Below are 71591 nucleotides of genomic sequence, written 5' to 3' on the forward strand. Positions count from 1 at the left end.
TCGTTTTAAGTACATTTTCCCTCAACAAAGTATTTAAATCAGCAAAGTCAGTGCTATTAGGACCAGTGCCTTTTTCTTTCATTTTGGAGGGGCGCCTTGAGAGTTATTTAAAGCTGCATTATGCAGAAATCACGCCCTCATTTCCTGGTTGCTAAAATTCTAATAGTTCGCCTAATTTTAGTTAATGTGACAAAACAATCAACTATAGTGTAGAGAACCATTGTAAAGTCTAAAACGCAGTGAAATCTATTTATATAACGCAAAATATTGTTTGAAGCTGGTGTACAAAACCGAAAGTAAAAGACGCAAAAACTAAACTTAAGAACTGGCAGCATAAAAATAGCGCACATAAAGCAGATCTACTGCTTCTTAGACTTGCTTTCAATGAGAATGACAGATCTATAACACACATTTCTATGTGAATTTGGTCGGGTCGCACAATAAGTTACATATTTTAGCTTTAAAGATACTCTTCAAAGAGGTCGGGTTTCAGACGTTTTACCCCTTACTTTAGGGGGAAGCTTGTTCCACCATTGGGGTGCCAGGACAGAGAAGATCTTTGACTGGGCTGAGTGGGAGCTGCTATCCCGTAGGAGTAGGAGGGCCAAGAGACCAGAGGTGGCAGAACAGAGTGCTCGTGTTGGGATGTAGGGTTTGAGCATAGCCTGAAGATAGGGAGGGGTAGTTCCTCTTGCTGCTCCACAGGCAAGTACCATGGTCTTGAAGATGATGCGAGCTTCGACTGGAAGCCAGTGGAGTGCGCGGAGGAGCGGGGTGACATGGAAGACCTTAGGAAGGTGGAACACCAGGCAGGCTGCGGCATTCTGGATAAGTTGCAGATGCAAAGCATGTGAGCGGAGTTGAGTGCTCCATGTCCTTTCCAACCGCTCCGTTAAAAACCGCTCTGCACTCACAACAACAACAAAAACTTCCGCTCCAAATTCGCTCCATTCATTAAAATCACAATTTAACAACACCCATCTATTTTTGGGACTTCCTGGACCAACCATTTGGTTTTTAGGTATTGAAACCAAACCATATGGATTTGAATGAAAAGTATTTGAATAAACATGAAAAGGTGAATGTAAGAAGCGCACATCATTTCAAATAGGCCACATGTCATTTTAAACAGCATATAAACACTCTAATTAGGTCAGGAGCCAGACAGGGAGCCTAAGAATGAATTATTTAGGCTATATTATTTATATTATTTCAAGGCTATAGCCTACAAATAAATACATCGTGAAGCATTTGCGAGTGTGACAATAGGCTGGCAGAGACATAAAGCACTCACCATTTAAACAACATTCTGTGGTATTAAATCATTATAGTCTATAAATTGCGCATACAGGCTGTGATTTACTTAGAATTAACTACAAATGAATTGAAAAATGACTTATTAGTGCGTTTGAATTTATTTTTAGAATTCATTTTTAGGAACACGAGTTTGGCCAGTCTGTGGCTTCAGGCTCATGTGATGGTGCCTGGAGAGCAGGCCAGCAGCAGAGAATATCCTCTCTACACATGCAGAGCCACTGGGGATGTTAAACATTATTTTCGCCATTCTTGACAGGCTGGGCAGTGACCCTGAGTTTTGTATTTATTTATATAGGTAGGCCTAAAGGTTTTTAGGCAAAATAACCCAATCAAAATGGAAAGCTCCTTGAACGTGGGAATATGCCAGGCCTAACGGGCCCAAAATCAATTATGGCCTATTGTATAGATAATAGAACAAAACATTTGCTAAACATTTAAGAGATCTGATGTTTAGTTTAGAAATACTTTGCTACAATGACACAGTTAGTTATCTACCCAGCTCGTTCCTTTCTTTTAGCATGTGCACATAGTAAGTACACTATCATGCTTTCATGATACGTGTCTTTTCAGATTCCACAATGATTATTTAGTTGTGGACACTACGTCACCACACTACCTGTCTTGCTCTTGGTCCTCATCTTTATAAGTCACGTTGATTTTGCACCTGTGTGTTTTATCAATTTCTTTATGGAAATTATTTAGCGAACTCCATGACATTAAGGGGTTATAGCAGTAGACTACAAATGCATGCTGGACCGGGCATGCCCTGAGCTCATGAAGTGAGCGCTACTGAAGCGAAATTGGAGCGGGCGAGAAGGCCGACGCTCCAGCCAATCTCGCTCCAGTCAAATTGGGTACGCTCCGCTCCAGCTCCGCCATATACTCTGGTTTGATGGCACAAGTGGGGAGGCCAGCCAACAGAGAGTTACAGCAGTCTAGACGGGAGATGTCAAATGCCTGGATTAGGACCTGCGCCACTTCCTGTGTGAGGAAAGGTTGTACTCTACGGATGTTGTAGAGCATGAACCTGCAGGAGCAAGTCACTGCTTTGACTTTTTCAGAGAACGACAGGGAGTTGTCCAGGGTCACGCCGAGGTTCTTTGCACTCTGGGAGGGGAACACCTTGGAGTTGTCAAACACGTTCTGTCGAAGTTGAGCTTGAGGTGGTGGGCCGACATCCAAGCTGAGATGTCTGCCAAGCACGCAGAGATGCATGTCGCCATCTGAGTGTCAGAAGGGGGGGGAAGGAGAAGAGTATATGAGTGTCATCTGCACAGCAATGACAGGAGAGACCATGTGAGGATGACAGAGCTGAGTGACTTGGCGAAAAGAGGAGAGGGCCTAGAACCGAGCCTTGGGGGACACCAACAGTGAGAGAAAATGGTGCAGACACAGATCCTCTTCACGCCACCTGGTGAGAGCGACCTGCCAGGTGGGATGCAATCCAGGAGTGTGCAGAGCCGGAGACGCCCAACCCTGAGAGGGTGGGAAGGAGGTTCTGATGGTTCACGGTGTTGAAGGCAACGGATAGATCTAGGAGGATAAGAACAGAGGAGAGAGAGTCAGCTTTGGCAGAGCAGACACAGCGGAGAGCGGTCTCAGTTGAGCGAGCGGCCTTGAAGCTTGACTAGTTAAGGGTCAAGAAGATCGTTCTGAGAGAGATAACAAGAGAGTTGGTCAGAGACAGAACAATCAAGTGTTTTGGAAAGAAAAGAAAGAAGGGATACCGGTCTGTTGTTTTTGACGTCAGAGGGGCCGAGTGTTGGCTTCTTGAGGGGAGCGACTCTGTCCATCTTGAAGTCAGAGGGGAAACAGTCAGGGATGACTTCATGAAGTGAGGAATGGGAGAAGGTCTCCAGAGATGATCTGGAGAAGGGACGAGGGGATGGGGTCAAGTGGGCAGGTTGTCGGGTGGCCGGACATCACCAGTGGCAGGAAGAGAGAATGGAGAAAGAGGTCAAGGCGTAGGGTAGTTCTGTGTGAGCGGGACCAATGGGCTCAGTAGGCTGAGTGAATGAGGAGCGGATGTCGTCAACCTTCTATTCAAAGTGATTGATAAAGTCGCCCACAGAGAGGGAGGGAAGTGGAGGATTAAGGAGGGAGGAGAACGTGGAGAATCATTTCCCAGGGTTGGAGGCAGGAGCTTGAAATTTAGAGTGATAGAAACTTGGTAGGCATCGTCTGATCCTCAAGAGTAAGCACTTGGATCAGTCATCAAACAAATGTATTGGTGGACCCAGTGGAGAAAGTAGATTTAATTTCTTCCCAGTACAAGACATCCTATGCATACACGTGCTTGCATGGGAGTAACAATAACGACATGTCATTTAGCTGTAAAAATGTATTACCTTTTAATGGGGCGTGAACACAACCAGGCTTGATGTTTCATCTGATTGTCAAACAATTCACTTTAAAAAGTAGGCTAACTGCGCACATTCGTCCGGCATAATTCCAGCATCAAAAACAGCGCATCCGCCATTTGATGAATGGAAAGAGACGTCTATAAAAACACCAAAAAGTGTAATGTCATTCTGTGATTGTCATTAGGGACACAATTCACAGCCTGAATTGATTGACGTGTCCACTGTTGTCCGAGCGGGTCTCAGTCTCGGCAGCCAGTCATCTCTGCCTTGGCAAAATGTTTGTGTTCATCTCCAACCACACTGCATTTTGGAGCGAATACCACCCCTTTTCAAGACTATTCGCTAATTTCTCATGAGGCCGACAGGCGGTAATGACAAATGATTGTGAAATAGCCTAGTTTTCTTTCCATCTTTGTTTTAATTATTGCAATAGTCTCATATTTTACTGGTACGCTGTTGTTTCGGCACTATTTATTACCGGACCACACCGGATTACTTTCACCTCTGGGTGCACCTCTATTGGTTAGTATGGTGAACAGTGGAGGCTGCTGAGTGGAGAACGGCTCATAATAATGGCTGGAACGGAACAAATGGAATGGCATCAAACATATAGAAACCATGTGTTTGATGTATCTGATACCATTCCATTGATTCCCCTCCAGACATTGCCACGAGCCCGTCCTCCACAATTAAAGGTACCACCAACCGGCTGTGATGGTGAAGTACAGATCACCTTTATGTGGTAGTTGATGTGTCGTTGTGTCAAACAAACCTGTGTCGCTGTTGCACCGCTGGCTCTCCATAGCATCGCTATCTGCTGCTGACGGAACTCATCTTGACAGGAAGTAACATGTATCGCGGTTGCTGTGGATACCTAGGTCAATAAGAGATGTGAAAACCTAACATGAGACGTTATAGTAGTCCACGGCCACAGGTATAGTATTACTATAGTAGTACACGGCCGTAGATATAGTATTACTATAGTAGTACACGGCCATAGATATAGTATTACTATAGTAGTACACGGCCATAGATATAGTATTACTATAGTAGTACACGTGTAAAGTTGATGTTTAAAGCGTTGGGGAATAGAAAGCTTGACTCACTGTGCAGTCTGCAGTAGCCCTATCCAGTTGGGCCAGATGAGACACACTGTCTCTTTGCACTGAGGAAAAAAATCACATGAATTATGTTACAGACAGTCCTTATGTCAAATCTATAATGGACTGTTAAGCTATGGACGTTTTATTTCCCTCGGCTACATTACAGCAAGTTTCATATCTATAGTCGTCACATTATAGACTTAGTTCCATATGAGATAATTCCATTGTATTGACCAATTTGACCCAAACCCTCTGTCTTTGCCAATGTAGGTGTTAATTACAGGTCAACACGTTTACAACCAATCCTCAGGTCCTAACCTAGGTCAAAGATCCTTCATGTCTCACCTGTACAGGTACCCAGGCTGGGGTCATACCCCGGCAGCTGCTCCTCCTGAAGCACCCTCTTCAAGTTCACCCTGAGCGTCCCCCGCTCCTTCTCTCCCTCCATCTTCTTTCCTTCACTCTCTCTCCTTCCTCCATCTGTCTCCTCTCTTTCTTTGTATGGGGAATTCTGCAAAGCCTCCAACATCTTCTCCTCCCTCTCGTCATTGGTCCAGCTGACCGGCACTGACGGCCAATCGACGCCAAGTACTCGGAGGAAGACGATGATGTTGCTATCTTCAGGCAGCACAGGGCAGCAGGACACAGTAAACCTGAGAAAAACAGGGAAGTTACCAACACTGATATATGATGATAATGCAAAACCCTCTATACTCAGTATAACACTTATTTAACCAAGCCGGCACATACTGCATGAACATACACAACACGGATATATACAGTGTACTGGACAGTGCCATAATGCCAGATGAGTTGTCAAGCCATGTCCTAACTCACCCCTGTCTCCTCAGTAGCGCCCCTAAGTGGTCAGTCAGCAGCACGGTGCGTAGTTGCCCCAGCGTGAGTGTGTCAGGGGAGGGTAAATTGGGTTTGGGGTGAAGGGCTGGGCAGTTGAGCACCACACACCCCTGTCTCTGGCTAGGAGGATTCAGGTACGCCGACACTCCACTCAGGACCTTCTGAAACGCAGCAATCCGGTCGACCCGCACCCTCAGCCCCTCTCCCATGACCTCCCCACCAGCCAAAGGAAGAACCCCACACCCTTTCAGGGACAGCACTCTACCCATCACTGCTGGGGGAACCTAGACACAAACACAGAAACACATCACACTTACATACTGTCCATGGATAGCAGACAGTTCTTCTCAAATTCTAAGACATATACACTATCAATCACACAGTGAAAAACAATATTGCAGTAGTAGTAGCCTTCTGCCTTCAGTGGGATAGACCTAATTTGCCTACTGCATGAGTCTGTTCTGTTCCCCTGCTCAGACGTGGCTGACACATGCCAGATCTTACAATGCCTGGATAGGTCATTTATGTATCAGCTAACCACATCATATGATATAGCAATCTGGTGCCCGACCGCACAGTCGATGACGTGGCACGCATGCAACTACTTTGATCACGATCCCCTGCTCAAACCATGCATCAACCTATGGTTGAGTTCCACGTCATCGACTGTCATCGACTGACAGATTGCTATAACATATGATGTGGTTTTCTGATACATAAAATACCTATTGAGATCTGGCATGTGTCAGAAACGGGTTTCCACTAGTTACCACAGCCACAAAGCCAAAATTGTCTATATCATAAAAATGTATGAAAACAAAAATGTACTTTTTGGTCTTCATTTAAAGTTAGGCATAACATTAGCAGTGTGGTTAAGGTTAGGTTGAAAATCACACTTTAAGAAAGAGAAATTGTACAAATAGGCGGGATTTATTACTTTGTGGCTGTGACCTCGCAACGCCTTGGCGATGGTCTCGCGAGATGATAGACCCCATGTAAAAACACGGTGCCACATTTTGCTGTGAGTGACCCACATTAGATTTGCCAGTCAGGGGTTAATAATTTTTGCCGCAGGGTTTAAATGTTATGTCGATGAGGACAATGTCAACGGTCTCAAATATGAAAACGTATTCATTCCATTTTGTTCACAATCATCATGTGGATGTTGAAGATAGGTCGGGGTAAAAATAATGAACCTCCACATCTCAAGACTCTTCAACCTGTCAAAAAGAAAAGCGTGTGCTGTCAACTGTGTGCGTGTCTGTCTGTCAACCCATGCGTTATAACCAGTGCATCCAACTGCAAACAATTCAAAGGAAATATATAATGGGGTTCAAATGAATTAAATAATAATATTATGAAGCTAGCTATCTAGCACACCGACCTGTCCGTCTGCATAAAGCGTATTCAGCACCGTAGTGGGTGACAGGAAGTCCCTGTTTTGGAGATTCTTAGCGCTGCTTTCTTTAAACCAAAGCTTCTCCGGCTCACTCGAGATTCTGTCACCGCTACCCAGACCATTAGCATCGGAAACATTTTCAGGGTCTCCCCGTAGTGCGGAGCCCAGAGCTTGGACGGTACGGGTGATCCGAAACGGTGTCTCACCAATGTTCTCCATCACTAACTCAGAACCTAATCATCACTTCAACTGAGCTAAACGGTATAGTAATCATTTGTGTTTATTACAGCTAACTTTTCAAATAGACAAAAATGTATCCCTCTGCCCTAGTCGATCGATCTCGTATTGGCTGTGAATGACTGCATGATAACCACAATGCGGAACTGTAGAGTGCAAATGTTGTTTCCCTGAGTCTCGTTTCCTTGTGAAGCAGGGCAAAAGCGCGAGTTTATGGCGCCATATTGTGTGTGGCAGTGTTGGCCGTGTAGCACAATCTATGAAATTCATAGTAAATTAACTTTCATCAACAATGTTGGTCATTTAATGGGGATTCTGCAACTACGGGCACTTCTGTGTCTTCGCAGTGATTTTTATTTTATTTAAATTCTTATAATTGTTATTCTTTATTTGTTAAATTCACACTACAATCACCCCATACTTTTTTTTCACACCTCTCTATCAAGTATTTTAGCTACTTATCAGATGCATTTTATACCTCAAGTTCACTGTTTTGTCCCTGACCCAGACTTTTGCACTTCTACTATATTTTTCTATGAGAAAACATTATATAATGTGTAATTTATTATTAATATTATCTACTAGAGAAATATTAAATTAAATCTATATCAATATGTATTGTGTGTATGCTCTTTATATTGTTTTTAAACAATATAGGTAGTGGTGTCATTTCCACAGCTGAGGACAAATTTCTCATTAATAAAGTTTTTTGAAGAGAATGTTAATTTAGTTACCAAAACATTGTGACAGTGTATCACATGGTTGGTCATCTCTACTGCCTCTGATCAAGAGGACTCACTAAACACAAGCTTTGTTTGTAAATTATGTCTGAGTGTTGGAGCGTAACCCTGGCTAACCGTACTTTTAACAAAAAACTATAAAATGGTGCCATCTGGTTTGCTTAACATAAGGAATTTGAAATTATTTCTACTTTACTTTTGATGCTTAAGTATATTTTAGAAATTACAGACATATAGAAACAAAATAAAAAATGATCCTATACGATACCAGGAACATCTGCAAAAAGACAGGGAGAAATACTGGAAATAAAAAGAGAAGGGAGAAGTGAAATCTATCTCTGAGCTTACAAAGCAGAACAAAGAAACAAGAGATGGCAGTGGAAATGCAACCAATTGAATAGAAGACAGACTTTAAAGAGAACAGTTGCAATGGAGACCTACCTATCACGCAACACACCCGCTCAGTCACCAGATGACTTGCAGCCAGAACATGAGGCCAACATACCTGCCCCTAACTTACCTGACACTGAAGCGAGCCCTGATACCCCTTCCTCATTGTCTGCAACATAAATGAGTAGTCGAATAGTTGCTGGAAGGAAAAATGTTGGAAGAAGTCGCTCAAAAACATCCAATGATCTTTACATGGCAAATGTCAAACTTGATAATGCTTTGCGGAAAGCTGAGAAATGCAAAAAAGGTATGATCGACTGATGAAGAAACTGGTGAGACAAGATTCCACAAAGACAAAACAGCAAATGAAGGAAACTCCAAAGAACTTGAGAAGGATTTTATTGTTTCAAAATGCCATCATTGCAGAGTTAAAGCCCTTATCATCAAATTTACCAGTGCCAAGGACAAACAAGTGGCTTCAAAAATGCTCAGTGGCAACATCCTGAGAAAGTATGGCCTGGACAATGCCGCAAACAGAACCTTTTGATTTTCAGCAAAAGCAATGAGGACAAATGACAACAGGCCATCAAGTCTTCAATACTCCAGGAAAAATCAGTGTAACGGAATTAGCATAGCCACAGAAGAAGAAAACCACTACATTCTATGAACGTGATGACAACAGAAGAGCAACAACAGGGAAAAAGGACAAAATAACGAGGTACAAGAAGGAAAAGCAGAAGCGCTTCTTGAATGGCACAATTCAGAACCTTTATCAGAAGTTTAACAGGGAATATTCAGGCTGAGTCACTGGCCTACTGGTGTTCTTCCATGCCGTCCATGGGAGGGGTGCGTCACTTGAGTGGGTTGAGTCACTGACGTGGTCTTCCTGTCTGGGTTGGCGCCCCCCCCCCCCCCCCCCCCCCCCCCCCTTGGGTTGTGCCATGGCGGAGATCGTTGTGGGCTATACTCGGCCTTGTCTTAGGACGGTAAGTTGGTGGTTGGAGACATCCCTCTAGTGGTGTGGGGGCTGTGCTTTGGCAAAGTGGGTGGGGTTATATCCTGCCTGTTTGGCCCTGTCCGGGGGTATCATCGGATGGGGCCACAGTGTCTTCTGATCCCTCCTGTCTCAGCCTCCAGTATTTATGCTGCAGTAGTTTATGTGTCGGGGGGCTAGGGTCAGTCTGTTACATCTGGAATATTTCTCTTGTCTTATCCGGTGTCCTGTGTGTATTTAAATATGCTCTCTCTAATTCTCTCTTTCTCTCTTTCTGTCTTTCTCTCGGAGGACCTGAGCCCTAGGACCATGCCTCAGGACTACCTGGTATGATGACTCCTTGCTGTCCCCAGTCCACCTGGCCGTGCTGCTGCTCCAGTTTCAACTGTTCTGCCTGCGGCTATGGAACCCTGACCTGTTCACCGGACGTGCTTGTTGCACCCTCGACAACTACTATGATTATTATTATTTGACCATGCTGGTCATTTATGAACATTTTAACATTTTAACATTTTGACCATGTTCTGTTATAATATCCACCCTGCACAGCCAGAAGAGGACTGGCCACCCCTCATAGCCTGGTTCCTCTCTAGGTTTCTTCCTAGGTTTTTGGCCTTTCTAGGGAGTTTTTCCTAGGGAGTTTTTCCTAGCCACCGTGCTTCTTTCACATGCTTTGCTTGCTGTTTGGGGTTTTAGGCTGGGTTTCTGTACAGCACTTTGAGAATATCAGCTGATGTACGAAGGGCTATATAAAAATAAATTTGAAATTTGATTTGATTTGAATATTCAGAGATTCACATTTCCTACTATGAATCCTGCAAAATATGTCCTTTTTGGGTTGTCAAGCCAACAGTCCAGGATAGTGACACATGTCTCTGCAAAACCCGCGCCAACCTCCAGTACATGGCGGACAAACTACAGCATCACAAAGTGATCAGCTGCAGCAACATTGAGAACCTTATTAAGTCTTTGTGCTGTGAGATCCTGAAGAAAGAGTGCATATACAGAGAGTGCTTCCTTTGCCAAGCAAAAGAGCTTAAAACATCTGACTTTGATGCTGGTGAGCAGACATGGTGGTTTGAGTGGAAAAACAAAGCTGAAGAGAGAGAGAAGGAAAACAAAGAGGGAAACATGGAGAAGTTCACTGTACATTTGACAGTAAAATAAAAGGTAGGTGGCACACTGCAGATTGTACTGGAGGACTTCTCCAAAGGATTGAAAGAGAAGTATGTGAAACACGTGTACAACATTCGACACCAATACTCCAAACTGAGATCATTAAAGGAGAATCTGGGGAAAGAGGATATCATTGTGCATATTGACTTTGCAGAGAACTACCTCAAATCAACGTTATTTGTCACGTACGCTGAATACAACAGGTGTAGACCTTACAGTGAAATGCTTACTTACAAGCCCTTAACCAACAGTGCAGTTTTTAAGTAAAAAATAGGTATTAGGTAAACAATAGATAAGTAAAGACACAAAAGTAAGTAAAGTGGCGGACACAATGCATAGTCCGGGTAGCCATTTGATTAGCTGTTCAGGAGTTTTATGGCTTGGGGGTAAAAGCTGTTGAGAAACCTTTTGGTCCTAGACTTGGCGCTCTGGTACCGCTTGCCATGCGGTAGCAGAGAGAACAGTCTATGACTGGGGTAGCTGGAATCTTTGACAATTCTTAGGGCCTTCCTCTGACACCGCCTGGTATAGAGGTCCTGGATGGCAGGCAGCTTAGCCCCAGTGATGTACTGGGCCATACTCACTACCCTCTGTAGAGCCTTGCGGTCGGAGGCTGAGCAGTTGCCGTACGAGGCAGTGATGCAACCAGTCAGGATGCTCTCAATGTTGCAGCTGTAGAACCTTTTAAGGATCTGAGGACCCATGCCAAATCTTTTTAGTTTCCTGAGGGGGAATAGGCTTTGTCATGCTCTCCTCACAACTGTCTTGGTGTGTTTGGACTATTCTAGTTTGTTGGTGATGTGGACACCAAGGAACTTGAAGCTCTCAACCTGCTCCACTGCAGCCCCGTCGATGAGAATGGGGGCGTGCTCGGTCCTCCTTTTCCTGTAGTCCACAATCATCTCCTTTGTCTTGATTACGTTGAGGGATAGGTTGTTATTCTGGCACCACCCGGCCAGGTCTCTGACCTCCTCCCTATCCGCTGTCTCATTGTTGTCAGTGATCAGGCCTACCTCTGTTGTGTCGTCTGCAAACTTAATGATGGTGTTGGAGTTGTGCCTGGCCATGCAATCGTGGGTGAACAGGGAGTACAGGACGGGACTGAGCACGCACCCCTGAGGGGCTCCAGTGTTGAGGATCAGCGCGGCAGATGTGTTGTTACCTACCCTTACCACCTGGGGACGGCCCGTCAGGAAGTCCTGGATCCAGTTACAGAGGGAGGTGTTTAGTCCCAGGATCCTTAGCTTAGTGATGAGCTTTGAGGGCACTATGGTGTTGAACGCTGAGCTGTAGTCAAAGACTAGCATTCTCACGTAGGTGTTCCTTTTGTCCAGGTGGGAAAGGGCAGTGCGGAGTGCAATAGAGATTGCATCATCTGTGGATCTGTTTGAGCGGTATGCAAATTGGAGTGAGTATAGGGTTTCTGGAATAATGGTGTTAATGTGAGCCATGACCAGCCTTTCAAAGCACTTCATGGCTACGGACGTGAGTGCTACGGGTCAGTATTCATTTAGGCAGGTTACCTAAGTATTCTTGGGCACAGGGACTATAGTGGTCAGCTTGAAACATGTTGGTAGTACAGACTCAATCAGGGACATGTTGAAAATGTCAGTGAAGACACCTGCCAGTTGGTCAGCACATGCCCAGAGCACCCGTCCTTGTAATCCGTCTGGCCCAGCGGCCTTGTGAATGTTGACCTGTTTAAAGGTCTTACACACGTCGGCTACGGAGAGAGTGATCACACAGTCGTCCAGAACAACTGATGCTCTAGTGCATGCCTCAGTGTTGCTTGCTTCGAAGCGAGCATAGAAGTGATTTAGCTCGTCTGGTAGGCTCATGTCACTGGGCAGTTCGCGGCTGTTCTTCCCTTTGTAGTCTGTAATAGTATGCAGGCCCTGCCACATCTGATGAGCGTCGGAGCCGATGTAGTACAATTAAATCTTAGTCCTGTATTGGTGCTTCGCCTGTTTAATGGTTCGTCTGAGGGAGTAGCGGGATTTCTTATAAGCGTCCAGATTAGAGTCCCTCTCCTTGAAGGCGGCAGCTCTACCCTTTAGCTCAGGGCGGATGTTGCCTGTAATCCATGGTTTCTGGTTGGGATATGTATTTACAGACACTGTGGGGACGACGCCATCGATGCACTTATTGATGAAGCCAGTGACTGATGTGGTGTACTCCTCAATGCCATCGGAGGAATTCTGGAACATATTCCAGTCTGTGCTATCAAAACAGTCCTGTAGCATCTGCGTCATCTGACCACTTCTTTATTGATCGAGTCACTGGTGCTTCCTGCTTTAGTTTTTTATTGTAAGCAGGAATCAGGAGGCTTGAATTATGGTCAGATTTGCCAAATGGGGGGCAAGGGAGAGCTTTGTATGCATCTCTGTGTGTGGTGTAAAGGTGGTCTAGAGTTTGTTTTCCTCTGGTTGCACATTTAACATGCTGATAGAAATTAGGTAAGACTGATTTCAGTTTTCTTGCATTAAAGTCCTCGGCCACTAGGAGTGCCACCTCTGGGTGAGCATTTTCCTGTTTGCTTATTTCCTTATACAGCTGACTGAGTGCGGTCTTAGTGCCATCATCCATCTGTGGTGGTAAATAAACAGCTACAAAAAATATCGATGAAAACTCTCTTGGCAAATAGTGTAGTCTACAGCTTATCATGAGATACTCTACTCTATTTCTCTACTTTATACTCTATTTCGTGCACCAGCTGTTGTTTACAAATATACACAGACCCCCCCCCCCCCCCCCCCCCCCTGTTCACAGACCCCCCCGTTCTATCTATAAGCAAACAGTGCAGCGAATATCCCGCCAGCTGAATGTTATTCATGTCGTCATTCAGTCACAATTCGGTGAAACATAAGATACTACAGTTTTTGATGTCCCGTTGGTAGGATATTCGTGATCGTACCTCGTCCAATGATTGTACGTTGGCAAGTAATATTGATGCTATAGGCAGATTTCCCACTCGCTGTCGGCGGATCATTACAAGGCACCCCGTTCTGTGTCCTCTATACCTGCGTCTCTTTCTCCTGCCAATGACGGGGATGTTGGCCTTGTCGGGTATCTGAAGTACATCCTGTGTGTCCTGCTTGTTGAAGAAAAAATCTTAGTCTAATCCAAGGTGAGTGATCGCTGTCCTGATATCCAGAAGCTCTTATGTACAAAATAAGTTACAAATAACGCGAAAAACAAACACATAATAGCAGAATTGGTTAGGCGCCTGTAAAACGGCTGCCATTTCTTCCCGGCGCCATCTTCCTTTACCTGTGTAAATACACCAGTGAAATCCAGGCAGTTCACTTTGGTGATTCTCACAAGCAGGTGACCCTCCACACCTGTGTTGGATATACCACAAATTATACAATTTCACTTTGGTCACTGAGCTCGTCTATGCGGCATGACCCCTCTGCTATCTGGGCCCATCTCTCAGGCTACTGCTGTACACTTTGTGAGTGCAGGTCAGGATAGGTCTAAAAATAATATCTGCTGTCTCTCCACCCTTCCCTTTGAAATGGGCTTCCAGAGAGTCACATGGAATCTCCGAGAAGCCGGACATGGAAAAGACGCAGCTGTGTAACGAAAAGCAGATGGAATTGTGGCACGAAGCAAGGACCTTCCATATGGAAGAACTGTATTTGAGGAACTGTCAAAAGATCAGTCAGCCTACAAGCTCTTATATATCTCAGAGGAAGAGATAGAGAGCATGGGGAACCTCCCACCAGACACAATCCGTGGGACAATGTGGACGCACCAGGTAATCGTTGTGGGTTATTTTATGTCAAATCTCACATTTGTTATACAAACATATTATCACTACATTATGTGTCACTAGACTATGTCAACATTACATATTCCGAATGTGCATAACTTTTAGAATTTCCTGTGTTTCCAGATTGTCACCGACAGTCCAGGAGAGATAACTTAGAGGATACTCAGTTGCTTCTGTTCCTTTCCACATCACTGCAGCTGTTTCAGCCCATGGACTGTGACTCTCTGGTTGAAAAAAAAGTGCGAGTCAGACCAAGATGGAAAATCCAACACATCTCACAACGCCTTCCAGCCCATTGAAGATCTAAGTGAAACATTGACCGGAAAGTGGTTTTGTGGCGGAGTATGATCAGGACGTTTACCCTGGTATCGTGCAAGACGTTCATGCAGAGAGTGGTGCTCTTGTGAAAACCATGAGCCGCGTTGGCTCAAACCATTTTCTTGGAGCCCCGTCCAGTGACCAAAAGGCACATGGAGCTGGATGCCTTGGTCTGGGAGGAACGTAGCTCTCTTTCTAAGCCTTTCGATACCATTGGAAACTCACTTGGTAGTACATACAAAGTACATACATAAAATAAAACATGTACAGCTCTCAATTAACTCTTCCCTCAATATATCGGTGCTAGAAGTTCTAGTTGTTGCATCTAAGTGTAGTCAATGACAAAACATTGTTCTCATGTTGAAAAGGTGCTTGGTCCAGTGTTTTGGAAGTAAGTGGTGAACTTGGTAGATGGTATAACAACATTGCAATGACAGTTTATTAAATGGCTTTTCCTACTTTTTCAATGATGTCATGATCTCTTTCAGAGCTCTATCTGAATGAATTCTCATTATGCCATAGAAAGCCTTTTTGGTATAGAAACTCATGTGGTCATAATAAATCGTTCTGTTCTCATGGCGGGTGCCAGAAATGACTGTATATATGAAGGTTGCCGGACTAGGAACACAGGGCTGGTTCAGGCTCATTGGCCAACAGGCCTACAGTCAGGCTAATTTGAGCAGTAGCCTACAGATGTTCACGAAGTCTCAGCGTAGTCGAACTAAGTGGAATAAGAAGTTGACTATGCCTGCTATGCAGGTCGAGACCTTCAAGTTCCTCGGTGTCCGCGTCACTAAGGACATACATGTATCATGGTCTAAACACACCAGCTCAGTCGTGAATAGGGCACGAACAACGCCTCTTCCCCCTCAGGATGCTGAAAAGATTTGTCATGGGCCCTCAGATCCTCAAAAAGTTATACAGCTGCACCATTGAGAGCATCTTGACTGCCTACATCACCGCTTGGTATGGCAACTGCTCAGCATTCGAACTCAAGGCGCAACAGAGGCTACAGAGGGTAGTGCGTACGACCCAGTACAGGCCCCTTACTTTTTACAATCTTTACTAATAACTTTACTAATAACGTTTTGTCGCACCTGGACTACTGTTCAGGTGTGACAGGTGCGGCAATTGGCTCAGAACAGGGCAGCACGGCTGGCCCTTAAATGCACACGGTGAGCTAACATTAATAATATGCAGGTAAATCTCTCATTGCTTAAAGTGGAGGAGAGATTGCCTTTTGTTTAAACTACTAGCACACAGCTCAGACACCCATTCATACCCCACAAGACATACCACCAGAGGTCTCTTCACAGTCCCCAAGTCCAGAACAGACTATGGGAGGCGCACGGGACTACATAGAGCCATGACTACATGAATATTCCACATCAAGTAACTGAAGCAAGGATTAGAATCAAATAAAAAAAAACAGATAAAAATACACCTTATGGAACAGCAAGGACTGTGAGGAGAGACACACACAGGCACAAACACACATACAAATGAAAAGACACGCACTCTACACACACGTCCACATGGATGTTTTATTGTAAATTTGTGATAGTGCAGTATTGGCCTGAGGGATCACACTAAATGTATTGGGTAAAGGGTTATGAAATGAAATGTAATATTTTTAATTGTATATAACTGCCTTAATGTTGCAGGACCCAGGAAGAGTAGCTGCTCAGCTAATGGGGATCCTTAATAAATACAAATACAAAGTCACTGGGGCTGAACTCCTTGCCATCCAAGACCTCTATAGCATGCAGTGACTGAGGGAGGCCAGAGAAATTGCCAAAGACTCCAGCCACCAAAGTCATAGACTGTTCTTTCTGCTACTGCACGGCAAGTGGTACCGGAGCACCAAGTCTGTGAACCAAAAGGCTCCTGAACAGCTTCTACCCCCAAGTCATAAGACTCCTGGACAGTTAATCAAATGGTTACCCGGACTATTTACGTTGACTCCCTTTCATTATTTATATATCTTAATTGTCTTGCACTGACTCCCTTGCACTGGTCCATGCACACTCACTAGATCCTACCCAAACACTCACATATACTACCCTCACACTCCAACACACACACACATGCATACTGACGCAACACATAACTCTCGCACAGAGACCCACTTTACATACGCTGCTGCCACTCTGTTTAATATATTTCCTGTTTGCCTAGTCACGGTTACCCCTACCTACATGAACATACTGTATTACCCTAATTACCTTGTATCCCTGCACATTGACTGGGTGTTGGTACTCTACTCCTTGTATAAAGCCTCGTTATTGTTTTTATTGTGTTACTATTTTCTGTCTTACTATTTCCTGATTGCCTAGTCACTTTTACCCCTACCTACATGTACATACTGTATTACCTTAATTACCTCAACTACCTTCTACCCCTCCACATTGACTGGGTACTGGTACTCCTTGTGCATAGCCTCGTTATTATGTTTATTGTGTTACTATTTCCTTATTTGGGGGGGGAAGTATTTGTATTACTTTTTAACTCTGCACTGTTTGGGAATGGGCTCGTAATTAAGCATTTCACTGTAAAGTTTACACATGGTATATTCGGGGCATGTGACCAATAAGATTTGATTCGGTAACTGCGAATGTAAACTAACTGCAATGTAAACGGTCCGTGTAATGTAAACTGACGGCACAAACATATCCCTGGACATTTTATTTAGCAGTGTTCCCAGACAATGTAAAAAGTTGATACTGTTAATAAAATCCATTTGGAATTTAGAACACAAGAATAGGGCGACAATGCAGAAACCCTCTCTGACGATAAATCTATTTACAAACTACACTGTATATACAACATTATCTCAAATAAATAGCACCAAGCTGCTCAGGTCCTAGATAGAAGCTGGTGTCATTCTTTGCTGACACGAAATTCCCGGTGCCTTATAGTGTGTTTGGCAATCCGGGAGAAAACGTGTCATTGAAGAACATCACCTGTTAGTTTTTGCAGTGTCAACTTGAACCACACCACACTGAAAGACACTCACTGAATCAAGTACAACATGAAGTATTGTTCTCCCTCTGACAGCACTAGAAACAGTCAGACTGTTGGATATTGCAAAACGGGATGGAGACGGAACCCACATCCAGGTGCTGTTCATTGACACAGCTGCATTATGGGTTCCGTTACCATCCTACCCGCCAACATCACTATTGAGGATCCCGTTCCCATTTCACAATTTCTTGGGGTGGAAAGAAATTGGTCTATCCCGTTCCATTCACACCTTGAAAAAACTATGTCTGGAGAGAGATAAAGAGCAAGAGATAGAGGAAGAGAGAGAGATAGAGGAAGAGAAAGAGATAGAGGAAGAGAGAGCTATATAAATATATATATATATATATATATATATATAGAGAGAGAGAGAGAGAGAGAGAGAGAGAGAGAGACGGCACAGGAGGTCACAGTCCATTGAAGGATGAGCAGATGAAGAGAGTTATAAAAGCAAAGGTTTATGGGAGATATAAGGAAAAGATAGGTTAGCTGTGGAACTTTATTTATTCCGTCATTGTACTTTAAATCTCACATAGGCTCTGTTACAAAGTTACTGGAAGAAACCCAGAGAATAGTTAAAAGGGACAGACAGAGAGTGAGAGAGAGAGAGAGAGACAGGGGGAGAGAGACGGGGAGAGAGAGTGATAGGGAGGGAGAGAGAGAGGGGGAGAGAGAGTGATAGGGAGGGAGAGAGAGACGGGGAGAGAGAGTGATAGGGAGGGAGAGAGAGAGGGGGAGAGAGAGAGAAAAAGAGAGTGCAGAAAGCCTATTAATGAATCATCAGAGGCATACTTTCACTTATTATATGAAGTCACCTACTCCTCAGGTTTGAGGGGAAAGCTAGTGTTTATCTGATCATTAGAAGAAGAGAACGCAAACAGAAAGGAACAGAAAAACGGTAACTCAAAACTAGAGAACCCCAGAGAGGGGTATTTTGAAGGTAAGCTACATAAATAGTGAGAAAGAGTTGAATGAGGTGAATGAGGACAAAAACAGACGGTTAAATGAATGGAAACAAAGTACAGCCCCCCCATAAAATGACATGAAGAGTCCCCCTTTTCTGAAAAGAAAGTTACCGTATATGCTTTGCTCAGGTTGCCATCGGCTTTCTCCAACTCGGCTGTCACCCTGCTGTCTGCACTCCTCTATTTATGAGTCTTCACTTCCTCCTAAATACACAAAGAATCGATTTCACTTTCACTTCTGCAGAACAACTGACCATAACTCCTCCTTCACTCCGCCCCTCCCCCTTTTGCTGTCACAACAACACAATCTCTGGTTGCTTTACTACTGTACCACTACCTCCTGTCACTTTCAACTGATTTTTACAGTTGATATACAGTACCAGTCAAAAGTTTGGACACACCTACTCATTCAAGTGTTTTTCTTTATTTTTACTGTTTTCTACATTGAGTAATAATAGTGAAGACATCAAAACTATGAAATAACACATATGGAATCATGTAGTAACCAAAAAAAGGTTAAACAAATCAAAATATATTTTAGATATTTCAAAGTAGCCACCATTTGCCTTAATGACAGCTTTGCCCACTCTTGGCATCCTCTCAACCAGCTTCTCCTGGAATGCTTTTCCAACAGTCTCGAAGGAGTTCCCACATATGCTGAGCACTTGTTGGCTGCTTTTCCTTCACTCTGTGGTACAACTCATCCCAAACCATCTCAATTGTGTTGAGGTCGGGGGATTGTGGAGGCCAGGTCATCTGATGCAGCACTCCATCCCTATCGTTCTTGGTCAAATAGCCCACAGCCTGGAGGTGGTCAGGTCATTGTCCTGTTGAAAAACAAAGTGCAAACCAGATGAGATTGCATATCGCTGCAGAATGCTGTGGTAGCCATACTGGTTAAGTGTGCCTTGAATTCGAAATAAATCACACTGTCTCCAGCAAAGCACCCCCACACCATCACACCTCCTCCTCCATGCTTCACGGTGGGAACCACACATGTGGAGATCATTCGTTCACCTACGCTGCATCTCACAAAGACACAGTGGTTGAGTCCAAATCATCAGACCAAAAGGACAGATTTCCACCGGTCTAATGTTCATTGTTCATCTTTCTTGGCCCAAGCAAGTCTCTTCTCCTTATTTGTGTCCTATAGTAGTGGTTTCTTTTCAGAAATTCGACCATGAAGACCTTATTCACGGAGTCTCCTCTGAACAGTAGATATTGAGATGTGTCTGTTACTTGAACTCAGTGAAGCAGTTATTTGGGCTGCAATTTCTGAGGCTGGTAACTCTAATGAACTTATTCTCTGCAGCAGAGGTAACTCTGGGTCTTCCATTCCTGTGGCGGTCCTCATGAGAGCCAGTTTCATCATAGTGCTTGATAGTTTTTGCGACTGCACTTGAAGAAACTTTCAAAGTTCTTGATATGTTCCATATTGACTGACCTTCATGTCTTAAAGTAATGATGGACTGTCATTTATTTTTGATTATTTGAGCTGTTCTTGCCATAATATGGACTTGGTCTTTTACCAAATAGGGCTGTCTTCTTTATACGCATTAAGAAGGAAATAAATTCCACAAATGAACTTTTAACAAGGCCACCTGTTAATTGAAATGCATTCCAGATGACTACCTCATCAAGCTGGTTGAGAGAATGCCAATAGTGTGCAAAGCTTTCATCAAGGCAAAGGGTGGCTACTTTGAAGAATCTCAAATATAAAATATATTTGGATTTGTATTAACACTTTTTTGTTTACTACATGATTCACTATGTGTTATTTCATAGTTTTGATGTCTTCACTATTATTCTACAATGTAGAAAATAGTAGTAATAAAGAAAAACCCTGGAATGAGTAGCTGTGTCCAAACCTTTGACTGGAACTGTAAACTATATTACTTTTTCAACCAATACAATACAAATAGCTGTTGCAGTAGTCAAGGTTAAAGTAAGTTGGATGAATCCCTTCTTCAGCCTTATGGAGTTGCTAATTGAAGACACCAGTCTGTCTGATCGGTGGGACAGGTGTGCATGTGTGGGGCAGGTGTGTGTCCACTGGTGCGCGGCCTGGAAAGTCCGGTGGATTTGGAGGTGTACCTGATCCCCCCCAGAGACCTCATTGTCCTCTCCAAAAGAGGATCATGGTTCTGTGTCCATCAGACAGGTAGGTTAAAAACTCTAAATCACAGAATGAAATGCAACACTATTTATTTACACTACATATTAGAATGTATCTGTATGCCCCAAAAAATGGCCTCAAGGTAATATTTCTTAGATTAAATTAAGAGGTTTTCCATCCCCAACTCTCACCTTACTCCATACAACTTAGATGGTATTTCCCATTAGACCTGAGTTCAAAGACATTTCAAAGTAATTACTTGGATATGTTTTTCTTCGAAAATACATGTAGTTGATATTGGAATGTTTAAATACACTTGGAAGATATTGGAATGTATTTGAAAATACGCAAATATACACAGAAGTGCATTTTTAAATACTAATATTGAAATACTCCCATGCATTTGAACCCAGGTCTGTTTGGTCCTAGGAGTATTTGGAAAATAGTTTCAAATAGTAGGATATTTATAGAACATTATCAAAATTGAAGTATTTCATTTCTGCCATATTATTTGAAAACATTAAAGACACAGAAAGATTTTTTTTTTTTTATTAGAAATACCCATATATTTCAAACCAGGTCTGTATCTCTACACATGATACATGACCATTCAAATGACCACAATAACAACAACAAAAACGTGGAAAAAAACATTTTTATTTGACTTATTCACATCAGTAGGACATGGAAGGCATCTGATAACACCAAAACACTCCATCACAATACTGACGGATAGACAAGACAGACATGCTCTGCTCTCCCTCAGCATCGATAGGGAACAACAGAAGGGGAAGACTGATGGTTTAGGCATAATTGACATTTGTGTTAGTGTGTGTGTGTGTGTGTGTGTGGGGGGGGGGGGGGGTTGTCAAGTAGTTGTGTGTGCTTTCATGTGCGTATGCTTGAGGAAAACAAGTCTGCAGCCCACGACTGTTGTTCTCTTCTTTAGAACAGGCACTTCTCATAACTGCAAGACAGGGAGAAAAAAAAAGAGAGCGGGTTCAACAGATTAATGATCTGGTAACGAATTACCAACATGTCGAATCATGCTGAGATCGGGAAAGACCTATAAACAGGTTGAAGTGAGATTTGTTTGGAAAAGGGAACCATTTTAAATCTAGGAGCTTGCAGGTGGTATGTGAAACTGAGATGTTAAGAAAATCCCCTCAACAAGCAAAGAATATAAATGTAATGTTAGCCTCTGTGACAGCACCGTAGGCTAGTCGACACTGCCTAGCTAGACCACAACAGTAAGTACCTGTGCAGGCTGTGGACTCCTCCCTCCATCTGGGCCGATGTCGTCCTCCTCTCAAACTTCAGATCCCCAGAATACATCATGGCTCTGCACGGGGAAGACAAATAGTGTTACATGGAGCCCCCGAGCTCACACACACACGTGCCGGTATCAAAGTAGGTGCACTTTGACAAACATTCAGACGTGTGCGTGTGTGTGTGTGTGTGTACCTGAGCTGGGTGAGGCTCTTGGAGCCGATGTCTTGACAGGAGTGTTGGATCCCAGCCAGCAGGTAGGGAATAAACTTATGGATAGAGCCCTTGTCCTGGACTGCCCCCGACACACCCTGGGCCACCTTGATCTTGTCACACTCACTGCAGAAAGACGGAGGAGGAAACAGGTAGAGAGAGAGAGAGAGAGAGAGAGAGAGAGAGAAAGAGGACGGGTCAGCTATATGTTATTTGTCTTTTGAGTGACTGCCTGCTGCAAAGCTAGTTGCCCCCGGGTTGTAGTAATTGATTAGTGCACACTGTAGCAAAACATGTTGCAAAGGGAAGCAACAAGCGCTTCTTATTGGACAAGTTCAGGTAGTGCCTCCCTGTTTGTCGGTTTTATTTCGTTTGGTGCCTAACGAATACAATTCTAGGGATAATAAAGATTTGTTTTACTGTATTACTAGTGCATTAGTATAACTATGACTCAGTACCTGAAGTATCTGGTCTGGGAGCCCAAGTTCTTGTCCATGGCATCCAGTGAGCCCATGCCTCTGTATTTCTTCAGCCTAATGCCGTCAGAGAAGAAGTATTCACCTGGAGCCTCGCTGGTGGCAGCTAGGAGAGAGCCCATCATCACTGGAGAGACACAAGGGGACGAGAGATGAGAGAATGTACCTTTCACGCTTTGAGAGGGATTTGTGTGTGTTAGTACATTATTATATCAGTCTCTAAATGTGAGCCTGTAAGTGATAAAAGTAATGGCTAATGCTATGTGTAACAGCTAATGTTATGTGTAAGGGAAAGGGGGATACGTAGTCAGTTGTACAACTGAATGCATTCAACTGAAATGTGTCTTCCGCATTTAGCCCATCCCCTCTGAATCAGAGAGGTGCGGGGGGCTGCCATAATCGGCATCCACGTCTTCGGCGCCCAGGTAACAGTGGGTTAACTGCCTTGCTCAGGGGCAGAACGACAGATTTTTACCTTGTCAGCTCAGGGATTTGATCCAGCAACCCTTCGGTTACTGGCTCAATGCTCTAACCACTAGGCTATCTGCCGTAATGGCTAATGCTATGTGTAATGGCTAATGCTATGTGTAATGCTATGTGTAATGGCTAATGCTATGTGTAATGGCTAATGCTATGTGTAATGGCTAATGCTATGTGTAATGCTATGTGTAATGGCTAATGCTATGTGTAATGGCTAATGCTATATACTATTGACTAATGAGAATTGGTGTGTGTATGGGTATTTGATTTGAGCCTGAGACACACCTGTAGATGCCCCAAGTGCCAGGGCTTTGGCGATGTGCCCCACGGTCTGGATGCCCCCATCGGCGATGACTGGCACCCCGAATCGACGGGCGTACTCAGACACCTTGTACACGGCGGTGGCCTGGGGACGCCCACATGCCAACACTGAGACAACAAGGGAAGGAGGACAGGCGTGAACAAAGAACACACATACGTCGTGACAATGTTCATGACTGCTTGAGGCCTACTTTGTGTCACTTGGTTCAATTGAGGCCGACAGGTCATGGTGGGGCATATCCCTGCATATGTAGCCCCCCCCCCAACATCAGAGACAGACTAGGCATTAGGCATCCTCACACAGCCATTTTAGGTTGTAATTTCCTGGTTTATTAAGTGAATTCATCATATCAGTATTTCTTGAATATTAATTCATATTTTCGTTGATTTGCTGTATATTAAACATGGTTTTGGCTTGCTGGAGTGGATCATCTCATAATGAATTGGATTTCATCGTCTGTGTTTCCCTGATAAATGTAATCATTATGAAACTGATTACAGAGCAAGCTGATGTCCCAGCTTTTGGAATTTAGTAAGATAGGATTTCCCATTCACAAAACATGAATCAACATGTAGTAGACCAACCACACACACACAAGATTAGCCTACATTAGAGAAATTTGATGTTTATTTGGGAACATAACATTCATAAAATGAAAAGAAAAACAACTGAAACCGAGGAAGCCTTAAAAAAGGTTTGAGTTTATATGTTTTGAATTCAGGAAGCACAAGCATCTCTTCAGGAAGCATCTCTTCAGTAAGTCCTCTGAGTGTCGTCTGGCCCAGGGGTGTGAAGGTGAACGGAAAGGCACTGGAGCGACGAACCGCCCTTGCTGTCTCTGCCTGGCCGGTTCCCCTCTCTCCACTGGGGTTCTCTGCCTCAAACCCTATTACAGGGGCTGAGTCACTGGCTTACTGGTGCTCTTCCATGCCGTCCCTAGGAGGGATGCATCACCTGAGTGGGTTGAGTCACTGACGTGATCTTCCTCGGGTTCGTGCCGTGGGGGAGAACTCCGTGGGCTATACTCGGCCTTGTCTCAGCGTAGTAAGTTGGTGGTTGAAGATATCCCTCTAGTGGTGTGGGGGCTGTGCTTTGGCAAAGTGGGTGGGGTTATATCCTGCCTGGTTGGCCCTGTCCGGGGGTTTCATCGGATGGGGCCACAGTGTCTCCTGACCCCTCCTGTCTCAGCCTCCAGTATTTATGCTGCAATAGTTTATGTGTCGGGGGGCTAGGGTCAGTCTGTTATATCTGGAGTATTTCTCCTGTCTTATCCAGTGTCCTGTGTGAATTTAAGTATGCTCCCTCTAAGTCCCTCTTCTCTCGGAGGACCTGAGCCCTAGGACCATGCCGCAGGACTATCTGGCCTGATGACTCCTTGCTGCCCCCAGTCCACCTGCTGCTGCTCCAGTTTCAACTGTTCTGCCTGCGGCTATGAAACCCTGACGTGTTTACCGGACGTGCTACCTTCGTCTCTGTCTCTCTAACTCTCTAACGCTGAATGATCGGCTATGAAAAGCCAACTGACATTTACTCCTGAGGTGCTGACCTGTTGCATCCTCTACAACCACTGTGATTATTATTATTTGACCCTGCTGGTCATCTATGAACGTTTGAACATCTTGGCCATGTTCTGTTATAATCTCCACCCGGCACAGCCAGAAGAGGACTGGCCACCCCTCAGGTTCCTCTCTAGGTTTCTTCCTAGGTTCCTGCCTTTCTAGGGAGTTTTTCCTAGCCACCGTGCTTCTACATCTGCATTGCTTGCTGGTTTCTGTATAGCACTTTGTGACATCGGCTGGTGTAAAAAGGGCTTTATAAATACCCATGATTGATTATTTTTGCAGGCTTTTTTTCCTCAACACTAAATATGAGAATTAGCAGATTGGCCTCTTTTCCTGCTTAACGCGTTATGTGACAGTTAAACATTATTTTTTACATTTAACTCGGCAAGTCAGTTAAGAACAAATTCTTATTTACAATGACGGCCTACTCCGGCCAAACCCTAACGACGCTGGGCCAATTGTGCGCTGCCCTATGGGACTCCCAATCACGGCCGGATGTGATACAGCCGGGATTCGAACCAGGTACTATAGTGACGCCTCTAGCACTGATATGCAGTGCCTTAGACCGCTGCGCCACTCGGGAGCCCAAGTTTCAATGAATCCTGTTACCAGCCGTCAGTTCGGCCGAGAATTATTTATGAAATCTTACTCTAAAATGAGTTCAGTACTATGTCTGAAGCCAACATCAAAGAAGGAAGTTGAGAAAGTGGAAAACATTATTTTAGCTTCGCTCTCACCTTTTTTTTGTGATTGATATGCATATCCATGAGCTAACTGGGACTGGAATGAAACTGAGTAAGTAATTACCATAAATACTGAATACGAATTGATTCAATTGCAAAGCAGCGCTACCAGAAAGCATTTGAAGACATGCATCTTTTTCCACCCTCTCAAAGGAACAATATTATTATGAACAAACAGATAGTAAATCCTAAGTTACAGGTCGGGTTTACAGTGCAAGTTACAGTATGTTAAGTCAATGACTGTTACATGTGAATGGGGTGTAAAGAAGCAACGACATACTGGACGTAGATTCCTTAATGCGTTACAACAACCAGTCTAATCTGGAGCTAAGGGCCCCCTCCCCACTCCTATATGAAAACATGACCATATGCTGATGTCCAGCTGACAGGGAAAATGTGGTTAAATCCAATCCATGGGACGGACACACACACAGGTTAATGATTCTCAACAGAGAAAGACCTTTAACAGGAAATTGACAGGTGTTGAACGCTGAAACTGTAGTAATTGGTATTGCTAAAGATATTGAAATCTGTTCAGGTACAGCTCGTTTCAGAGGCAAGGCGGCCTAACTGACAGACACCATGTCGTCTGAGACTGTCAATCACATTACTAAAATACACTTCATCATATACATCCACCTTCTACCCCCCCAGCCGTAAGACTAAACAGCTCGTTAAATAGTTACCCAGAACATCTACATTGACCCTTTTTGCAGTAACGGTGACTACTCAAATATGCGGTTTAATAATCAGTCACTTTATTCCTAGTTACACTATATGTGCATATCTACCTCAATGACCTCGTACCCCTGCACATCGACTCAGTCCTGGTACCCCATGTATAAAGCCAAGTTATTGTTACTCATTGTATATTTATCATTATTACTACTACGTGTTAAACTATAAAATTATTTCTCTATTTTCTTTCTCTCTGCGTCGTTGGGAAGGGCCCGCAAGTAAGCCTTTCACTGTTAGTCTACACCGGTTGCTTACGAACCATGTGACAAATAAAATCCCATTTGATTTAAAATGTACTGCACGTTTTATGACGAGGATGTCGAGACAAGGGGCGGTGCGATGTCACACTGACAGATTAGTCAAGGACAAAAAGGACAAGCATCCAAAACCTCAAGGCCAGCTTAGCTACTACTTCTACTGATGCAGAGCCGTTAACCAGCCAATGCAGACAGGATGTGAAGGGGGGGTGGGCGGGCACAGTGTGGTAGTGGAGCCAATTACAGAGAAAAAGCCCTGCGCAGTGGCGCCTGGTGGGAGGGACTTACTGCTGTATCCCGTTACAGTAGTTGGGGTTTTGGGGCTGTGGAGATTTATACCAGGAGCAACAATGAGAGGCGCTAGAGAGACAGACATCACAGGCAGTGTGAAACCAAGAGAGCAGAGGTCCACACAACGAAAGATGAAATGGAGGCGGTGGGTAAGAGAGGGGAACAAAAAGAAAATAACAGACGGATACAGAGACGATAAAGGAAGAGATAGATCAAAAATAAGAAACCAAAAAAACAGATCATGAAAGATAGACAGAATAGCATGATTGAGAGAGGGGAGGATGAGGTGAAAGAGAAACAGAAAAGAGAGGGGAAGACTGACAATTGATGGCGGAGTTGCGCGTGATATCTGAAGGACCTACCCCCTTGAGACAGTCCATTGTTTTTGTCAGTTTTCAGAGTTTCGATCTGAAGCGGTTCAGCTGAAGCTTGTGGATGTTCCACACTCCCAGTCCTTCAGCAGGTGGTTTTATTCAGATAAATTGCCTGTATTAGAATGTAGCATGGCAGCACGAATTGATTCTGCAAAACCCTTCAGCATTCTCTACAGCCAGTGAGGGACAAGGAAAGAACCTAGAACGAACCCTGTTATGGATGGGACCCTTTGTACAGAATTCTACAGTTGGCGAAAGGGTGATTTCAGTCCTTAGCGGAAAGGTGGCCAGATTGGAGGCCCCCCGATTGGGTTACAGCTGGTGTGGGTGAGCGGGAGCTAGGCAGTCTGCCATTGGTCGGACTCACCTTCCTGTGTGATGCAGATGGAGCCACTGCCCATGCCCACTCGCAGGCCGTCCACCCCGGCGTCGATCAGGTTCTTGGCCTGGGCTGCAGTTACCACTGAGACAGACAGAGGGAGACAGAGATCAACAATGTCACAGGCAGGTGCAGTGCAATCATGAAATGAGGGCAGTTCTGAGAAGGCAGCATTTCTTGCTCGCTCTTTCTCTGTGTGTGTGTGTGTGTGTGTGTGTGTGTGTGTGTGTGTGTGTGTGTGTGTGTGTGTGTGTGTGTGATATATATATATTTGTTTGTGTGTAACACTCACCATTGCCTCCAATGACCTGAAGCTGTGGGTATTTCTCTTTGATGTACTTAATCATGTTGATTTGGAAGATCGAGTTCCCTTGAGAGGAGTCCTGGATGAACGAGAGCAACATTAAAGGGGCAATCTGCGATTGCTACAGCAATCTTTAGACTTAATTAATTATATACACACACATATTGATTCTTGAACAATATAAAACTTATTCAACTATCGTACCCCATACACATCATTGGTCGTACTTAATGATCGTACTCATTTGTTTGTAAACATTGTAATTGTAAACAAACACTGTATAGCCACAAAACATGGTTAAAACTATATTTTGGATATCATGTATGGTCAGTCCTTGTATCCATAGCTCCGTCTTGAGAAAGGTTACATTTCTCCAACGCCATCCCTCCGCTTTTTACCAAAATAGTGGCAGGGTTGTCCACTTTGTTATTGTTTGAACCGCAGATTGCCCCTTTAAAGAACAGACTGAAGAAAAAGATGGAGAAAGTATCCATGAAGAGAATAACAAGTAGATGGGGTAGAAGAACCAGGAACCCACTAGTACGACCACATCTACTCCGCTCTGCACCAGCAGGTCCAGTCTGTACTTGTCGTCGTTGTGCGTCCCGATGGCTGCCCCACACAGCAGCTGTTTGCGTGAGTCTTTAGAGGCCAGTGGGAAGTCCCTGTTCTTCTTCAGGTCTGTCCTGGCGATGATGGACACCAGGCAGCCCTCCTTGTTCACTATGGGAAGCTTACCTACACAGAGACATGGCATTTAGAATGGGGCCCTCGGACACACAAGGCATGTTGATGTAGGCTATATGACAGTCTCGTTCATTTTATTATTATTTTTTTCATGGTGAACCTTCTCCCCAGGTCCCGCCTCCTCACCTTTCTTACTCCTCTGCAGGATCTCATTGGCCTCTTTCAGTGTCACTCCAGCTGGAGCTACCACAAGGTCCTCAAGCTTTGTCATCACCTGTAGTGGTGAAGGAAGGAGAAAACAAAAGAAGATTAGCATGTACCTTCGGGCAGGGAAGTCAACTAAACACAATTATACAGATTTAAAAAGACTAGCTGGAGGAACACCGTGATACACGTTAAGCCACACCTACCTCGTTGAGTGGCAGGATGTGCTCCTCCTCCTTCAGGAAGTCAATGTCCCGCGAGGAGATGATGCCAACGAGGTGCCCGCCCATGTGGCCGCTGTCTGTGATGGGGATGCCGCAGAAGCCGTGGCGTGCCTTGGCCTGGAACACGTCAGCCACACGGTCTGTAGGACTCATCACCACCGGGTCTGTGATAAAACCCTGCTCGTACCGCTGGGAGAGAGGGCAGGAAAGGAAGGAAGGAGAAGAGGGGGAAAAGAGGGAGCAGGGAGTGAGGGATGGGGGTAGCGGAGGGCAGAGAGGGGAGGGGGTCAAGGGGGTAAGGGTATCTATTAGGCTCTGCAAATCTACAGGGTATTTAAAAAGCATACCAGAGCGCATGAGCGATAGATACAAAAATGAAATAGGAGAAAAGAGAGAAAATGATTGCTTCCTGTTCTAGCGGGAACACTACAGGGAAACAGTTCCAACTAGGCTGGCAGGAGGACCAAACCAAAAGACGGCAGACAATAACACGAGTAGCAGAGACACACACACACACACACACACACACACACACACACACACACACACACACACACACACACACACACACACACACACACACACACACACACACACGTAACAAAATAAGAGAAATATGAAGGGAGATGAAGAGTGAAAACATGTAGTAGGGGTCATCACCTTGACCTTGCGGACTTCGTTGGCCTGGAACTCTGGAGTGCAGTTGTGGTGGATGAAGCCTATTCCTCCTGTGAGCTGAAAGACGATTAAATGAACATGTTTACTTTCCAGTTTATGTGTGTGTGTGTGTGTGTGTGTGTGTGAGAGAGAGAATGTGTGTCCTCAGACATGAACTCTAGCTGAAGTTGCCTGTAAGGATTTATGCAGAACAACTAGTTTCAAGTGAATTCTTGGCATTTGTTTTGCAGTGAAGACTATGTGATGTTTCCACTGCAATGTTTGCCTCTGGGGGAGGGGGAGAGGGGGGGCTTTACAAAACAACCATCTTCGGGTTACTATTTTAAGTGACACATAATTGCAGCTGTTGTAGTCACTTCAACGTAGCCTGGGAGAAAGTACTGGTTGTTTTCCAATAGCTGTTGATGTTTCTGCTATCAGCTGTTTTATAGGGTGGGTGGGGGGGTGGGGGGTTGATGCTTGTGATCTCATGTCATCGGTCTTTGACAGCAAATACGTTTTTTTTTTGTATTCCTTGTTGGTTCCTTGATAACTGTGCCAACAACTGCGAAGAAGAATGTCGTGGCGTTTATCGATCTTGGTTTCTTTTTATATACAAAAGTTGGCCCAACACTGCTGTTCACTTCGTGTTTTCCCCGAGTCGACTTTTAACTAAAACCTTCCATTATGTCACCATGCTAAAGTGTGTATGTTTACACCAGACTTACTGCCATGGCAATGGCCAGCGCTGACTCTGTGACCGTGTCCATGGGGGAGGATACAAAAGGCGTTTTCATGGTGATCCGCTTCGTCAGGGCTGAAGTCAAATCCTGCAGAGGACACAACCCAGTTACTACAAGTTACTACTCGTAACGAACACCTGTCGTAATAACAAACACACCTTTCACGGCGCTCGGTTGCCAATCAAGATTACAATGGGAAGGTCTTCCTTGTAATCTTAAATGGAATCTTCGGTCGTATTCACTAGGCAACAAACGGAAGAAAACGGACTGAAAAGGGACGACCTGAACTTATCCAATAAGAAACATTGCAAAATGTCTTGCTACGGTGTGCACTAATGAATATGACACCAGGTCATGGAGGGTCAGAAGCCCTAAGGGTTCCACTCACCACCTGTTCCGATGTGAAGTCAATGTACCCTGGGAGAATCAGGAAGTCACTGAGAGAGAGGGAGAAAGAGAGAGAAAGAGAGAGAAAGAGAGAGAGAGAGGGGAGAGAGAGAGCAGGGATAGGCTTCACATGCTGCATACAATCTAACAATGATTCTCACACACACATGCAATTTCACACATTTGTGTCTCAGAATGTACAGTAAGGTGTTACAATATCACACGTGGGGTGGCCAAATGTGAATTATCATTCTTCAGCTGGTTAATAAAGTAATATTCTATCCAATTGTTATTAATTTTTTTTTTCCATTAACAGTGGGCATATCAAACTCTACGATATCATATCTTCCGACAGCACTTGAGCGGGACTGCAAAAGTTCAGCGTTTGATAATCTGAGCGAATTGAGCTATCCGGAACTTGATGTGGGACTAACTGATATCTGACGCACGTGACGAGCAGGCAAACCGCGTCCTGTGTTGTTACACGTTAGCGCTGACTGTCAACACATTCCCGAAGGTCCCCGAGAAGTGATGCAAGTATGACTAAGTCACTTTGGATAAAATAATCTGCTAAACGGCATATATTATTACAATCATATGTTTCCAAGCACACGGTCTGTCATGTACTAACGGGTTGAGATTTTGAAACATGCTGTTTGCACAAGCACCTTCACTTTGAAGTATACTAGTACTAGGTCGGCCCATGTTTCTAGGAGGAAGAGTACTTGGCCTATATTAAGCATGGAATGCGCAGAATGAGATGTGATGGTAACTTCACTGAAGAGTAGACAAGATATGTGGCCAATGACGTGTATAAACCATCATAGGATGAGGCACTGTGGTAAATAGACTATACTTCTGCCTAACAGCTACTTATTGTTCATGCCAACACAATCATATTCTATAATATCTTGACATGGAGGTGCCTTCTGGGTGTCATAATTAGCTACACTGTCTGTCACGCCTGGTATTCCTAATTCAACTGCTGGAAAACGAGTCTACCGACTGCAAACATGAGTTTTTGTCGTGTGTATATGTTTAATAACAGACACTGAAAGTAGGCTTATTATTCACGAATACACCCTCTGGGTGACAGAGGAACGTTCAAATCACCGTCTTGCATAGTTGAATATAGCCAGGCCTATCCAGAACCTCAAATATCTATCTACTTATTTCAGATATTATTTTCGGTCGATTTGAGTCAGTCCCCAAAATAAAATTGTTACTTGTTACGTGATTTGAAAGCCTGAGTTGAGCCGGGAAACCTGAGTCGGTAGACCCAATGCAACGACTCCAAGCACCCAAAGCCCCTGCCTGCACAAATAACAGTGTAGCTAATGTGTCAACGACGAAATATATGGCTCTGGTTGCTAGCTAGCTACAACGGTTATCCAGGTTAATTCAAAGCGAATTGCGATGGATTTCAACAAGCAGCCATGTGACTGCCAAATGTCAATAATTACTTGTAGGTAAGGCCGTCCCCGCAGTTGAAGAGTTGTTGCCCGCTGAGTCCATCATCGGGCACGTAACCAGTCTGTCCACTGATCAGGTAGTCCGCCATTATACAATTGATGTATATATGTTAGTGTTTTATTAGCCACGTTGGTGCTAAACAGACAACGGCCCAAGAGACCGATAACTTTCTTCGTTTCTTCGCTCCACTCCCCAACGTCAGTTACGATCGGCGATCTGTCAGTCAGCTGTGGCGTGGTGCGACCAGGCGCTCTGTCGCTTGTCAAGAAGACCCTTTCGTGGTTATAAAAAATGACATGTAATGCATTCACGACTGTAGAATATTAACCGAAATGCCCTCTGTTCTTCGGCCTCCAACGTTATCAAGCTCCTGTACTGTCTGGAGATACCTCTGGTCCCACACGTTTTCGTCTGACAAGCTTTTTTTCTTTGGGGTTTTATGGTGTTGTGATACCAATATTAGGTGCATTACCGCCACCTACCGCGCTGGAGTGGGATGGATACTATGGAGATGTTCTAGATTCTGCGTTCTGGTTCAAGGTTTTTCTAGCTTTTTGATGTCAAGCACCCCAAAATATTATGAGCCCCTGGGTTAGGACCCCCTACAATTTGTATTTATTTTCGTGAGCCAATTAAGTTCCTGAGAGCCGCATGCAGCTTGCAGTTTAAAGCACAATTCCTGCTATGCTACACATTTTGCCATGGCTCATACCTTGTTCATATTTGAGCATTTGGTCAGGTCCGACCAGTTTTGATGTTTGTAGGTTTTACAGTGAAGAAAGTGATCTGTGGTTTCTGCTGCTGGCCAGTTAGGAGATGAACCTGTGTTTTATCTTATGAAGAGAGTAGCTGAGGCTGTTGTGGCCTATTCGTTTCTGATCGTCTCAAAAGTCCTTTGTGGTTATTGCTGATTGAAACCAGCAGGTGGGTGGAGTGACAAACTTTTGTCATGACAAATAAATCCCTCTGACCTTTATTTAAACAGGTAAGTTGACTGAGAACACTCATTTTCAGCAATGACCTGGAGAAAAGTTACAGGGGAGATGAATGACCCAGTTGGAAGATGGGGGATGATGTGGCCATGGTATGAAGGTCAGATTGGGAAGTCAGCCAGGACACCAGAGTTAACACCCATCAGAAAGACAGCACCCCACAAGGCAATTGCCCCATAATCACTGCCTTGGGATTTTTTATTTAACCAGAGGAAAGAGTGCCTCCTACTGGATCTCCAGCACCATTTCCAGCAGCTTCTGGTCTCCCATCCAGGGACTGAGCTTCCAAGGTAAACCAGCAGTGAGATGCAAGTTGATATGCTGCTGGCGTGAAGTCACACGTCATTTCCGGGACAGGTACTAACTCTGCCCTATGCTCGTTAAGTCTTGGAGTTCGTGTAGGTGTGGATTTCTGTCAACCCCTATTTAAGAGTCTTTGGACCGCCCACTAGTAAAGTGGCACACATAAAAGGAGAGAGCATTACAGCAGTTATTAATATAGCTGGCACACCATGCTGCCTATATTTGGGCCAAGCAGACTGACCTGAATAAGCAACGACTACACTGCAGCGCTTGTTTAGAAGCCATGTCAAAATAATGCATTGTGGAGGCATTACTGTTTGTGTTGAAAGGTCAGAGGTTGTCACAACATTAACACATCTGAAGTGTTCAGTATGGCTGCATTTAGACAGACAGCCCCATTCTGATCTTTTTACTAAGTGGTCTTTTGGCCAATAAGATGAGCTCGGATGTGGTCAAAAGTCCAATTAGTGTGTGTGTGTGTGTGTGTGTGTGTGGGGGGGGGGGGGGGTGTAGTACCAGAATTGGGCTGCCTGTTTAACGAAGTCTGACCTGTATCTGAGCAGCATGAAAGTCCTAAAGTCAGTGTCTGTATACACTGATTGAGCGTGAAGGTGAACTGATAAAAAGGTCTGACTGGAAGATCTGGGTCAACCCATTGACAGCCACATAGCATGGGTGCCAGTTCCCTTCTGCTGTCACGGGCATTGTCGTTCGTGTGTGATAATGAACACAAAAGAAAACGACATCTGGTTTAAAAACTCAGTAACTATCTGTATTAATGTACAACCGTTGAAAATTACAGCATTTATTTATTTTTAATGTTTTTTGTTTTTTTACGAACTATCAATTTACAGAAGGTGAACAATGTGAGAAGAAAAAAAAATAACAGGTAGAGGGATGGTGGGAGAATTAAGGTTTCTTTTTTTTGCCAGAGTGTTAAAGCATGTTTGTGTTCACGTTGTGTGTGTGCGTGCATGCTCTCATTTCATGTGTAGTGTGTTTGAATGTGGCGTTCTTGACATCTAAATGGGAGGGGGGATAGAGTCGTGCCATTCTGGGACCCTGTAGCAGACAGAGAGCTTAATGAGGGAGGGATGAGTGTGAGGAGCTGTAGACAAAAGGATGCAAAATGAAGGAGCTGCTGGTGCTTTACAGTAGTCTGGAGACTTCAGGTGTCGTGGAAATCCTTCAGCAGCGTGCGTCTCCTCTGCTCAGCAATGTGCATCTGATTCTCCAGATCCTGAGAGAGAGAGGAAGAAGTTCAATTCTTCAGAGTCTAAAACTAATACAGTGCCTAGGGACGTACATATTTCGGGGGTCCTTCTGATTTCCCAAGGCGTGCCATTAACCGGCAACTCCCCTGTGCTCCCAGCCAATGGAAGTCTTAATCTGGAAACTTCAATATCCATACACACACACCCCCCCCCCCCTGTTCCTTACCCCTCTGTCATTAGCGTTCAGCTCCCCCTCGCTCCCGCTCTCGTAGCTGTCTGCTCGCTCCACCTTCCAGGACAGGTTCTCAATCTCCGCTTCCAACTGGGCCTGCTGGTATTCAAACTGAATAGGACAAAATGCATTCATTAGGCTACTTGTTCATTAGACAGCGTGTTCCATTTTTTTTTTTTAAGTTTAATTATTAGCAACTAGCAGCACCCTCCCCGTAAATGAATGGATCTGATCAATTTGATTCAATAGCATCTTCGGACTGCAAGCATCACAGAAGCGTTCACTCAACCCCCTTGCAACTATATTAGCAGCATAAATGTGCTTTGCAACTTCATGTTGCTCATGCAAAATGTCACCTTGTATGCAAGACTGAAAAATGTGTTTACAAATTTAACTGTGCAGAGCCATGGCTGAGGAAAAGCAGTCAATTGTAATACATTCATTAGGCCCCAATCTATGGCTTTCACATGACTGGGAATACAGATATGCATCCGTTTGTTGTCAGTAGCTTATGCCTGCCCATGCCATAACCCCACTGCCATCATGGGGCACTGTCAGCAAACCGCTCACCCACACGACACCATACACGTTGTCTGCGGTTGCGAGGCCGGTTGGACATACTGCCAAATTCTCTAAAATGACATTGGAGGCGGCATATGGTAGAGAAATACCCATTAAATTCTGGCAACAGCCCTGGTGGGCATTCCTGCAGTCAGCATGCAAATTGTACACTCCCTCAAAACATCTGCACATTTTAGAGTGGCCTTTTGTCCTCAGCACAAGGTGCACCTGTAATGATCATGCTGTTTAATCAGCTTCTTGATATGCTACACCGGTCAGGTGGATGATTGTTGGCAAAGGAGAAATGCTCACTAACAAGGATTCAAACAAATTTGTGCACAAAATGAGAAATAAGCTTTGTGCGTATGGACAATCTGGGATCTTTTATTTCAGCTCATGAAACACTTCACATGTAGCGTTTATATTTTGTTCAATGTATATTAATGGAATGCAGTAGTGTAAAGTACTTAAGTAAAAATACTGCATTTATATTTTGGACAACTTTTACATCACTAAACAAAATGTACTTTACTCCATACATTTTCCCCTGACACACAATAGCACTCGTTACATTATGAATGCTTAGCAGGACAGGAAAACGGTCCAATTGACATGCTTATCAAGAGAATATCCCTGGCCATCTATTGCCTCTGATCTGGCGGACTCACTAAACATGCTTCATTTGGAAATGTCTGAGTGTTGGTGTGCCCCTGGCTTTCCTAAAGAAAAGACAACGGTGCCATCTGGTTTGCATATAAGGAATTAGAAAATATTTTACTTTTGATACTGAAGTGTGTATTTTAGCATTTCCATTTACTTTTGACCCTTAAGTATCTTTAAAACCAAAATGGTGCTAAAGTCTTAACAAAGTAGTATTTTGTCCTGGGTGGCTTTCACACGAGTCAATTTCAATTTAGGCATCTTTACTTTCACTCAAGACAGTTGGGTACTTCTTCCCCCCCCCCACCACCACTGACAGAATGTGGTAGCTTATACTAGACACTCACCAGTTTTTTACGCGGACCAGACTCCATGTAGTAGGCGTAGGGGTAAGTATACTGCAGAGTGTAGCGACACTGTGGGACAGGCAGATTAGAGATCAGCACAACTTGCTATTGGTTCAAGGAGCAGTGTAGCGCAGTAGGTCAAATAAGTACACAGATGACCCTTTCACACCATTATGCCGAGCTGAACCAAACTGTGCCAGATTAGAAATATACTTGGTTTGGCACCTCTCAGTAACAAAGTTGTGAAAAGCCCTATACATTCTTGTGTTAGGTCCTTTTTGCATGTGACCGTAGTACCTTGGCCAGGAGCTTAGCAGCGTTCTGCATGTACTGCCAGTCGATCCAGGTGCCCAGGTTGTTCATCACCCGCTCTTGGATCTTCTCCTGGATCCGCTGGTACGTCTGAGCCTCCAGCTGGAGACTCTTATTGTGGTTCTCCCACTGAACACAAAAACACAGTCAGGACTGGAGAAAGAGTCCTGAAAACTGCCATTCAAGAAACACACTTCTGGATGATTCTGACACAGATCTGTGTGTTCATTTGACACGGTGTCGTTTCTTCCAACACTCAAGAGTTGTTGAACATGAGCGGTATTTGACACGCATGTGAGACAGTTGCCATAATCTAAAAGTACCAGAGGTGACGTACAGACTACTTCTGTGGAAGTATGTGTGGCTGACGAACATGTGTACTATCCTTGAAAGTGCACCGCATGTATTAATACGATCGTCCATTTATTCTTAATGTATGGCGCTGGTTGACATCACATGTGCTGAAAGCTGTGTAATGCTAAGAGGTAAACAAACCACCTGACTGACACCGTTACTCTGGCAACGCACAGGTGTTTGATGTAGTTCATGTCACCTAGTCACGTGACGCACAGCTTAATACTTCCGAAAGGCTCACTGAATTCCATACAAACACTCAAAGTGTGAGCAGAAGTGTCATGTACCCGTCAGTGATGGTAGCGATTCATATTCATCTCACCCTCTCAAAGTAGAAGAGATATTTCTTGAGGGCCTCTCTGGCCTGTGCCTGCTGGCTCTGGTTGACGATGTCTGGGTTCTCCTTATAGCGACTGCACTCATAGTACTCACTGCCATGGGTCTTCCAGTCCCCCAGACACATCCAGCAGAAGTCTACACAGGGACGACATTAAAAACGGGAAAAACAAGGCGATCTCAATGTCAAATGGGTTGCATACGGCTTGAGTGCGTTAAATCAGCAGAACGTTGGGGAAAATAATTGATGGTAGAAAGGCTAATTTGGCGTTTAGCTATAAGAAGTCATATAACTGAGATACACACCGTGTTTGCACTTGGAGCATTGCTGAAACAGAGAGGAAAGAAATGTCACTTAAAAAAGAACCTGTAGTAAAAGTAGACATTCATAGAAAAGCTCCAGAGAAAACTAAGGCAAACAATGTGCTGATCGTCGGCACAACTCAGATGCCGATTCCATTACCACTCACCATGTGATTGCAGCCTCCATTCTTCTCAATGCAGATATTGCACTTGGGACACTGGGGGGAAAAAAAAGAAAGACATTCGACATTACGGACAAAAGCAAAGGAGAATATTGGAAAACCACACCTAATTTCATTGTGTGCGGCCTGTCTCACATCTTTAGTGTGCGCACTGATGTAGTTGGCCGTCTCGGAATCGTCTGCACATTTGGTCAGCCACCTTCGGACAGTCGGGCAGTCTGTTGGGGCGTGGTACATGGCCCGGCATTTGAAACTGAGACGGTAGAGAGAAAGTTGTAAGTACATCCGCAGGGAGTCAAATGATATGACCATAGGTTTATCTGACATGATACACATGAAGCTAACAACGTGTGTACTGATCTGTGTGTAAGAGTAGTACGTGCTGGCGCCTGTCTCACCAGAAGACCTCATTGCAGCGGATGCACTGTACTCTGCGGGCCCGTGGCTCCTGCACTTGGATGACGATGGGGCAGTCTGCCCCTGGACACAGCTGCAACTGGAAGTGGCTCTGGAGAGAGGAGGCTTGTTTAGTCCCGTCTATCGACATGTCTGTGAACCATTCAAATGCGTCAAGTGTCCTTGGTCAGAACTAAACTTAATTTATACTCAGTCCGACTGAAGACCGCTGATGCGCCTGTCGGTTTCCTTGACACAGAGACTTGAAAAAAAAGGTTCACCTTTGACAGCTTCTAGAAGTTCTACATTTCTCAAAGAATGCACTGCTTTAATTGTCGTATTCACAAATGTAAACAGGCTATTTTTAACTCCCATTGCCTTGTAAATAATGATTTTTAATGTGTTCACTTTAATGAACAAAAGTCAGCTCCGGTCAAAATGTTAAGCTAGCAAACCAAAATACCGCTCCGTAGCTCATTTTGGTTTCCTGGCTTGCTGGACTGACAAATCCTAAAAAAAAGTAACAGATGGGTTGATCGATATTAAAATAGAGCAGGTATGCCATTTGGACCATCCAGGCTGCTGATGTCATGCAAACACTTTTTGCATTTATCATTTCTCATGATGTCACTGCAGACATATCACTGTCTACAGATATGTAGTTAGACCCACTGTAAACCAGCCGAGAGACAGCGCCTTACCGACAGCTACAGAGACCTTCAATAGCTAGACAGGTCCTGACAAATATGCACACTGGCTGAAAGATGGAAATTAAAGAGGCCGATAGTTTCCTTCTATTAACAGCATGCTGACAGTGCAATTTTTCACCATTTGCTGTTCAAGAACAAAAGCTGCAGGGAGAGAGAAACAGAAAGAGGGACAGACAAACACAAAGAGGGACAGACAAACACAAAGAGGGACAGACAAACACAAAGAGGGACAGACAAACACAAAGAGGGACAGACAAACACAAAGAGGGACAGACAAACACAAAGAGGGACAGACAAACACAAAGAGGGACAGACAAACACAAAGAGGGACAGACAAACACAAAGAGGGACAGACAAACACAAAGAGGGACAGACAAACACAAAGAGGGACAGACAAACACAAAGAGGGACAGAAACAGAAAGAGGGCAGTGCCGACAAGCAGCCAGACAGACCACCAGAAGGAAAGGCTGAGACTCGTACCTCCACATAGTCCCTGAAGAGGTAGCGTCTATATTTGTCCTTCAGCTCCTCACCAGGCAGCAGTGGGAGCACAAAGTCTTCTGGCATTTGGAGGGAACAGTCCTGAGCCATACAGGAGATACCTGCACACAAAGATACACCACTTAAAATATTGTAAGCTCATGCATACACCCTGAGCATAAAAAAACATCTGGAGAAACACATGGATTTCAAATACATCTTTTTTTATACAAGACAAATTTAATATGAAAACATCCAAGGTACACAGACATGGGAATATGATTGCAAGTAAAGGCTATCAAATAATTCTCTCACCAGGGTTCATCTTCAAAGCCTATCATGTCACTATCTTCAAAGGAACAACAAGCTGCTGACTTCTGAACACACTGACAGGTCGCATCAGCCCTACCAGCGCTGCTTACCCACTCCCATCCCATCTTTGACGAGTACAGTGCAATGCTGCTCCCAGCATCCTTTGCAGAAGGAGTGCTGACAGGGCAGCGCGAGCAGGGTGTCCCTCCGAACCAGCTGCAGACACACCCCACACTGGAGGGACTGAGGGGTCTGGGGACCGAAAGAAAATGTCACACACACGATAGTCAAATGGTGGCCCCAAGGGCCAAATCTGGTCAGTGACAGTTCAGACCACCTACACAACTAGAACAGAGTCCCTGTACCTTTCCAGACACCACATTGACCTTCACCCAAATACAATACAAACACACACCATAGAAAAAGAGCACTCTTGGTACTTACAGGAACTGATCTGCAGGTGCTGCTGGGCTGGACCTGGGCCTCAGACAGCAACTGAGATGAGCTTGACTTGTATCTAAAAAAATAAAAGAAGAAAGCTAAACCAGGGAACCAGAAATCATATTCGAACCGGTTTATCAGAATATTTGCATAGTGTATGAAAATACAAGTGAGTAGGACTGAACTAGTGCGTTTACCTGTCCAGTATTTGTGACACTTGCCAGTGAAAGTGCACAAGGACCAGTTTGGCTACAGCAGGTAAAACCTGTCCAAAGAGAGGACGGAGAGAAGCATCAGGAGGATCAAGCCTATGAATACAGCTGTTCTCGGGAGGCAGCAGCAGACCCTTCTCAAGTGCTTTCATTGATTACTTCTTTAAACTGATAACTACTGAGACTGGAAAGATACGCACCTCATAACTAGATATTACATGACCGTGCCACAGATATGGTCTGATATTACGGCTCCCCATTCAATTTAGGTTAACACACAGCCCTCCCAATGAGAATGAATGCGCGGCCCCTAGATATTTTCACACCCCTAGTCATTACGGTTAAGATTGAGGGTATGGTAATTGACCCTAGGTATGTGGTTAATGGTAACGTCGACCTCAATTACCCCTAAGACTAGCCCAACAAACCTTCAGGATGGCGGCGATACTGTTGACCTCGTCGCAGAGCACCTTCTGGCTCTCCCTGTAGGTGAGGCAGGTGAACTGGTACTCCTCTGGGTCGAACGAGTCGGCCCCCTGCTGCTCCATGTCTCCGGCCACGCCGTCATAGTAGTCGGCTATGTCCCCCTGGTCGTCGTCGTCACCCCCGTCATCATCCTCAGAGTTGACCCCGAGGTCTTCCTCATTGCTGTCGGAGGCCTGGCTGTTCATGTCCACAGACATTCGCCGGCAGAGACGCCCTCACTCTCTCTGGGACTGGCTCTCTGGCCGTCGGAACCACCTGGGGGACTACAGCACCCAGAAAAAAAACTGCTCCACAAACTAGCCCAACACCGCTCAGCAGCAGCGGAAGAAGCAGAAGAAGTTACACTCCCCGTCTTTCATGAGGAACCGTCGAGGTGGATGCTCTGAAAGGAGACAAAGAACTTGAGGATAAGTGGGAGGGATGAAAGAGGGAAAAAATAAAATGGTTCAGCGCAAAAAAAACCAAAAAAAACACTAGACAATGGTTGAGTCTGAGGAAGAACAGGTCAGGGACAAGGTGTGATGTTCATTCGTCTGAACTCAGGTCAACGGAACTACAGTGCTCCATAAAGTCAAGGTCTCTCTGCACAAGACAGAAAAGTCTGCTCCAATACCCTGCCACTTGTGCAATTCACTGATTAGAGATCCACCAAAACTTGTCCAACCAAGGCTTCAGAAAGATCGGGAAAGCACAAACATCTTCCATTACCCCTGGGACTTCCTTTTCTTCTAGTTGTACATTAGACAAACAATATGATAACACGTGTGGGATACAAAGCACGGGGAGCGGCTTAATGCAGCGGTTTAAAGGATTACATGACGATATTTCCCCGTACTGACAAGGTGGTAGGACAGTAGGCACAGGAGCAGCCGCGTGACATACTATCTAGTCCTAATAACAAAAACGTGAATATTCAGCCAACTATAGTGACTCCTTGCATTCCTCAAAATATCTCCACGTAGTGGGCGGTGTGGCGATTGACGGTCTACTTCGGATGTCTGCTCCTGTTCTACGGTTTGTGATGGACTTTGTGGCATGAACATTGAACATAAAGCCATGGATCACCGCAGTAGGTAGCCAGGAGTTTGATATGTGACTTGCAATATCGGCCTGGCCCCCATGTCAGTGCTAGACGCTTGTTTGCATTCCCTCCGTGCTATAAATAGGCACTTATGCATACACGATATCATAGACGTAGTTATGTGTTTACAGTATAATACGTCAAATGAAGTGGGTTCTGGCCGAATACACAAACATGACTGGCTTGTAGCTGGGTTTGCCTAGCCAATTTCCCAGCGTTAACGTTTGGCGAGCTAACGTTAGTTAACAACTTAGCTAGCAATAAAGTAGAGGTTAGCACAACAGCCGTTTTCCAAATAATTATTTTAATAATCTATAAAATACGCCATCCTAGACATAGGCAACGTAGAAAAACAGCGGTGCCATTGTTCCAGCCCGGAATTCACCACAACTGATACATAACGAGTCGCTGATGCCCCTAGCCGCTGCATCTCTCACACTCTAGCCCGGGGATTGGCATGTAAACAAGGCCGTCTGTGGATCGTTAGCAAACTAACTTACCTTATCGTTGGCATAACCCTTCCCACCAAGTACTGAAGTCTTTACTTACCTTCCAGGCCGAGTTGGGTCGCCTTGCAAATGAAGCCAAAAGTGATTTTAAGTACCAGGACCAATTCTGAAAAACTCGCCAGTTAAGATGAAGACAGAAAGTAAATTAATATTCAAATATTGCGTCACTTCCGTGTCTCCATCGATGACACCCATTGGACAGTTATATTATTCAAGGCGGGGACCCAAACCAAGGGGATTCGATTAATCAGGCTCGGGCGCCGGTTTAGACATGTTTTACACCGGGTGAAAATTAATCGCATTCGTTTTGGAACCGGGCGCATGAGCCATGTGCCCCGTTCATAACCCACGGCGAAGTTGGCTGAAAACAAGTCAGTAAATTAACCACGTGGAGTAATGAGTAGGATTCTGTATTTTCACATGCAAAAAAACGCTTAATCTACCTTCCCAATGAAAATTCAAGCATATCTTTTATGGAAAATATATGTTTCTGGACAATACACCATGCTGCCTGGTTGACAACGTGACCGAGCGGCGCAGATTACTGTTCATTTGAGAAAGGCGCTCCTCCCTCATCACTTTTGCCTGTTCATATCACGGGCCATAGACAGGTGCCAAGCGGTTTAGCATAATCGAATCTGCCCACTGTAATCTTAGTTTCTAAGGAATTAACAAATCATCTACATTTTAATTATTTGTGCATCTCTAATACCAAGAAATTCTTCGAACAATTAGTAGGAATCCAGAGACACAATGAATCAAGGTTAAAAGAACTGGCTCTGGCCAGACACTGCATCAAGTGCATGAACAAAAGTAATGAAATTGAAAAATACATAGCCTACATGTGGGAGACAATGACATAAGATCAGTCGGGTTTAAAGAACTTATGGAAGAAATCAACAACACTCTCCCGTGACTATTTTCTGAGTGGCTGGGAATATATTTATAGCTCTGATGCCTGTGTAATCCTGAGGATCCATTCTTGGCTGTGGCCCAGTGACTGTCTGTCCTTGGATCGTGTTCTTCTTCTTAACATTTGTATTGCCGGATTGCAACCAACTGAAAGTTGCATACACCGCCACCTACTGTACTGGAGTGTGAGGCCGGTTACGGCCTCCATATTCGGCCTATTTCTCTTATCGCAAATCAAATTTTATTGGTCACATACACATATTTAGCAATGTTATTGCGGGTGTAGCGAAATGCTTGTGTTCCTAGCTCCAAAGTGCAGTAGTATCTAACGGTCCCGTGTGGCTCAGTTGGTAGAGTTTGCAACGCCAGGGTTGTGGGTTCGATTCCCACGGGAGACCAGTACGGAGAAAAATGTATGAAATGTATGCATTCACTACTGTAAGTCACTCTGGATAAGAGCGTCTGCTCTAAAATGTAATGAACAGGTCAGGGTTCCATAGGCAGAACAGTTGAAACTGGAGCAGCAGCACGACCAGGTGGACTGGGAACAACAAGGAGTCATCAGGCCAGGGGCATGAGGCATGGTCCTAGGGCTCAGGTCCTCCGAGGGAAGAGAACAAGAATTAGAGGGAGCCTACTTAAAATTCACACAGTACACTGGATAAGACAGGAGAAATACTCTAGATATAACAGACTGACCCTAGCCCCCGACACATATTGCAGCAACTATTGCAGCATAATTACTAGAGGCTGAGACAGGAGGGGTCAGGAGACACTGTGGCCCCGTCCAACTATACCCCCGGACAGGGCCAACCAGGCAGGGTATAACCCCACCCACTTTGCCAAAGCACAGCCCCCATACCACTAGAGGGATATCTTCAACCACCAACTTACTACCCTGAGACAAGGCCGAGTATAGCTCACGGAGTTCTCCCCCACGGCACAAACCCAAGGGGGGCGCCAACCCGGACAGGAAGATCACGTCAGAGACTCAACCCACTCAGGTGACGCACCCCTCCTATCCAGGGGCGGAAATCCCGGGGGGGACGGGGGGGACACGACCCCCCCCATCCTGAGAAAAATATGATTTGTCCCCCCAATATATCACTGAAACATAACTATGTAATTTAAATAATATTAATAATACACAATGAAAGCAATTGTGCTGATTATAGACACTTAATAGTGCGTTTTTAAGTTTCAAAAGATTGCGACCCCCCCCACCCTTTGCCTCACAATGGTTTGATCCACTGCCAGTTCCTTAGTTGGCAAGGTAACAGAGGGGTCGTGTCTACTGTCTGAAAGGCACTCAATGAACGTAACTGACGTAAGGTTAATCCAGTCAATCGCGCACACACACTAGCTGAATATGCAGAGCTAGCGCGCAAATATTAACTATTAAGCTAGCTATTCCATTTATGTGGCGTCGTCAAAGATGGAATCTTTGCTATCGTCAATTTATTCCAAGATCAGCATGCAGATGATGTAAGTTAGTGCTTCAAAGTCCCTGTGATAAGGTTAGCGATAAACTGAAGTCCAAACTGAACAGAACTACACGCTCTTCTACCATTGTCTTAAATATATTTAATGGTCTCGTTGCAAAAGCTAAATTGTCGCAAGGGAACTTTTATTTATTTATTTTATTTCACCTTTATTTAACACGGGTAGCAAAGATTATAGCAAACACCACTGAAACTGAATTGGTGCTCGCTAGTTTTGCAAATTCAGCTATTGTTGGAAGCCAGCCAATATGAAACAAACTATTAAAATTACAAAAGGTTGCAGCATATGTTGTGTAAATGGTGAACTCATACAGCTGTCAACTCTTGTCATTTTAATCCGTTTCACATTTGCTAGCTACCTTTTAGACCGAAGCCCAAATAGAATGATAGAAGATGATAGAAGCCCATCTCCTACTGTAAATAACCTACACACTGTGAGTAAGAACCCTAGTAGCCTAATATCTCAGACTAGTTGATAAAATGTTCATAAGAAAGAAATGAAATTCTAATGGAAATGTTTCACAATGATGTCATTAGGCAGAGCAGGCAACAGATGGCACACAGACAGCAGAGTTGGGGACAGCTATGCAGGGACAGACTGGCAGAGACAGGGAGTCTCAGGTAAGTTTGAGTCTTTGTTTGGCAACATTATGAAAGGATCTCAATTTTTTTTACTTGTAAAATAGGAACATAATTGGAAAATGCCATGGATACCCCCACTCTCAACTTAAACTGGTGACTGAACTAAGATTTGTTAAAGGCAATGGTATTGCTGTTGTGATTAGTTGTGTAGTTTTGGGTACCGGTAGTTAGGAGTACGGCAAACACCTTATTTCTTTGGTTCCTCAATATACATTTACCATATTACAATGTAGGCTATGTGTTACAGCACTACTTTTGGTATCCCCCTCAGGAATTGCTCTTGAGAAAATGTCATGTAATTGTCCCCTCCAAAGTTGATATCAGATTTTCGCCCCTGCTCCTATATGATCTTACACAAGGCCGACAGCCTGGGAGGACGGGACACTATCATTCAAACACACCTAACTCTTCTGCAGTAAAATCTTGTACACCCAAGTATTTCTCTGCAGCTGCCACCACAACATATATTTTCAGTGATTTACGTTCCATTTCTGCGGTAGGCTAAAGAAGCCAACCTTATTGAAGCACGTTTTATTCTTATCACTCTTTATTGGCCTCGGCCTAATCACAGGGATCTTCTTAGGATCCCTCACCCTGGACCCATCTTCCTCTACTACTCTCTTCCCTGCCTCAGCATACTACACCTTCTGTACTACTCAGATTCTGGCAACCTGCCTTTCTTTCACCGGACAGTTCTGATCTGCAGCACCACTTTTTCCACCTATAGTACACATTCCTTTGTCTCATTCCCTCCTGCACACTTCTCACATCTAGGAATCTCCCTCCTACATACTGCTGCAACATGACCATAAGCTTGGCACCTAAAGCACCCTAATGGGTTCAGGACAAGCGGTAAAGACCGCATGAAAACTCATCAGGACATTGTGGCTTCTCTGTCTCACCACGTTCTCCACTGGGTCGGCGTTGCAGCAAACGGCGGGCGTCACAGACACTGGGACTTGGATCGTGTTGGGAATCCCTGACCTGCAGAGTAATCCTTGAGGGGGTTCAATTAATCTCGCCCGGGCTCCCGTGCAGGCGTAATTTGCACCGGGTGGAAGTTGATTGCATTTGATTTGGAACCGGGCGTGAGCCAATAGCCCCACTCTTTCCGACGGCGAAGTCGGCTCAAAACAAAAGTGATGTAATTAAGCATGTGTAGTAATAGTAATGACATCTTTTTGTAGGCACCAACTCCGCCATGGTTCGTTGAACAAAGCCTGTGGAAAACGAATGGAGTTTTTGTTTTGGATAAACGCCGAAAATAAGGTCTGTGGTAATCTTCTTCAAACAATGACACTTTTTGTGAATTTTGAAGCATTTATGTAATAACGCACATAAAAGGTTCATTGTGATATTATCTCATAGAACAAATGAAAATGAGTTTCACATTTCAAACATTTACTTGATGGAAAAAGAGATGTTTCTAGACAATGCACCATGCTGCCTTGTTGACAACATGACCGAGCGGTGCAGATTACCGTGCCATTTGAGAAGAGCTCTCTTCCCTCCCCGCTTTCGCCCGATGACATGATGGGCCATGGTTCAACCCAAGCCAGCGTAAAATAACTCCGTCCTTGTCTCTGACAATCAGTGATTGGCTCCATTGCCTCAAGGATAAAACATACTGTTGCTATGAGACATTGTGATGATGAAATTGATCTTGTTGTGAATGTCTGAGTTTGTAGTTTGGGCAGCTTGATGATGATACAAATGCACGAGTCAACACTTCTATTTGGGTCAAACTCATGAGTCCCAAAATATCTGCTATTTATTTCCATTCTTTTAACACTACATCAACGCTGTAATATAACAACAATTCGGATACATTTTTTACATTTTTATAACAATTCTTAGAAAAATACTTTGCATTAAAAAAACTGTCTACTAATAGACATTAGAGACAGACAACTGAGCTCCCACATTCACACGCCCACACACACACGCCCACACACACACACACACGCCCACACACACACACACCCACACACGCCCACACACACACACGCCCACACACACACACGCCCACACACACACGCACGCGCCCACACACGCACGTCCACACACACACACGCACGCACGCACGCACGCACGCACGCACGCACACACACACACACACACACACACACACACACACACACACACACACACACACACACACACACACACACACACACACACACACACACACACACACACACACACACACACACACACACACACACACACACACACGTAGAGATATGAGTGTGTTTAGAGACACAGGAGCGATATGAGTGTGTGAAGAAAAAAAAACGGAATCAGTTTACGTCGACGTTCCACCACCTGCAGCAGTGCAGGTTAGAGTCTGTGCCAGTGTAAAGGTTATCACGTTGCTAGCTTCGAGAGTACCACTTCCTCCTGAGTGGGGTTTACACAGAGGCTCAAACCCAGGACATCTGCCTTGCTAGCACACGTAACAGCAATTCTCAAGCGTGTTACCTAGTGGGGTGCCACGCGAAAAGCGAGCTATTCGCTGGCGCAAGTGGGGACAATTCAGGCATGCCCATGTGCCACACCAACACCAGACTGCTTTGTTGTTTTGGTCCACAGGGATTACAATGACCTACATCTCCTGTAGTACAGCAGGAACCAAGAACAGATGCCTGTCGGTCTGACCTACTTCTGATCCGTTCTGGCGACATGAAGAACACGACTGGATGGGCGCCAGAGAGAGTTGGGTTGGCTGATCTTATACTTTCTCAAAGGGGAAAAGGTGCTTTTCCTGGCCCCTTTTCTGCCGTTTGGATGTTGTTTTGGAGGCTCCCCCCGTGCCACTGTCCTGCTCCCCCTGTCTGTTCTGGGGCCAGGCCTGTGCCAGTGCGCTAGAAGCCGTGTTCGGCCCACCTTCCCCTTCCTCTTCAGACGATAGACCCTCTATCCCTTCCCTATCCTGGCTCTTCAGTTGGTCCAGGCCTCCTCCGGGTGTTGGGCCTTTCTTCCCATAGCGACGCTGTAGTCTCTCCCTGATCAGCAGGCTCTTCACCAGCAGAGTCCAGTTAGCCACTGCCCTCTTTTCCCGCTTCTGGAAAACACACACAAGACATATGATGAGCAAAATATGAGAAGCACTAACCTAACAAACAAGATAATGCCTGTAATACACCGGAGTTAAAAAACAAACCTTCTCCATAAAGATATGATTAATTGCATGAAATACGAAGTGGCAAAACAGAGGCTTTTCACAAACACATTCAGACACACTACAACTCCCCTCTTTCTCCTTCTGTCTCTGGATCTCTTGGTCTTCCACCCAGGCTGCTCTCAGGATCTCCTCATGCTCCTCACACACAATGTAGCCGTCCGTTCTAGAAAAAGAAACGCGCAGAAACAAACTACGTAACAACCAGCACACATATCACAAACAATTACGCAACCATACATCGGCGCACACACACACACAGACACGCGCACACACACGCACACACGCAGGCAAACAATGGAAAAACCTACACAGCATGAGAGTAGCCACCGTGAAAGTCAAAGCCAGTGACAGCAGCGGCACAGTCCATGTCCAGCTTCTTAGCCACTCTCTGGAGGTTAGGCAGACGCAGGTGGACACAGCCAACGGGCTGCATGCAGGGCTTGAACAGGTAAACGTTGCCGAAGTCGTTACGAGGCACCTGGAGAAAACAAACATATAATTAACTCAAATGTTTATAAAATTTAACATACATGTGCACACGCACATATACACACACACATATACACACACACACACACACACACACACACACACACACACACACACACACACACACACACACACACAAGAAAGTAATCATACCCTGCCATCCACAGCTACTGGGGGCTGGTACTCCTCTGTCTGCCATTCACCAAACAGAGGCAGGTCATCTTTGTCCTTCTGCTCTGACGCCATCCTGACTTTGCGAGAGCGATTGGAAAACCCTCTCACCATCTGAGAGAGAGATAGGTTGAGAGAACGTGTATGGGAGAGAGAGTGTGTGTGTGAGATTGTGTGAGTGTGTTTAAGAAAGTGTGTGTGTGTGTGAGAGAGCGAGAGAAAGTGAGAGTGAGTGTGTGAGATAGTGAGAGAGAGCTTGTCTGTGAGAGTGAGTGTGAATGTGAGAGAGAGTGAGTGTGTGTGAGAGAGAGAGCTTGTCTGTGAGAGTGAGTGAGAGAGAGAGCTTGTCTGTGAGAGTGAGTGTGAGAGAGAGTGAGTGTGTGTGAGAGAGAGGGTGAGTGAGAGAGGGTGAGTGTGTGAGTGAGTTTTGCTACGGTGTGCCCTAAAGAACACGACCCTGCTCACCTTGTATGGCTCCTCTCCTAGACGGACGGTGCGCGCCTCCTTCAGCCAGGTGTCTCGGGAGTGTAGCGTGTGAATACAGTCCCTGTGGAGACCCCAGATGCAAATAAGTACTACTGTATTTCTCATGGCTTTTCACAATCAAAGAAGATACATTTGTTTTGGATACCAAACAATGAGTGTGCATACCATAGTAACGCATTTACATGACCCGCCCCCAAAAAAGAGCAACATTTCCATGAACTCTGCTTTGAAACAAAATGATACTTTTAAACAGCCCTCTATCTGCTTCTTTGCATTCAAAATCAGTTATGAAAAATCTCAAATTTGCAATATCCCCTGTTATGTGTGCTGCTTACCTGGAATAGACGGGCTCTCCCCTGCAGTACCCCAGGATGGCCGCTGTGGAGGGGTAGAGAGCTTCATATTTCAGTAGATGTCTCTTCAGGGCGTACAGCGGGTGGTTTTTGAACTCTGCTATCGACGTGGGCAACGGCTTGTCCAGCAACTTCGCCTGGAGCTAGAGCACAGAGAGAGGGGGGGGGGGGGGGGGGGGGGGGTGTAAATGAGAAGCTGTACAAGTGAAGGCGTGCAAATTTGCATCTCATTCTCACCTCTTTATCCTCCTGGACATCCCTCTCCGATTCGGGGCCGAGGAATGGCTCGAGCGTCACCTCCCACCACTCCTCGTCCACCCGGCGCTTTCTGGTGGAGGTCATCCAGGTGGGGTCGTACTTGCTGCCCAGATCCTTCAGGTGACCGTCCCCGTCAACGGCTACCACGTAGGTCATGGGATGGGTGGCCTGCTTGGAGCACAGTTGAGGCTGCCCCACCCCCTGCAGCACTTCCACACAGACCCAGCACCCAGTCTTCTCCAGGTACACCTCCAGCCACTCGTCTGCACCCTTCCCCTCCTTCCTTTTGCCCCGCTTCATCCCCTGCTCTTCCTCCCCCTCCTCTTCATTTCCCTCCCAATCGTCATCTTCCTCTTCACTCTTCACTTTCTTCTTGCCTCCACTGCTTCTTTTCTGTGGAGCTGTACTCTTGCCCTTGCTCTTACCTCCTTTTACTTTCTTGGCTCTGATGGCTTTGGTTCCTCCCTCAGAGTCCTCGCTGTCTTCCTCATTGGTCAGCTGGAACTCCTCCCCATCACTTGGCCCCTCCTCCTCTTCACTGCTATCCTCTTTGTAGCTCACCTTCGAGGCTATGCTGCGGCGCTTGGAGTTCTTGGGTTTCTGCCCCACCGACACAGCTTTTTCCGTCTCCCCTGCCTCTTTCTTTTTTGCCTTCTTGCCTCCTCTCTCGGCCTTCCCTCCTGCCGGTCTCTTGGACCCTGGGGATACATTGGGCTCTGAGGGGCTCTCCTTTGGAGGTTTCTTCTGCGATGGACTCTTCCTAGGCGGGCTGCCTGAGTTCTTGGCCTTGCTCTGAAAAAGAGAGTTGGATCAGGTAAGGACACACACAGAGCCTGTGAACTTCACCTTAAAGTGTGTACACGCAAACCCAATACTGGACCTTGGCTGACGGGGGCTTCAGTGACAGGGGCTGCAGAGAGAGCACCAGTCGACAGAAGAGCTGCAACGACCTCAGCACCAATAGGAACAGCTGGAGGAAAACACAGGGGACAGAGGTCAAGGTTACATCATGCAGGTAAGACAACAGGAACACTTGATTTAAAACAGGCTTTAGTTAAATACCGTCAAGGCAAACTGAGTTAGGCCCAATTTCTCTCTAGAGAGAAGATTTTATTTTTTTAAAATGTTTTTTCACCTTTATTTAACCAGGTAAGCTAGTTGAGAACAAGTTCTCATTTACAACTGCGACCTGGCCAAGATAAAGCAAAGCAGTGCGACAGAAACAACAACACAGAGTTACATGGAATAAACAAGCGTACAGTCAATAACACAATAGAAAAAAAATAAAGTCTATATACAGTGTGTGCAAATGGCATGAGGTATGGCAATAAATAGGCCATAGTAGCAAAGTAATTACAATTTAGTAGATGAACACTGGAGTGATAGATGAACAGATGATGATGAGCAGATGATTGTGTGTAAGTAGAGATACTGGTGTGCAAAAGAGCAGCAAAGTAAATAAAAACAATATGGGGATGAGGTAGGTAGATTGGGTGGGCTATTTACAGATGGACTATGTACAGCTGCAGCGATCGGTTAGCTGCTCAGATAGCTGATGTTTAAAGTTCGTGAGGGAAATGTAAGTCTCCAGCTTCACTGATTTTTGCATTTCGTTCCAGTTACTGGCAGCAGAGAACTGGAAGGAAAGGCGGCCAAAGGAGGTGTTGGCTTTGGGGATGACCAGTGAGATATACCTGCTGGAGCGCGTGCTTGGGGTGTTGTTATCGTGACCAGTGAGCTGAGATAAGGCAGAGCTTTACCTAGCATAGACTTGTAGATGACCTGGAGCCAGTGGGTCTGGCGACGAATATGTAGCGAGGGCCAGCCGACTAGAGCATACAGGTCGCAGTGGTGGGTGGTATAAGGCGCTTTGGTAACAAAACCGATGGCACTGTGATAGACTGCATCCAATTTGCTGAGTAGAGTATTGGAAGTTATTTTGTAGATGACAAAGTCGAGGATCGGTAGGATAGTCAGTTTTACTAGGGTAAGTTTGGCGGCGTGAGTGAAGGAGGCTTTGTTGCGAAATAGAAAGCCAATTCTAGATTTGATTTTGGATTGGAGATGTTTGATATGAGTCTGGAAGGAGAGTTTACAGTCTAGCCAGACACCAAGGTATTTGTAGTTGTCCACATATTCTAGGTCAGAACCGTCCAGAGTAGTGCAATACGGTTTCTGTATTCCGCACCCGCCTGCCCGATGCTAGGGTGCGGGCAGCGAACGGTTGAAAAGCATGCATTTGGTTTTGCTAGCGTTTAAGAGCAGTTGGAGGCCACAGAAGGAGTGTTGTATGGCATTGAAGCTCGTCTGGAGGTTAGTTAACACAGTGTCCAAAGCAGGGCCAGATGTATACAGAATGGTGTCATCTGCGTAGAGGTGGATCAGGGAATCACCCGCAGCAAGAGCGACATCGTTGATATATACAGAGAAAAGAGTCGGCCCGAGAATTGAACCCTGTGGTACCCCCATAGAGACTGCCAGAGGTCCAGACAACAGGCCCTCCGATTTGACACACTGAACTCTGTCTGAGAAGTAGTTGGTGAACCAGGCGAGGCAGTCATTTGAGAAACCAAGGCTATTGAGTCTGCCAATAAGAATACGGTGATTGACAGAATCGAAAGCCTTGGCCAGGTTGATGAAGACGGCTGCACAGTACTGTCTTTTATCGATGGCGGTTATGATATCGTTTAGTACCTTGAGCGTGGCTGAGGTGCACCCGTGACTAGCTCGGAAACCGTATTGCACAGCGGAGAAGGTACGGTGGGATTCGAAATGGTCAGTGATCTGTTTATTAACTTGGCTTTCAAAGACTTTAGAAAGGCAGGGCAGGATGGATATAGGTCTGTAACAGTTTGGGTCTAGAGTGTCACCCCCTTTGAAGAGGGGGATGACCGCGGCAGCTTTCCAATCTTTAGGGATCTCGGACGAAATGAAAGAGGTTGAACAGACTGGTAATAGGGGTTGCAACAATGGCGGCGGATAATTTTAGAAAGAGAGGGACCAGATTGTCTAGCCCAGCTGATTTGTACGGGTCGAGGTTTTTCAGCTCTTTCAGAACATCTGCGATCTGGATTTGGGTGGAGAAGCTGGGGAGGCTTGGGCAAGTAGCTGCGAGGGGTGTGGAGCTGTTGGCCGGGGTTGGGGTAGCCAGGAGGAAAGCATGGCCAGCCGTAGAGAAATGCTTATTGAAATTTTCGATTATCATGGATTTATCAGTGGTGACCGTGTCGCCTAGCCTCAGTGCAGTGCGTAGCTGGGAGGAGGTGCTCTTGTTCTCCATGGACTTTACAGTGTCTCAAAACTTTTTGGAGTTAGAGCTACAGGATGCAAATTTCTGTTTGAAAAAGCTAGCCTTTGCTTTCCTGACTGACTGTGTGTATTGGTTCCTGACTTCCCTGAACAGTTGCATATCGCGGGGACTATTCGATGCTATTGCAGTCCGCCACAGGATGTTTTTGTGCTGGTCAAGGGCAGTCAGGTCTGGAGTGAACCAAGGGCTATATCTGTTCTTAGTTGTACATTTTTTGAAAGGGGCATGCTTATTTAAGATGGTGAGGAAATTACTTTTATAGAACGAACAGGCATCCTCGACTGACGGGATGAGGTCAATATCCTTCCAGGATACCTGGGCCAGGTCGATTAGAAAGGCCTGCTCGCAGAAGTGTTTTAGGGAGCGTTTGACAGTGATGAGGGGTGGTTGTTTGACCGCGGACCCATAGCGGATGCAGGCAATGAGGCAGTGATCGCTGAAATCCTGATTGAAAACAGCAGAGGTGTATTTGGAGGGCAAGTTGGTCAGGATAATATCTATGAGGGTGCGCTTTTTACGGATTTAGGGTTGTACCTGGTGGTTTCCTTGAAAATGTGTGTGAGATTGAGGGCATCTAGCTTAGATTGTAGGACTGCTGGGGTGTTAAGCATATCCCAGTTTAGGTCACCTAACAGAACGAACTCTGAAGATAGATGGGGGGCAATCAATTCACATATGGTGTCCAGGGCACAGCTGGGAGCTGAGGGGGGTCTATAACAGGCGGCAACAGTGAGAGACTTATTTCTGGAGAGATGTCATACCATAAGAGCCCGAACTGTTTAACCTTTGATTTAAAACTATATGGAAAATGTGGCCATCTCTCAAAAACATACTCCATTTGCAATTTTTTGTTGTTGTTGTGCAGCAGGGGAACATGAACAAACATGTCCGCATGGTGCATTCAGTGTGCAGGATACCTGCCACTTACATGTGTCATTTCCTGGTGGTCTCTAGCGGTGAGGCTGCCCAGCCTCCTCTCCAGCAGGGCCTGTGGGTCGGGCCTCTCCTCACAGGGAAGCTCCGGGTTAAGGGTGAATGTCGCCCCAAACCTGGACAAAAAAATCAACCAGGATCAATTACAAAGAACAAAACGTAAACTTGACAACATAGCCAGGGATGATTGAATTAGTCAGGTGTCAAGAAGGGTAAACATAGTTCAGCATGCTACAAGGAATAAGCAGAAGAAGAAAAAAATTCACACGGTTAAAGTCACACGCACACAAATACAAATTAGGAATACAAGGAAGAAGAAAAAAATTCACACGGTTAAAGTCACACACACACAAATACAAATTGAAGTCCCTCCTTACCACTTGAGCAGGCCAGAGAGGTAGTTGGTGTCAATGCGTTCCTTGGCCACCATGGCAAAGTGGGTGGGCAGCAGAGACAGGCTGATGGCCAGCAAGTCCGGTGTACTACACAACCGGTTCCGGAACATCCCATTGGCTAGAAGACACATGAGGTGGACCTATGGGAGAGATGTTTAGATGCACTATTGTAAAGTGGTTGTTCCACTGGATATTATAGGTGAATGCACCAATTTGTAAGTCGCTCTGGATAAGAGCGTCTGCTAAATGACTAAAATGTAAATGTAAATGTATGTTAATAAATTGGTATCGTAAGAAGTGTTCAAATGAGAAGAGAACATGTTAGGGCGAATAAAAATGGACCACAGACATTCTGTGATTCCCCCATCAGCAGGTGAACGCATCGTGACAGTCTGCGAGCTAAGCCATGTGGAGGTCCTTACGGTACACGTGTGTGTGTGTGTGTGCTCACCTTGTGTGTGTCCTCCACCACATCTTTGTTGAAGCGGTTCATCATGCGTCGCAAATAGGTCTCAAACTCCGCCTTCCTCTTCTCCCTGGAGTCAGGTTGTCATGGTAAATTGATGGATGGTTCATATTTCCATCTTGGACTAAAATGAGCTAACTCTCCTACAGTCTGACCGTGTCATCTAGGATGCAGCACTTGCTTTTCCAAAGGAGTACACATAAAGACACAGATACCACATACCATCTTGCCACCATCTCTCACCTTTTCTGCCTTTTGTGGATGATGTCTGGGGTCTCAATCTCTATCTCCACGGGCTGTGAGGGCAGGGCTGGCTCTACTGGCTCCACTGGACCTAAGGGCTCAGACAGCTCTGAGGACAGACAACAATATCAGATAGTGACACACACAGAGCAAGGACCAGAGCCATCATAGGCTTACAAAACAGAGAACATTCATCTACACAGATATGGTCTACAAACATTGTACAATCAAAACTAGCTTTCATTCCTTTATCACCTTCCACTTCCTCCCAGTCTTCATCCTCCTCGCTGTCCTCATCTTCTTCTTCTTCTTTCACAGGCTTTACTGTGTCTTTTCTGGCTCTGATAAAAGGAGGGATGATATCACTCTCAGGACTCATATCAGCAGGCTCCTCCTTCACTGGAGTCTCGTCCTGGAAGTATTTGCTGGTGTTGGTTTCGGTTGTGTCCCCTACTATAGGTTTAGAGAGACGGGATTTGTGCTTGGCTTTTCTCTGAACCTTCTCCGTTTCCTCTCCATTCTCTGATAGGGTAGAAAGAAAGATGGGTCATGATAAGATGATGAAAGTGAGAGAAAGACTTTGAATAATCCACTGATGAGTGATTCCTCACGAAACCCAGACAACAACAAAAAAGACCATGATTTTGGGGATTTTCACGAAATGTAATCCATAGAATAGTGCTTTGGAGGAAGGACTGTTGACATATATATCTAAAGGCATAATTGAGCATATTTATGACATTTTGGCCTTAAGACTCCATAGTGTTTCATCTTTAGGTGCTACGTAGCAAACATTGGTGTCATATGAAGCTTTACTGCTTGCTCTGTAATATTAGTATTTTGATTTCAAAAACACAATATTTTTATTAATTTAGGAATATAGAAAAATATGCCAAATTTGATTTTTTAGATTTCCAATATTCATGTTTATATTTTTCTATATTCATAAATTAATTTTTAAAAAGTGTTTTTGAAATCAAAATACTTTTTCTAGAAAAATATAAACATGAATATTGGAAATGCAAAAAATCTAAAATTGGCACATTTTTCTATATATTGTTGAACATTATATACTCTACGGTCATATCAAAGTTGGGTGGGATCTCTGCAGTGGTGTAAATTATTTAAGTGAAAATACTTTAAAGTACTACTTAAGTGTTTTTCTTGGTATCTGTACTTTACACTTTTACTAAGTTTGACAACTTTTACTCCACTAAATTTCTAAAGAAAATAATGTACTTTTTACTCCATGCATTTTCCCTGACACCCAAATGTACTCGATACATTTTGAATGCTTAGGACAGGAAAATTGTCCAATTCACTCACTTATCAAGAGAACATACCCTGGTCATCCCTACTGCCTCTGACCTGGCAGACTCACTAAACACAAATCCTTCATTTGTAAATTATGTCTTTAAAAAACAAGAAAATAGCACCTTTTGGTTTGCTTAATATAAGGAATTTGAAATGATTTATACTTTGACTTTTTATTATTAAGTATATTTAAAACCCAAATACTTTTAGACTTTTACTCAAGTAGTATTTTAAAGGGTGACTTTCACTTTAACTTGAGTCATTTTATATTAAAAAGGTATCTGTAGTTTCACTCAAGTATGACAATTGTGTACTTTTTCCACCACTTGATCTCTGCTACTTTTAGGGTTATGATCCAATTTGTAAGCATTACCAGAGTGAATGTGAAAATGGATTCAAAATGGTTGCCTTCTGCTAGTGATTTGTAGGATGTGCAATGATACAAGTAAAAGGAGGGCTGTGATTGGTTACATTTCCCACTATGCCAATTTTATAAAAAGAGCCATGACTTTAAAACTAGCAGAGATCCCACTCTAAAACTTTGATATGCCCGCAGAGTACATTACGTTCAACAATATATAGAAACATTTGCCAAATCAATTATTTTCATATTCATGTTTATAAATAAACACAGCAAAAAAAGAAACGTCCTCTCACTGTCAACTGCATTTATTTTCAGCAAACTTAACATGTGTAAATATTTGTATGAACATAACAAGATTCAACAACTGAGACATAAACTGAACAAGTTCCACAGACATGTGACTAACAGAAATTGAATAATGTGTCCCTGAACAAAGGGGGGGGGGGGGGGGGTCAAAATCAAAAGTAACAGTCAGTATCTGGTGTGGCCACCAGCTGCATTAAGTACTGCAGTGCATCTCCTCCTCATGGACTGCACCAGATTTGCCAGTTCTTGCTGTGAGATGTTACCCCACTCTTCCACCAAGGCACCTGCAAGTTTCCGGACATTTCTGGGGGGGGAATGGCCCTAGCCCTCACCCTCCGATCCAACATGTCCCAGATGTGGATCCAGGCTTTTCGCTGGCCATGGCAGAACACTGACATTCCTGTCTTGCAGGAAATCACACATTAATAGTTTATGGTTCATTGAACAAGCATGGGAAACAGTGTTTAAACCCTTTTACAATGAAGATCTGTGAAGTTATTTGGATTTTTACGAATTATCTTTGAAAGACAGGGTCCTGAAAAAGGGACATTTCTTTTTTGCTGATATAGATATAAAAATGTTTTATATAAAAATACTACTCATATTACAGAGCAAGCTGTAAAGCTTCATATGACATCTGTAGATGCTTTGTAGCTTCTACAGATTAAACTTTATCTAGTCTTAAAGAAATAACCATTGCAGAGTTTAATTCGGCAGAAAATCAAAACACACAATCAACTCAGATCAGTTGTAAACACGTTTTTATATGCAGACAAGACAGTTGATCCACAATGGTAACCATGCAAGACGATGCACCTGCACACAATCTGTAATAAACATGAATCTAACAGATGCTTGCCCATTGAAACGCATCAGTGACAAATTTGAAGCAGAAGTTATGATATGAGATGCAACTGCAACATCGTAACGCAGAATGGTCGTTATTCAATTATGAATAATTGTTCTCTCTTTACCATATCCCTTGTTACACCTACAGTTCGCCATAGTCTTACGCTATCCATCTGGGACTCATGCTGTTTAGAGGTGTAACCAGACCTCACCTTCTTGAGATACCCTTCCTTGGAAAAATAGCAAATTTTCACTAGAGGCATTCCAAATGTTATTAATTTAGAGATATGAATTATGAAATGCTGTGCCTGTATGGTCATAACTTGCAGGTTTAACATTTGGAGACAAGACATATTGGATGACAAGGCAAAGAGTTGTGCCAACTGTAACCTTTGCTCCCTCAGAACAATAATAGTATTGTATATATTCCTTATATCAGAACTTACTGAAATACATTTGTCAATAATGTCTGTTGCAAAAAGTTTGGGTTATTAGCACACAAATTCCTAATTGTTAACAAGGTCGGAGGTCTCCTTCAGAATTATCCATGTATTACTAAGGATCAAGAAAAACTATTTTACCTCTTAAAATTTAATTGTGCTAATGGCAAAATGTCATATTCAGAAATGTAAATGTACTAATAAAAAAACGCTCGTTTTTTTTTTAAGGATATCGAGCAGTACATGATCATACTATAGTACATTCTTCGAATAAGAAAGCGTTTTAAAACAGTGACGTGTATGTCTTAACTTTGTATAATCGGTATTGTTGTACCCCCTATTATATATATATAGCGTATAAAAAAAAAAAAAAAATTTTTTAAACTTCCTGTATATAAACGTTGATAATGTAATGTTGTCACAATGTAGCCTAAATTAGCTAAATGGCAAGGTAGAACATCAACGGGTGTTTCCTATAAGTATTTACTCCGTGCTGGGTGTAAACTGGGTGTTGTAACTAGTTGGCTAGATTTACCTTTTTTGTATTTTAGTCCTCCAGCTTTGCCTTTTGCAACCTTCTTCGGTTTCTTTGTGTCTGTCTTCACTGCTGTGCCTGCAGACTCTTTACGCTTGGCCATGCTCGCTCGCTTCGTTCCAAATGTATTTGTGTACTTGTTAAATAGTGTTACAGACAGAATCGTGAATGACTGAGTTTACCATGCACACGTGGTGTTGTGTAATTTGGCGGAGAAACCGTGGTTATTCAACACAACTTTACAGAGCCTTTCATAATACATCCTGCGGCGATAGATTGTTATGAAGTGGTGTCCGAGAACGTCACATCCGCATCCACTTCCTTGCTGTACCCGCCATCAGTATTCCCCAATCGTTGGCGCTCTAGAGCGCAAGCCATGCGACAGGCATGGCTTGCAGGCTACAAAAGTTCCAGATGTGTGTAGGTAGACCTATTATTTTCCCGTTCACTTAGGGGGAAATTCAGTCCTGGGTAAGGCGCTTTATTCCCTGGAACTTCTTTCCTTTTTTATGCACCTTTCTGCTTATTCTAACATTTAATTTGGGCTCCCGAGTGGGGCAACGGTCTAAGGTACAGCATCTCAGTGCAAGAGGACTCACTGCAGTCCCTGGTTCGAATCCAGGCTGTAGCACATCCGGCCATGATTGGGAATCCCACCTTTAAACTGAGGAAACCATGATTAAGGTCAAGCGAACCTGCAGGTTCCAAGTGGCAGCCGGGTCTCATAGACTGGACGTAACATAGTAAATGTAAATCCAGGACACTCAAATTAGTATATATTACATTTGGTATGGTTACAGAAGGTCTGTGTAGCTCAATTGGTCAAGCATGGTGCTTGCAATGCCAGGGTTGTGGGTTCAATTCACATGAGGGACCAGTATGATAATGTATGCACTCACTACTGTAAGTTGCTCTGGATATGAGTGTCTGCTAAATGACAAAAGTGTTGTGAATTTCAAGATATGAATTATGAAAGTTTTACAAATTAAAGCGGGAGCTTTTTATCATTTTGCGCACCTGCCCCCTGAAAGGTTTGTGCACGGGCCTGCCCTTTCCCACAGTGGAGTATGAAATACTGTGCCTGTATGGCCTTATAGGGATTCAATTTGGAGATGCAAGCCAAATTGGATAACTGGCAATTAGGGTATATGTATTATATCATACTATTGTATACTATTCTCCATTTTAAAGATGTATTGTAGGCTTCACTACTTCTTCCAATGTTACCATTGATGAACTGGACGTGTCAACTTTCAGAATCAATTAAACCACTTTTTTTTGTGCTTAAAGGCCAAATTTTTCCTTGAAGTAGGATTCATGATTATTCCCTTAACATAAATGTGTAAAATCAGTGTTTTTAAATCTACCCCGTAACCCATGGGTACTGAAACAGAGACACATATGCATGCTGTATTTTCATGGCTATCTTTCTATATTCTGAACGCGTTCTCCATAGTCTACATTCAAGTCTTGTGCCGATCAAACTCAAATTAAAGGTACACCGTATTTAAAGGGATTGCTTTAGATAAATGAACATTAAAGCAAATTGAACAAAAACGCTCTGATCAAATTGGTAGGCCACCCAGGGAGTGTGTTTTCTGGGGTTGAATTAAATCACAGATTATCCATAATATAGACCAGATATTCAAGTGGACGCCTTAACAATGAAAATAAGGCAGTCGGGAGGAGACAAGATCAGGTGGGACCATTCTCTGATATAAAGTGTTTTCTTTCTCAAAGATGGCGAGATATCACGTGTCCTACTTATAATCAGTTAACAACCTAAGCATTATAAAAGTTATATTCGTAGCAAAAAAGCTATTGCATTTCTTTTTGACAAAATTCTCTACACTAGCTAGATTTCCATCCAATTCATGCGAATATCCTAAAATCCACATAAAGAAAATATGCCATTTTCCCTATAGTGGTGTTCCCACCAAACTAACTTGTTCCTGACAACAAGGTGTGCAGAAACTTCCTGTCGTGATTTGTGTTTATATGGTATGGCTTACTTTCATCAAAACTGTGGATGGAAACATGATTATTGACAAAAATTCATGTGGTGAGCAAAAACAAATATTTATAAAACGCCACCTGCTGGAGAAGATGGATTTTGGGCCCAGTTATCCTTCTCGCTTTGCCTCTTCCTCTCTGATTACATTTATTTAGTGCACGCAACTGAGCCACGCACGCAAATTGTGTTACAGTTGAAGTCGGAAGTTTACATCCACTTAGGTTGGAGTCATTAAAACTTGTTTTTCAACCACTCCACAAATTTCTTGTTAACAAACTATAGTTTTGGCAATTCGGTTAGGACATCTACTTTTTCCAACAATTGTTTACAGACAGATTATTTCACTTATAATTCACTGTATCATATTTCCAGTGGGTCAGAAGTTTACATACGTTAAGTTGACTGTGCCTTTAAACAGCTTGGAAAATTCCAGAAAATGATGTCATGGCTTTAGAAGCTTCTGATAGGCTAATTGGCATAATTTTTGTAAATTGGAGGTGTACCTGTGGATGTATTTCAAGGCCTACCTTCAAACTCAGTGCCTCTTTGCTTGACATCATGGGAAAATCAAAAGAAATCAGCCAAGACCTCAGAAAAAAAATTGTAGACCTCCACAAGTCTGGTTCATCCTTGGGAGAAATTTTCAAATGCCTGAAGGTACCACGTTCATCTGTACAAACAATAGTACAGAAGTATACACACCATGGGACCACACAGCCATCATACCTCTCAGGAAGGAGACGCGTTCTGTCTCCTAGAGATGAACGTACTTTGGTGCAAAAAGTGCAAATCAATCCCAGAAGATACTGGAAGATACTGGAGGAAACACGTACAAAAGTATCTATATCCACAGTAAAATGAGTCCTATATTGACATAACCTGAAAGGCCGCTCAGCAAGAAAGAAGCCACTGCTCCAACACCAACATAAAAAAGCCAGACTACGGTTTGCAACTGCACATGGGGACAAAGATCATTCTTTTTTGAGAAATGTCCTCTGGTCTGATGAAACAAAGATATAATTTTTTCCCATAATGACCATCGTTATGTTTGGAGGAAAAAGGGGGAGGCTTGCAAGCCGAAGAACACCATCCCAACCGTGAAGCACGGGGGTGGCAGCATCATGGTGTGGGGGTGCTTTGCTGCAAGAGGGACTGGTGTACTTCACAAAATGGATGGCATCGTGAGGAAGGAAAATTATGTGGATATATTGAAGCAACATCTCAAGACATCAGTCAGGGATTTAAAGCTTGGTCGCAAATGGGTCTTCCAAATGGACAATGACCCCACGCATAGTTCCAAAGTTGTGGCAAAATGGCTTAAGGATAACAAAGTCAAGGTATTGGAGTGGCCATCACAAAGCCCTGACCTCAATCCCATAGAACATTTGTGGGCAGAACTGAAAAAGCGTGTGCGAGCAAGGAGCCCTACAAACCTGACTCAGTTACACCAGCTGTTTTAGGAGTAATGGGCCAACATTCACCCAACTTATTGTGGGAAGCTACCCAAAACATTTGACCCAATTTAAACAATTTACAGGCAATGCTACCAAATACTAATTGAGTGTATGTAAACTTCTCACTCATTGGGAATGTGATGAAAGAAATAAAAGCTGAAATAAATCTTTCTCTCTACTATTATTCAGACATTTCACCTTCTTAAAATAAAGTGGTGATCCTAACTGACCTAAGACAGGTAATTTTTACTAGGATTGAATGTCAGGAATTGTAAAAACCTGAGTTTAAATGTATTTGGCTAAGGTGTATGTAAACTTCCGACTTCAACTGTATGTGCCTCCATCAGTTAAGTCTGAATACCAACTACTGAGAATTGGATAGGAAAGGAGTGTGTAGGAAAGGCGTATATTTTCTAAAATGCATAGGAAAGGTGTATATTTCCTAAATCTGAATCGGCCCCCTAGTGCACCCCATTGTAATATGTAGTGGTTATTTGAGGAACGCTGATGAGAAAAACTGAGTGTAAAATGCAGTGCACTGTGCTTTACTCAGGGTGGCAGTATTGTACAATGTGGCAGGAAGGTTTTTTTGTTCTATGGTCTGCAACAGGAAAATCCAAAGGCCAGATGAACTGGTTGACTCCCAGCATGTGTGTGTGTGTGTGTGTGTGTGTGTGTGTGTGTGTGTGTGTGTGTGTGTGTGTGTGTGTGTGTGTGTGTGTGTGTGTGTGTGTGTGTGTGTGTGTGTGTGTGTGTGGGCATATGAAGGGGCAAATGTCATCACTCTTGACACTTGTTCTATAAAACAACTATTTATTTTTTATTTTACCTTTATCTAACCAGGTAGGCAAGTTGAGAACAAGTTCTCATTTACAATTGCGACCTGGCCAAGATAAAGCAAAGCAGTTCGACACATACAACAACACAGAGTTACACATGGAGTAAAACAAACATACAGTTAATAATACAGTAGAAAAATAAGTCTATATACAATGTGAGCAAATGAGGTGAGATAAGGGAGGTAAAGGCAAAAAAGGCCATGGTGGCAACTATATGCACCACCCTCTCCTCATTTCACCCTCTATCTCTCACTATGACATGTTTTAATCTAGTCTTAAAACAAATGTAATTTATTTACAAAAAGTATCAGTGACTCAAATTGTTGTGGTTATACCATGCCCAAACCCAAATGATCTTTCAAAATCAACATGCGAGATTAGACCAGAACAAGCTGCATTGAGGGGATGTAGAAACATTGACGGCATGGGGAAAGGTAACAGGTAGGTTGGTATCTTGTTGTGGACGTACATCTGGGTGGTGCTGGAGCCTCGATGTATTATGACACTTCAGGGAGCTGTCTGTGAACTGATAAGAGAGCCACAAGCTCCAGACAGTCTCGCTGCAGTAGGAGACAGATCACCAGGATCATGGGGAGAGGGGGGATGAACAGTGGGGGCTTGTCTCCGTGGTCCTCTTCTGTGGTCCCGCGTGATATGAGCCCAGCGCACTGCATGGCTTCCATCCCTATATGAACCCTCAACGCAGTCAGATAGGAATAAAAAGCCATACAGTGCAGTGGGCACTACGAGCAGACTATAAACTACCCATACTCCTAATTTACACATAGGCTACATGAACTATGTACACACTCACACTGGAGTGGTGTCATTACTACACCACTATAGCAAGTATGGTGCAGCGTTGCCCCTAGGGGTAAGGAAAGGTACAGGTGTGGACGGATACACCTCAGAGCGGGCTCAGAGTTTCCCCCCACTCCTTCCTTTACCACCATTTTCAATATTTTCATCAACAGCACAAACATGACTAACCCTTCCTATTTTCACAGCAGGTAAGAGGAAACGGCGTCTACTCTCACTGTGACCCCGCTGCGTAACGCCAGTTCTGTGTCCGCCGAGGTGAGCAGAGGCACCTGTTGTCCTGTCCTCGGGCGTCGCGTTCTCGGAGATGTCTTGCCGTTTTGCAAGTGAAATGTTTCAACTCGCTGTCTGTGAGTGTCTCGTGTGTCCCCGTTACCCTCAGCTCACTTTCTCAAGAGAAAATGCAATGGCATCCATTCACCATTGAATCAGATCAACAATTAGGCTCTTATGAGGATTATGAAATCAAAAGTGGTATCATCATGATATTTGTCTTTAAATAAAACAAATATCGACTATGGTCATTGAATCCCATACACATGCTCAGAATTATTTACGAAACAAACGACAAAATGTATTTATTTTCAAGATCAGCAAAATCACACATCAGTTCAGCTTTTATAACTCAACGTGTGTGTAAATATGCCTAAATGGTAGGCTAAATGGAATTATAAAATGAATCCTGAACAAATTAGTCATAGCCTACCGGCAGAGATTTCCATAGCCATGACAAGCAGTTGAAAACAGGTGAAATATAGTGATAAACGGCCGACCTCATACCCTAACCTTCATCTAAAAAAAGTCCTTCAGCCACTGAAATTGTTAGACCGCATTTGAGATTAGATACGGCAGTGAATGGAATATGGGCTCACTGGGCTGCATCATCCATGCCAGTACGCGGAGATCCGAGTTTCCCATCCTGAAAAGAACCGCTGCTTTCCCCGCAGCAGTCTGCGCCTGGAGAACGCCTACTACCCTTGGACTGGTCACCGGTGAACCACTGCAATAGACCGCCGGCTAGAGTTGCATCGGCAGGTGGATATAGGCTATCGCATCTTTCAACCACCGTCCCAGTTAGAGGACACCACATACAGTCTAACTGGGCTGTTGCGCGACGACGCAGGCGAAGTTTGAACAGCGCCACACATCTGTGCGTATTTCCATTCACTCGCTCAGACAGAGAGAGGGGGAGCTGGGAGGGGGAGAACAAAAGCCCACCAGCGCCGGGGAGCCAATGGGTGGCGAGCACGGGAATGAAAGGGGACATCATACCTGAGCACAAGACCTCCTCCATTCGAGGGGCTTTGTGAAGCCCTACGCGTGTTAATAAAGGGTCATAGCAGCTGAATAGCTATTTTCACTCATTCAAATACCCCCAAAAAGCACTTTCATTCTAGGAAGCTGCAGAGCACTGGCGTGTCCATGATGAGGTGTGTGTGTGTGTGTGTGTGTGTGTGCAATGTACCCCTGTTTGTTTGTGTGTTTGTATGTGTGGTGGTGTCCTGTTACTCTAGCCCTTTTTGAGGACAGACAGGCGTTACAAACCAACCAGTTGCCAGCCATTCCTTCTGGTTGTCTTAACAACAGAACTGTAGCCTGAGACTGAAGGAGAAAGTGGGAAAAAAAGAAGCCCAAAATTAATTGCCCCCCCCTCCTCCTCTCCTTGAGGCTCCACTGGAGCTGCATTCCTGTGTGTCTCCCTGCTCCCCTGTTTCTCGGAGCAACACTTCTCCTTCATCTGTGCCCACATCACGCAGGGCAGAGGAAGGGGGGGGACACTCTCAGGAAGCAAGCCCGAAACACAGCAGCCATGCAGCCACAGGCTTCGTCTTCGTGCATTGGCTCACCGTGGCCATTTTGGGCAAATGTCAAATGATGTCACCTACTGCCGAGGCTTCATGTTGTGCCTCTGCACATGCTGAGGTCTGAGACACAGTGTAGACATCCTGCGATAATGAAAAAAAAAGAAATACATTGATACTCCTAAATCGATACATGACTCTAGGAAGAGACACGAGCATTTCGTATGAAGTGGCTGTGATAAAACAAGACCGACGTGGGTATTCCAAGCAGTCTGCCAGTAATTGTTATTCATGGGAGCTGATCAGACTCTATCAAAAGGCTGTATTATAATTCTGCCCTCATAGACATGGCATGGGAATCAAAGGCTCTGTAAAGCATTGGTAGCGTGCCCATCTATAGCAGTTTGCAGAATTGCTTGCCTGAGTCAGCGAGAGAAGGAATGGGATGTTCTTTCCTGAAGAGGGCAATAGCCCATTCATCCTGTACTGGAAGTTGCCACCTGCTCTCCCAGTCTCACACGTGAACTCCTGGCTCTCTAGGTAGCAACGCCATGCCCCGCTCACCTGAGGATCTGTCTTTTTCAGCCAAATATTTCCTGTGTTTGAGGGGTGCAAAATCCACTTGTCACTTAAATCTCGCTGGATTGATGCTTTAATTTTACTCCTGCGACGACTCTTTCATGCTCTCGCTTGTGCCTGACGTTTTTCCCGTTAACGTTACTACCGCCGATTTGTTTGTAAGGACCTGTCAAACGTACCCCGGTAATGGCTTAAATGGGCTCCATAGAATAGAATAGAATGGGCGCGTTCGAGCGGATCACTTTTGTCGAGACGTTGACCAACGTTGGTCACCGCCTTTCAAAATGTGTTGCATTATGGGTATTCAAATTGTCCGATATGCGTCTACATGTCGACTGCATGACCTTTACAACAACCATGTGATCAAAGGTCATGGACTTTGGACTGCAGTCGACTATACCAAAGACAGTACAGTATGAAGACGGGCTAAAACTACTTCTGCAATTAAAAAAATCTCTGGTCACACTTGTAGGCGATGTCATGGCGACGTTGGCTAGCTATGCACGTGTAGAAAAACGTCATCGGGTCTAACGATCATCTCGCGCCGAACTGCGCAAGTTGCAGGCAGTCAAATCAAAGGCACTCCATTCACATAAAGTTGTTTTTGACTCCAATGAAAACATGTCAGTTTGTCACTGTCACAAGGTTGGAGTAATAACATGTTCAACTACTTAAGACATATGCTCCAATCTAGGTTGTGCCTTTAGATTTCGCGAAAATTAACAACAAACCCAAACCCGGCCTGGTCTGTTTGGTCTGTTTCGCAAGCGTTCCCGGAAGTCTCGCAATGTTGTGCCTCTGGGTTTAGAAACTCTGTGACTGGACATATCTCCAGTTGCTCCTCATCAACTGCAACTTGACGTCGGAACCAAATGCTCATAAACGTTTGATGTTGGCACCTATCATTGGTTATTATCAATGTATGTCCACTGTTTTGGGTGGATGATTATTCAGAGCTTAAATGCATCTTTATCCTTACATTCTAACAATCTAATTACATAGGCCTACATGTGATCCACATTACTAATATAAATAAATGAAATATCCTACTTGTGACAATATAGCTAATGTATTTATCTAGATGTTACTGTAATGTTGTGTCCCATGTTATAGCCTACAATATGTCTTGTCTGTAATAGTGTTGTCACCAAACAAATTCAAATGTGTTGATTGTCTATTAAGTGTGAATAAAATGTAACATATATTGTAGGCTACACATTTTAGAGGCTTAATCTGTGTCTGGGAAACCGTCCCTTAATGAGCAAGTACCCCAGACACCAGTCGTGGGATCAATACCAAGTGCATTTGACTGCTTAGCATATTTACCCAGTTTTTCTTATTTTTTTTTACTATTTTCTACATTGTAGAATAATAGTGAAGACATCAAAACTATGAAATAACACATATGGAATCAGGTAGTAACCAAAAAAGTGTTAAACAAATCAAAATATATTTTATATTCTTCAAAGTAGCCACCCTTTCCCTTGATGACAGCTTTGCACACTCTTGGCATTCTCTCAACCAACTTCACCTGGAATGCTTTTCCAAAAGTCTTGAAGGAGTTCCCGCATATGCTGAGCATTTGTTGGATGCTTTTCCTTCACTCTACGGTCCAACTCATCCCAAACCATCTCAATTGGGTTGAGGTCGGCTGATTGTGGAGGCCAGGTCATCTGATGCAGCACTCCATCACTCTCCTTCTTGGTCAAATAGCCCTTACAGAGCCTGGAGGTGTTTTGGGTCATTGTCCTGTTGAAAAACAAATGATAGTCCCACTAAGCACAAACCAGATGGGATGGCGCATCGCTGCAGAATGCTGTGGTAGCCATACTGGTTAAGTGTGCCTTGAATTCTAAATAAATTATTGCAGAGATCATCTGTTCAGCTACTCTACGTCTCACAAAGACAGCGGTTGGAACCAAAAATCTCAAATTTGGACTCACCAGACCGAAGGACAGATTTCCACTGGTCTAATATACATTGCTCATGTTTCTTGGCCCAATCAAGTCTCTTCTTCTTATTGGTGTCCTTTAGTAGTGGTTTCTTTGCAGCAATTCGACCATGAAGGCCTGATTCACGCAGTCTCCTCTGAACAGTTGATGTTGAGATGTGTCTGTTACTTGAACTCTGTGAAGCATTTATTTGGGTTGCAATTTCTGAGGCTGGTAGCTCTAATGAACTTATCCTCTGCAGCAGAGGTAACTCTGGGACTTCCTTTCCTGTGGCGGTCCTCATGAGAGCCAGTTTCATCATAGTGCTTGATAGTTTTTGCGACTGCACTTGAATAAACATTCAAAGTTGTTGAAATGTTCCGTATTGACTGACCTTCATGTCTTAAAGTAATGATGGACTGTTGTTTCTCTTTGCTTATTTGAGCTGTTCTTGCCATAATATGGACTTGGCCTTTTACCAAATAGGGCTATCTTCTTTATATAACCCGTACCTTGTCACAACACAACTGATTGGCTCAAACTCATTAAGGAAAGAAATTCCACAAATGAACTTTTATCAAGGCACAACTGTTAATTGAAATACATTCCAGGTGACTACCTCATGAAACTGGTTGAGAGAATGCCAAGAGTGTGCAAAGCTGTCATCAAGGCAAAATGTGGCTACTTTGAAGAATCTAAAATCTAAAATATAGTTAGAATTGTTTAACACTTTTTTGGTTACTAAATGATTCCATATGTGTTATTTCGTAGTTGTGATGTCTTCACTATTATTCTACAATGTAGAAAATAGTACAATTAAAGAAAAACCCTTGAATGAGTAGGTCTGTCCAAACTTTTGACTGGTACTGTTCATGTATAGTCTAATATTTTTCTGTACAGTTAGTGTTTCTCCTTCATGTGATTGAATCAAATTCCGTTCTTTACATGGTTACTGACAAACGCAACATGAAGGTTAAGAATGAAAGAAATACAATGCAGGCTGTAGTGATACTTGCATGCAATTAATGACCGTACAGTAAGAATCTTTGTGGACTCCATTTAATCACATCTGTTACAATTCCATGTTGCACAATCACAAATGATAATGAGGAAGGTACAAGGGCATGAAGTAATGGCAAACAGAGCATATCCAATATGCTGCAAAAACACCTATATGTTCTCATTCCAGTAGCCTATGCACTCACTACCTGGTTATATTTTGAGAAAACCATCAAGAAAATAAAAAACAAGTCTTGTACAGTGCCTTCAGAAAGTATTCACACCCCTTGACTTTTTCCACCTTTTTTAAGTTACAGCCTGAATTTATAATGGGTACAAATTAGATTTGTTTGTCACTGGCCGACACACAATATCCCATAATGTCAAAGTGGAATTCTGTTTATTTTTTATTTTTTTAAAAATAAATTAAAGAATAAAAAGCTGAAATGTCTTGAGTCAATAAGTATTCAACCCCTTTGTTATGGCAAGCCTAAATGAGTTCAGGAGTAAAAATGTGCTAAACAAGTCACATAATAATTGCATTGATTCACTGTGTGCAATAGTGTTTAACCAGATTTTTGAATCTCTGAACCCCAGACATAATCACAGTGCCTTCAGAAGGTATTCACACCCCTTGACATTTTGCTGTGTTACAAAGTGTAATTAAAATTGATTTAATTGTCCTTCTTTGTCAACGATCCACACACACTACCCTGTAATGTCAAAGTGGAAAAAAAAATATATATATATCAATGAAAAAATAAAACACTAATATACAGTGCATTCGGTAAGTATTCAGATCCTTTGACTTTTTCCACATTTTGTTAGGTTACAGCCTTTTTCTCAAATGGATAAAAAATAAATACAAAAATCCCATCAATCTACACACAAAACCCCATTATGACAAAGTGAAAACAAGGTTTACAGAAATAAAATACAGAAATACCTTATTTACATAAGTATTCAGTTGAGCAGTGAATTTCAAACACAGATTCAACCGCAAAGACCAGGTAGGATTTTCAG

The 71591-nt window shown here is 44.0% G+C and overlaps 4 protein-coding genes across 6 annotated transcripts in view; all 4 read right to left on the reverse strand.

Moving 5' to 3' along the window:
* dalrd3 (DALR anticodon binding domain containing 3) overlaps positions 1-7519 on the reverse strand; it is a 14541-nt gene extending 7022 nt beyond the window's left edge. Inside the window, exons 1-5 of the mRNA XM_014146315.3 lie at positions 7026-7519; positions 5621-5925; positions 5129-5436; positions 4787-4845; positions 4453-4554 (exon numbers count right to left, since the gene is read on the reverse strand). Coding sequence (XP_014001790.3) covers positions 4453-4554; positions 4787-4845; positions 5129-5436; positions 5621-5925; positions 7026-7259 — 1008 coding nt within the window. The 5' untranslated portion in view covers positions 7260-7519. The remainder of the gene's footprint in view (positions 1-4452; positions 4555-4786; positions 4846-5128; positions 5437-5620; positions 5926-7025) is intronic.
* A 13890-nt stretch (positions 7520-21409) lies between these two features.
* impdh2 (IMP (inosine 5'-monophosphate) dehydrogenase 2) lies at positions 21410-32918 on the reverse strand. 2 transcript variants are annotated; one of them, XM_045695199.2, is made up of 15 exons: positions 32546-32655; positions 31084-31132; positions 30854-30936; positions 30681-30782; positions 29956-30030; positions 29278-29484; positions 29054-29141; positions 28719-28918; positions 28169-28259; positions 27865-27960; positions 23496-23639; positions 22713-22857; positions 22237-22380; positions 22031-22114; positions 21410-21739 (listed from the first exon to the last, which is right to left on the reverse strand). In XM_045695199.2, the coding sequence occupies exons 4-15, from the start codon at positions 30747-30749 to the stop codon at positions 21718-21720; spliced, it is 1365 nt and encodes a 454-aa protein (XP_045551155.1). In that variant the 5' UTR covers positions 30750-30782; positions 30854-30936; positions 31084-31132; positions 32546-32655; the 3' UTR covers positions 21410-21717.
* Positions 32919-34639: 1721 nt separating this feature from the next.
* On the reverse strand, positions 34640-43143 carry arih2 (ariadne homolog 2 (Drosophila)). 2 transcript variants are annotated; one of them, XM_045695172.2, is made up of 15 exons: positions 43020-43143; positions 41332-41771; positions 40889-40956; positions 40695-40767; positions 40361-40502; positions 39939-40060; positions 38750-38859; positions 38487-38604; positions 38337-38387; positions 38173-38194; positions 37853-38004; positions 37162-37305; positions 36865-36933; positions 35291-35407; positions 34640-35090 (listed from the first exon to the last, which is right to left on the reverse strand). In XM_045695172.2, the coding sequence occupies exons 2-15, from the start codon at positions 41584-41586 to the stop codon at positions 35019-35021; spliced, it is 1515 nt and encodes a 504-aa protein (XP_045551128.1). In that variant the 5' UTR covers positions 41587-41771; positions 43020-43143; the 3' UTR covers positions 34640-35018.
* Positions 43144-47764: 4621 nt separating this feature from the next.
* Positions 47765-60451, reverse strand: xpc (xeroderma pigmentosum, complementation group C). Its single transcript, XM_082962027.1, has 14 exons — positions 60132-60451; positions 56579-56845; positions 56324-56432; positions 56066-56150; positions 55597-55754; positions 55215-55335; positions 51857-51946; positions 50956-51768; positions 50701-50861; positions 50345-50426; positions 49862-49993; positions 49528-49697; positions 49277-49382; positions 47765-49099 (listed from the first exon to the last, which is right to left on the reverse strand). The coding sequence occupies exons 1-14, from the start codon at positions 60232-60234 to the stop codon at positions 48767-48769; spliced, it is 2730 nt and encodes a 909-aa protein (XP_082818153.1). The 5' UTR covers positions 60235-60451; the 3' UTR covers positions 47765-48766.
* Positions 60452-71591: the final 11140 nt, after the last annotated feature.

This window comes from Salmo salar, chromosome 15 (genome assembly GCF_965601325.2).
Source record: "Salmo salar chromosome 15, fSalSal1, whole genome shotgun sequence".
NCBI lineage: Eukaryota > Metazoa > Chordata > Actinopteri > Salmoniformes > Salmonidae > Salmo > Salmo salar.

Excerpts from the sequence above, each read along its gene's own strand:
- impdh2 (XM_045695199.2), bottom strand. The coding sequence starts at position 30,749 with ATGAAAACGCCTTTTGTATCCTCCCCCATGGACACGGTCACAGAGTCA. Across the intron at positions 29,142-29,277 it reads ACATCCTGCCACTCAACGAG|GTGATGACAAAGCTTGAGGA; the intron begins GTAGGTGTGGCT and ends TCACCACTACAG. Across the intron at positions 23,640-27,864 it reads CATCTGCATCACACAGGAAG|TGTTGGCATGTGGGCGTCCC; the intron begins GTGAGTCCGACC and ends TTGTTGTCTCAG.
- arih2 (XM_045695172.2), bottom strand. The coding sequence starts at position 41,586 with ATGTCTGTGGACATGAACAGCCAGGCCTCCGACAGCAATGAGGAAGAC. Across the intron at positions 40,768-40,888 it reads GTGTCACAAATACTGGACAG|ATACAAGTCAAGCTCATCTC; the intron begins GTAAACGCACTA and ends TTATTTTTTTAG. Across the intron at positions 40,061-40,360 it reads CAAAGATGGGATGGGAGTGG|GTATCTCCTGTATGGCTCAG; the intron begins GTAAGCAGCGCT and ends CTTTGTGTGCAG.
- xpc (XM_082962027.1), bottom strand. The coding sequence starts at position 60,234 with ATGGCCAAGCGTAAAGAGTCTGCAGGCACAGCAGTGAAGACAGACACA. Across the intron at positions 56,846-60,131 it reads AGGACTAAAATACAAAAAAG|AGAATGGAGAGGAAACGGAG; the intron begins GTAAATCTAGCC and ends CTACCCTATCAG. Across the intron at positions 51,769-51,856 it reads TGAAGCCCCCGTCAGCCAAG|AGCAAGGCCAAGAACTCAGG; the intron begins GTCCAGTATTGG and ends TCTCTTTTTCAG.